Source organism: Eupeodes corollae, chromosome 1, assembly GCF_945859685.1.
Source record: "Eupeodes corollae chromosome 1, idEupCoro1.1, whole genome shotgun sequence".
NCBI classification, from domain to species: domain Eukaryota; kingdom Metazoa; phylum Arthropoda; class Insecta; order Diptera; family Syrphidae; genus Eupeodes; species Eupeodes corollae.
In genome coordinates, this window is record NC_079147.1 from 184,703,857 (window position 1) to 184,775,945 (window position 72,089).

At 33.6% G+C, this 72,089-nt stretch overlaps 5 protein-coding genes across 7 annotated transcripts in view; 3 read left to right on the forward strand and 2 right to left on the reverse strand.

The window, feature by feature from the left end:
• The window catches only part of LOC129953884 (protein rotatin homolog), a 6,267-nt gene extending 809 nt beyond the window's left edge, over positions 1–5,458 (forward strand). Inside the window, exons 2-3 of the mRNA XM_056067411.1 lie at positions 1–2,636; positions 2,705–5,458. The exon at positions 1–2,636 is cut by the window's left edge and continues 627 nt beyond it. Coding sequence (XP_055923386.1) covers positions 1–2,636; positions 2,705–5,213 — 5,145 coding nt within the window. The 3' untranslated portion in view covers positions 5,214–5,458. The remainder of the gene's footprint in view (positions 2,637–2,704) is intronic.
• A 324-nt stretch (positions 5,459–5,782) lies between these two features.
• LOC129953885 (dolichol-phosphate mannosyltransferase subunit 1) lies at positions 5,783–6,803 on the reverse strand. The gene is made up of 3 exons (XM_056067412.1): positions 6,578–6,803; positions 6,304–6,514; positions 5,783–6,240 (listed from the first exon to the last, which is right to left on the reverse strand). Exons 1-3 carry the CDS (start codon positions 6,679–6,681, stop codon positions 5,830–5,832), a joined length of 726 nt encoding a protein of 241 aa, XP_055923387.1. The 5' UTR covers positions 6,682–6,803; the 3' UTR covers positions 5,783–5,829.
• Positions 6,804–11,363: 4,560 nt separating this feature from the next.
• Positions 11,364–46,932, forward strand: LOC129938353 (centrosomal protein of 104 kDa). Of its 2 annotated transcripts, XM_056045848.1 has the most exons (9): positions 11,364–11,576; positions 11,640–11,703; positions 40,544–40,711; positions 40,766–41,849; positions 42,132–42,270; positions 42,338–43,455; positions 43,530–43,672; positions 43,919–44,020; positions 45,655–46,932. In XM_056045848.1, exons 2-9 carry the CDS (start codon positions 11,664–11,666, stop codon positions 45,786–45,788), a joined length of 2,928 nt encoding a protein of 975 aa, XP_055901823.1. In that variant the 5' UTR covers positions 11,364–11,576; positions 11,640–11,663; the 3' UTR covers positions 45,789–46,932. The 2 variants fall into 2 exon arrangements, with proteins under 2 accessions (XP_055901823.1, XP_055901824.1); XM_056045849.1 differs by having other exon boundaries at positions 11,364–11,703; positions 42,156–42,270.
• Positions 32,156–36,572, reverse strand: LOC129938354 (uncharacterized). Its single transcript, XM_056045851.1, has 3 exons — positions 36,251–36,572; positions 32,642–32,834; positions 32,156–32,579 (listed from the first exon to the last, which is right to left on the reverse strand). Exons 1-3 carry the CDS (start codon positions 36,416–36,418, stop codon positions 32,278–32,280), a joined length of 663 nt encoding a protein of 220 aa, XP_055901826.1. The 5' UTR covers positions 36,419–36,572; the 3' UTR covers positions 32,156–32,277.
• Positions 46,933–48,994: 2,062 nt separating the features above from the next.
• LOC129939944 (ethanolaminephosphotransferase 1) lies at positions 48,995–59,917 on the forward strand. Of its 2 annotated transcripts, XM_056048137.1 has the most exons (7): positions 48,995–49,092; positions 49,146–49,232; positions 49,308–49,617; positions 49,748–49,816; positions 49,943–50,550; positions 50,647–50,827; positions 58,392–59,917. In XM_056048137.1, the coding sequence occupies exons 3-7, from the start codon at positions 49,546–49,548 to the stop codon at positions 58,662–58,664; spliced, it is 1,203 nt and encodes a 400-aa protein (XP_055904112.1). In that variant the 5' UTR covers positions 48,995–49,092; positions 49,146–49,232; positions 49,308–49,545; the 3' UTR covers positions 58,665–59,917. The 2 variants fall into 2 exon arrangements, with proteins under 2 accessions (XP_055904112.1, XP_055904113.1); XM_056048138.1 differs by lacking the exon at positions 48,995–49,092 and having other exon boundaries at positions 49,093–49,232.
• The last annotated feature ends 12,172 nt before the right edge of the window (positions 59,918–72,089 follow it).

The following is a 72,089-nucleotide window of genomic DNA, read 5'->3' on the forward strand; positions in this document are numbered from 1 at the left end:
GGCGACAATAACATGGGCGGCTTCAGCAACGATATGGGCTATGAAATTGCGTGGTCAAAGGCTTCTGTTCCAGATTATAATTCTCTGAAAGTCATAAGTGACATTCTAAAGACTACAAATAGTTCGGCATCCGATTTGCACAATGCTCTGCAACACATACAAATAACAATTGATGATTATCCGGCTGAATACTTTCTCCAGCCTCCGCACATCTTCCAAAATCTTCTCGAGTTGTTTGAGAGTGGTAGTTCGGCATTTGAAGATCTATCAGAGACATTCATATGCATATGTAAATCGCTGCTCGGTAGGTTGAGGACACGAAGAAAAGCGGTTGCATTTTTCTCCTCTAAACCACCAGGCATTCCCGTCCGAACCCAACTGAGTGTGTCAACAGTTTGCTTCCGGCTGCTAGAACTCTGCATGAGCTATCTTAAGTTTAATCTATTCACTATAGAAAAGAGCAGTTTCAATGTGTTTCGCCTGATTATGGAGGTCTTTCGCATAATCGAAATGCTTCCCAGCGAGGAATCGCCTGCGATCGAAGTTTTCTTCGAGGAGCTTAGCACGGTGGCCCGGAACTTAAGGGCATCATTCGAGGAAGAAGCCTTCCCCGTAATGAATCGCGTCAAATACCTTCTGGTTCTCTTTACAATGAGGAAAATTCTAGGAAATGCAAAATATAGCAACACTCGGCCTGGGGATGAGCTGAAAATAGCTTTGCTCGACCTCCCCCTATCGAAGATGCTCCCCGAGCAATATGCGCAGATTCTAAAGGTCTTCCAAGAGAATGTTGATGCAGATGTAGAAAATCTTCTGAAATCACACGAAGTACTCAAGTTTTACGCCGAACCTCAAGGCATCTCCGACGAAAAGAGCATAGACCAAGGTCTTGAAATCCTGGAGGCATTTGCAATTCACGAGAACATGGATTTGATTGAGAGAACTTTTAAGGCTGTCATAAAGAGCGTTCCTCTCTACGCCGGCAACAGGCAGCTTAGGAAAAAAGCCGACGCCCTCCTCATGCGAATGTTCTGCCATCATAGCTCAAAGGTTAGAATCTTTACCTATCAGGAGTCTGCAAATGCCATGAAAAAATACTTCGCGTGCCTCCTGAACGGAGAGTGTGCCTATGTGGGGCAGAACAATCTTAAACTTGTCGAAAATCATATCCTGGGGTTTCCTCTTACCGCAGAACTGCTCACTGAAATTGCAACATCTGGCTTTGAAGATGCCACTTTGCGAAAACTCGCCGAAGATATCCTGTTTCTCCCCGTCAAAGGACGTCCAATGCTCGGTGAAGAAGGTTGGACTAAAATGCTGGACATATTATTGCCGAACATTCCACTCTATCAGTGCCTTACACAATCGCCGAAGATAACTGAAGGAATTCTCAAGCTTCTCGATCCGGATGCGAATTGCTTGCCGCGACTGGAGATAATTCGAGGTAATCTGCGATTTCTCTTTCATCCTGATGCCGATATTCGTTCGGAAGCTCTCGCTCGAATCATTTACATCCTTACATCGCACTCAGGAGCTGGGGCAATGCTCCCAAATCTAATGGAAATAAGTGACATTCTACCGAATGACTGTTGTTTGCTGGAAGTTCCCCGCGACATTGATCGTATCTTCTGCGGAGGCTTCTATGAGCCGTCGATTGTTCCCAATCTAATGCAACTTTTGATGGCTTCCGATGTTGAGCCACAAATTCGAAAGACTGTCCTCATGCAATTGAATGTTGTTGGCCAAGAAGTGGCTCTGAATCGTTTGATATTCGATGCAGGTGGATGGATGACATGTCTGCAATCCCTGCAAGGAGCACTTTACAAACAATCCCATACCGACTATCCAGATTCGGTAGTGCCAATTGTGGGTATTCTATCGAAGCTGCTTTTTTGTGATGGCCAATTCCGTCAAGAACTAGCCAAGGAGGAGAATGTCTTCATTCTTCTTACTCGAAGTCTGTTTCTGTATGTAAATGACATTACCCTGAAACAGGATGTATCGCTGTGTTTGTTTCTTCTGTTGTACAGTTCGGTGATTGTCGGGACAAAAACTCTCACAGTGCCAAAAGTCTTGAAGAATCTTCGACTACCAGTAAAGTGTCAATTACAATCAACCGCTGCTTGCAGTGGAAAGAAAACTGTCCTGGAGAAATTATATCTCGGAGACGAAACACCCTCAACAGGTGACCTCAAATCTACTCAATGCTTCATCAGAATGACCATAGCCGATCTGAGATTTAAGGGTGGCCTAGAAAACGCCAAACCATCAACGGAATACACCCCGAGCTTGACTAAATCTGATCTCCGTCTCATAAAATCCACCTCAATGACTGAGAATATTACCAAATTCTTAAAGTACGCCTCCAATGCAACCGAACACGAACAAATCATGGACAGCATTACGTCTATGCGATTGATACAGCTCCTATGTGGCGGGAATGCCATGAGTTCGGATTTAGTAACAAAGACTTTTAAAAGATTTATCCTAAACACAAATCAATTGGTTTTGCTGGAGGACACAGTGGAACTTTTTTCCACACTCGTTCAAGTGAATAATGAAACCATCATAACTTGGTTGTTATCAATCCTGGGAGAGGAACAGACTCCATTGTTAAGACTTCTTTCGAATGAAACGTAAGTAAACAAAAAGAGCTATTTTCATAAATTGTTTTGATAAACAAAATTTAAAAAATTATTTCCAGAGAAACTTCTCTTAGTCTTCATCGGAAAATTTGTGGCCTTCTGTCTGAGGTATTTCAGAGAGCTCCCCCAACTGATCAATCTCAAAGCCGCCTCGAACTCGAAGTCTTCGATACCCTGATGTCCATTACTGAGGAACACTTTAAGAACCGGGATTTGGATCGAACACGCTGTGTCTTGGGAGTGCTGCAAGTTATCTCGGGTCGTCGATCTTTACAGAAGCTTCTTTCTCGAAAACAGGTGCACTCCACGTGCAAGAAACTTTTCTTTTTCACCATCGCCCTCAAGTCCTTCACCCAGACTGGATCGGATTTGCAGAAAAACGCCCTCCTCATTATCTCCAGTCTATCGGCCATTACTCCTGACTTCCAGCTAAATGGTACTTATTTGAAGTACTTGTCAGGTTTGGGGGGACACAATGACTACCAAGTGCGCACCTTAGCCTGGTGCATTTTGGCTCGAATTGCCAAAAGTGAAGAGGGAGCCGAGGCTCTGATCAGAGAATTAGATTTCCTGCCGGGAGGCTTCCGAGCCTGTTGTCTGAGCACTTTGCTGGATCAAACCGAGGTTGCAATGGTGAGGCAATTGGCAGGGCTCTTATTCGCTGACTTACTCAACAATGGAACTCAATTCGATAAAGTCCATGAAATCGTTCAAAAACATGATTTCTATCGAATAGCTCTCGCCTCCCTAAAATACTTCTATCCGGGTGAGCTTATTTCAACAGCCGATCACCGCGAGGAGATAACAACTTGCGATATAGTTCGCGCCTACAGCAAAATTTGTATCCAATTGATTGAACTTAAGTCGTCATTCTGTGCGGAATTATGTAAGAAACCGATCATGGGAAAACTCTATCAATTGGTCAAGTGTCCACCTGCCAAAGAGGAACAACAAAAATCATTCGCATCGATGGTGGGTGAAATTTGCAATTTATATTCACGTTTTAGTCGAAGTCATTTGGCCTTTTTGCAAACCACTCTGTGTCGTGATCATGATTTCCTCAATTATCTTTGTTCGTTCCTGTGCACCTCACATCCCCAACAACATCTTATGAGCATGTTGAATCTGCTCATGGTCTTGTCCAAGGATCAAATTGGTTTTCAGTATATTTGTGAGAGTTTTGCTGGAAATTCCGAGAAAATAATCAAACTGGTAACAGTTTCTTTGGAGACATCGCTATCGATTTCTTTACTGCAGCCCACCTGCCTGGCATTCATCACGTTCCTGCTGATCAAGTGTCAACAGAGAAATGTCGAACATGAATGCTTCAGTGACACTCTGGAAACAACCATCACCGATTCAACACAAATGAAATATGCAGCTCAAGTGTTATTCCTTCAATTAAATAAACTCCTCCTGCATAATTATCCTCTGAAAACGGCCAAATTTGACTCGCCGCCGAGTGCCTTAAAAGTGCTACTTTGCGAAGCCATAGCAGTTCTCTTGAAAACATCTGAAAAAGCCCGAATCACGGCAAAAAACATAAAATTCCTCGATAAGATTCTGTTGATTTTTAACTCGTTCTTAGAGAGTATCCAAGTGCCTTGTACGACATTTGTTCGTCGCTATAGTGAGGCCAAGAAGTTGGCCGTCATAAAACACCTGAGTCTGCTGTACGGCATCATTCTGAACTGGTTTTCAGTTGATGTACTCACGGATGAACTGCAGGTGGTTGAACTTACCAAAGTTCTCATTCAAACATGGCCGTGGCAGAATCATTCGAACGATATTCGAATTCTATACCTCAAGTCCTTGGCTTTTCTGAGTGAGAAATCGGTGCCTGTGTGTCGTCAGTTTTCCGTTCCGACTTCGAGCAATGCAAACACCCTGCTGCAGATGCTTCTCAAACTCCTCACCATGGAGACGAACAAGGTCAAGTCTTTGGACTCGAATTCAACGGCGCTGATCAAAATTGGCCTTCGAACCGTCATGAACTGCTGCTCGTGTCAGGAAGGACGAATGGCTCTGATTAAATTGCACGCTTTGGACATAATCGATTCTGTGCATCCGTTCAATCCGAAAATTCCCAAATCGAAGAATGACATACTTGTGGCGTGGCTCTCGTTTTGGGAACTCTTCTCGCGATACCCCGAGGGAGCCGTTTGTCGTAACATAATCGGCCTATGCACAGTCATCAACAAATGCCATGATCCCACTCTGCGACTCATTGGATTGAAAATTCTTCGCAATATGACATTCCTGCCCAACAATCGCACTAATCTCCTCGCTTCCGCTGACTTCCTATACACTGTCAATAATATCATAACAAATAGTGAATGCTATTCGGAGCGTTTGGTCACATGTACGGCACTATGGCGACTCATATCTGGCGGAGCAAAATATGCGGCCACAATAAAAAATACTAAAATGACAAAGAAACTAAACGCAATACTTGAAGATTTGACTGGAGGAGGAGGAGAACTGCACCATAGTAGTGCCGCTAATCGATGTCAAGCTAAGGATTTGGCAAATGTTATTGAGATTATATTAAGAATTTTAAATAGCTAGCGGTTCTTTTTTTATGTTTTCAATTTTTTTTATAATTTAAATAACTATGTGTCTTCTTTTATGTTGCATTGTGTTAGATTTAAGGTTTTTATTTTTTAATTGTAAAAGAGACAAAAATGTTTTTGTTTCGTTTCTATTTTTCTACTCGAAAATGTTGTGTTCATAAAAGAAACAAAAGAAAACAACATCAAAAGGATGAAGATTGAGCAGAATAATACAATAAAACTTTTTCTATGTTTAATACATATGGGATACTTTTTTAAGTTTCATATTTTTAATGCCTGCAGACAAATGCACTTGAAATACAAACATTCACATCTGTTAGAAGTTGGACTGAGTGAAATGAAATCAAATAAGGAAGTCCTAGTAGCTGAGAAAGCATCGGTTCTTGACGATCACGAAAGTCAAGATTCAATTACCTTTTACCGTGGGATTTTATCATGTCATGATTTCTTTTCTCACTGCCCTTTTGTCTTGTTCTTATACACCTAATAGGCTAAGTCACTAAGATGCAGTTTTCAAATCCATAGATTTTCGCACAGAGTATTATGAAGAATCAAACCAAACTATTATTTACTACAAAAGAAAAATTTAATGTTTACTTAAATCAATATTTTTATGTTGTTGCAAACAAATAAAGTAAATTTTTGGCAAATTGAATAATCTCCGTCCCTCCCAGCTTTGATGTTCCATAAACTCGATCAACAAACGTAATGGGAACCTCACCAATAGTGAAGCCATGTTGTCTAGCTCGAACAAGCATTTCCATTTGAAAGACATATCCCTTAGACACACAACTAGAAATACATTTTTCTAGGACATGTTTTTTATATAAACGAAAAGATCCTGTCAAATCGGATGCCTTAGGACGAAGCAAGAGTTGTGATAAGAAATTAGCTCCACGTGAAATAAGTTTTCGCTTGAAATCCCAACCATAAACACCACCATTGCCTTCGTATCGGGTTCCTGAGACTATATCCAAATCGTGTTCTTGTTGAAGTTTTATAAATTGTGGTATGAACTTTGGCTAATAGAATTGTGACACTGGTTAAGTTATTTGGAATTCAATGGCAGAGCAAGTAACACTTACATGATGACTTAAATCAGCATCGATTATTACAATAAAATCTCCTGTGGCATGCTTGATTCCATGAATGTAGGCCGTTCCCAAACCGAGTTTTGATGCTCTCGGGCGTAGAAGAATTTTATCCTCGCCATAGATTTTTTGCAAATCTTTAGCAACATCCAAGGTTCCATCGGGGCTACCATCATCGATTACTATGATTTCATAATTGAAATTACTATAGAAAAACAAAAGAGGAATAAAAAACAGCAAAGAGATAAGATTGAAAAAATTAACAAACCTATCTTGCATGTATTTCACTATTAGCCATATTATTATTGGTAGATTGTCCTTTTCATTATAAGTTGGTAGCAATATGCTGTACTTATGACTAGTTTCTACCATGTTTCTTTTCTGCTTAAAAAATAGTTTTTGTTTTTGAAATATATTTAATTAGAAACCACTGTGAAGAAAATAAAAACAAAATCGCCCTTGCCGACGTGTTTTGTTATGATATGACACTGACATACAATTAACGACAATTTGACAGATAAGTTGTAAATTATGTCTGTTTGGATGTTTGTGTTGGAGATATTGTAGTGCCGTTTGGTTACTTGAACGGTTTATTTGCAATAATTCTGAATTTCACTAGTGTCTCAATTTAAAAAAAATAAGTCTTTTGTGTTACAGAGCAACCATGTACCTTTGTGATTTCGTTCATTTGGTTGGATTGTTATCCATTTGATATAAATTACAAGTTCAAGGCGTTCTCAAAAAAAAAACAAGAAAGATGGACAGTTCCTGTTAAATTTCTTACATACATTTTTGATACTTTTTATGCAGATTGAACAAAAACACATTAAAGAAGTCTTATATACAACATATCCAATTCATCAATTCACTTCTAACCAAAAATAGTCAGTCTTCTATTTGAGCGATATTTTTTTATGTTAAAAATGAAGAATCTTTTCAATTTCATAGCACTAGGGGTCAGTTAAAGCCATCATTGGTTTTCATTGTTAAAATCAATTATTGTTTTTTTTTCATGATCATTAAAATTTGATGTGGCCTCCAATATGCCTGTGTTGTCCATGGTGAAGTGACTATTACTGCAGAGAAAAATGAGCAAAAATAATAAAAGAAATAAAGAGAATTTACAAGTCTTACCAGGAAAATGGACTCAAGTCAATGGTCCTGGTCAGAATATGAAGACAAAATTACTTACCGTGGGCATTCGATGTATCCAACGCCGATTTTTAATTCCTCAATTGTCTTTTTACTACCTTTTTTATTTCATTCTTATGTCAGGAAAAGTGGGTAGGGGAGTGGGGATAACATCCAGCAAGCTTGACCGAGCATGCCACTGCCTTCGTAGGGGACATTCTTACCCGACTTCCCTGCCCCTCTTCCCATCCTAGTTCCTAGCCTAATATATCCCATAGGTGATGGTCATTGAATCCCCCTCTCTCCCAAACCTACTCTCTATCCTAAATCTTCTCTGCTTCCTCTCCCTGATTTCCTCATTTAAAATTGTCAGCCATTGACAAAAATTTCATGATTGAAATCCAACGAACATTTTTCACTGACAGAAATATGTCACAAGTATCAGCTGTTCAGGAAAATGAATTTCCGCCCGGAAAATAGAAAAATAATCTATTATTTTTCATGAACACGCTCTAAATAATGCTAAGGTTTGTGTAAACGTCAAATAAAAGTCAATTGCAATAAGTGAACAAAAAACAGGATAACTCAGGAATCTGTAAAATTTTTGTTAAGTAACTACCTAAAAATAGTGCAAGTGTGACACTAAAAAATTAATTGTAAAATAGAAACAAACAAAAAACAATAAAAAAGTCGATAATGTTCGGAGCGAAAGTTAGAAAAAATTGATCCAAGGACGTTAAGAAGAGGTCGGTGGAAATAGTGGAGAGCCGTAAGCAAGACTTATAGGACTTGTGTTCTCCAGATGACAAGAACTGCGATTTCAGAGCCATAATCTGGACCAACATTGCAAACAAGACAAATCAAAGTATTCTCGACACTAAATTACATTGGAGTTCTAAGTAGTAAGTGATTTAAATAATGTTTATTAGTAATAATTAAATAATGATTAGTAAAACCTTCACGAAGTTTACTCTTTTTTCGCTACAAATTAAACAAATAAAACAAACTTTAACGAAAAGTGCGAGGATGGTTAACTTATAAGAACACATTTCACTTTTACGATGTTCTGCATTTTATGGACAAACCTCTGTAAATAAAAAATGCTTGCCTATGCTATTTAATGTTGCCAAAATAACACCAACATTAAAACTGCCATTTACATGTCATAAATAAATTATTGCTTTCATTATTTTGACATTTTTTTGCAGAAATATTTGCATCTTTACCATTCTTATAAATCCGACATAATTACTTGATAAGACCACTTCTATGTCTCTCTTTAACCATGAACAACAGTGAGCGAACAAATTGACATTAAGGTGGAATGTAAACTCGGGCACTTTTAGAAGGGTTCATATTCTTAAATATCGTTTGATAAATATCTGATTGATATTTATATAATCTGCATTAGTCAAACATCACATTCCATTTGCTTTGCCCATAAATTGCGTCAAACCTTTATTTACATAAAAATAAATTTTCTTCAGGTTTGACGAATTTTGTTTCTATTTTTAAATTTGCTTGTCAAGCCAGCAAAATCAAAATATTTTGATGTCTAGTATATTTAAAAAAAATTTTTGGATGATGCATTCAAAGTTTCAAATAGAGTCAATCAAACATTATATGTCAAAAAGATTTCAAAATTGAGTTGTTCGTTCATTACACTAAATAAATTATCCCTCACATTTTCCAAAAAGGTTAAATACATTTGTTTTAAAATTACTTTTTTTAATCAAACAAATTCAAACCTTCGAGTGGATTTCGTATTTATATGTATTTTACTTTAAAATTGTGTGAGTGTGTTAGTCAATAATAAGTTTTAATATTTTTGTTACTGTATAACAATAATTAACATGCTTTTGGGGATAATTTTCTGAGCAAACCAAATTAAAAGGCAAAAATATGTTTCATAGGTATAAAAATCAAGTAGTACCTTTTAAATGGCGATTTAAAAAATTACAGTCTCCTCAAAAACATTTAGTCGCGACTTGACCCGTGTTTTGTTGGGAAATCTATCCATAGTAAAGTAGGATTTTACCCGAATAACAAAAACAATATCCATAGTGAGAATAACACCGATAAAAGTTAGAGTAGAATCTCACTATGGATAGGTTTTTGATACGAGCCTCTAATGGATCTTATGTGATTTCGTTCTCAAATGTTGGTACGATAGTGAAAATGGACTAACTGTGCTTATTTTGCAAGAAAACACAATAGAAAAGATATTTATGTTTGCTATGTTTCCAAAAAAGGTTATCTCAGTTTAGAAGAGATAAATCTCGACTCGATTCAGGTATATAAAGAATTGAGGCGAGCTTCAAGCTCGCTTGAACACCACATGTTAATGTAGTAGTCTACGAACAAACCCCTTTTTGAAGTTTTGTATTATAATTTTGACAGATCTTCTTTCAGTTGTACCAATTTTTAAATACAAAAGTCTGGCCACTGCGGATCGTTTTGTTGGGAATTTCTCACTTTACTTTATATGAAATGCGAACAAAACTCACGTTGTTGTGGATATTTCTCGTTTTGTATGTCTTTCTTCATGTTTTGACGTTTCTTTCTTTTTCTATCGGCAGTGGATGTGTTCGTTGATAGAAGTCGGTGAATTAGTAATCAGTCTCTAACACAAGCACTTTGATAAACCTCTGATCGTGGATTAATGCTTCCGATAAGTTATCAACTTTTTATAATTCTCAAGTTTAAGAAAAACTGACATTTTGATAAAAAATAGTTGTATGGAACAAAATATTGATTTAACAAAAATTTCTTCCTTCTTATATATGTACATATAGATATATAAATACACTTCGCAAGTTAATCAAATATTCAACAATGTATGTATATTTTCATTTAAATCAATTAAATATTAGTAAAGATAGCCATCCAAACAACCTTGCGTGTCTACTAAAAAACTGTTAAGTTATCCTTTTGAAATCCACTTTAATAAAAATTCATTTTTAAATCAAGCTATATGCGGAATTAATGGACATGTTACATGCAAAGTTAGCAGCAAGGGTAAGGATCCCCTATAGTTGTATTCTCTCTGTAACTTTTAGTTGCCATTGTTTGAACAACCTGTGCTCCATTGTGGATAGCCTCTGCTGAAGTACATTTGCGGCACGTTTTGAATGTGGCCCTTTACTACAACATTATTGTAATATAAACAACATATGTTGAACAATATTCAATTTACAATCTTATAGATCAAAGTTCAACATAGTTTGTCTATTTTTTAATACGCATCTACAAACTACGCATGTACATATCTACTTTACATTTTGATATAAATCTTTCAATTTCTCAGGTACCTTTCGGTACCACAAGCTTTATTTTGCTACTGCCTTAATAGTTAGAGTAAAACATATTAATATATGTTGTGACATTAAATCTTGCCTATACCTATCAACATATGTACATATATCCAAAATCCTGTAAAGCCGCATGTTTATTGCTTTGACACCAACAGAAAAAAAAGGAATTTAATTCAAAGGATTCAAAGTGAAAACTATTAAAAACAATGCTTGCCTCAAATCATTCAAGTCACGAACCTCTAGCCCCTTTTTTGCACAAATATTTATATGTCTATCTATACATAAGTATACGAGAGTAGCCAATAGCCCAACAACCCCGCTTATCAGGTAAATGACAAATGACAAAATAATTCATCCACCCCGCAATGCTTCCTTCTCTATCTATACCCTTGTTTTTTGTCAACAGTCCTCTTGTTTTCAAGAACCCAAACAATAAACAAAACCCACACGCACGTGGACGTAGTTGTCTCTATAAATGTCAAAAACATATGACTGCTTATTGCGCATGATTAAGGAAAAAAATTCCCACCAGGGGGCGTATTGAGTGCAGAAAAGACAGAAGACTAGTGAAAATGATATCCTACCGAACATTTACCGATGCCCTGTCAGTTTTATTTCAGTTAGAGAAAAAATTGACTACGCGAAGTGTTCCTCCACTGTGTTTGTTCTCATTTTAATAAAAAATAGTTTCTTCTTGTTTTAACTTAGCAAAGTGTACAATTTTTTCTAAACTTGTTTTTTTTTTCTTTGTTTATAAGTTATAAATAATGTTAAAATAAAATAAATAAAATGAAAGTGTAAAAGTTTATAGTGAAAAAATCGGTGGGAATACATTATATTCTTGTGGATGAATAAATTATTAGTTTTCTTTTATGGTATACCTAGTTTTGTGGGGAAATCCTTTGGATTATGGCCAAGAAAATACCGTTTAATGTAGTATTTGCATCAGGTAAGTCTTTTTGGAAAATCAGAATCATTACACTTGGTTAGATAACAATATTAGCTGCAGATAAGACACAAAAAGATGTATGTCTGCGATGACTCGTACTCTTCATATTTTTTAAAAGTACGGAGTTATTCATATAGTCCGTATTCGTTGGAAAGTACATTTTAGATAAATCGATAATTCAACAAAAAGAAAGTGCAACTATCTATCTTGTTGGGGATGTTGATGAAAAACCCAAAGAGCTTGTTAAGATTTAAAAAAAATATATTATTCAATAATAATGACACTCTATGGACTGACGTGTGGACGGACTAGTGACTGCACCTTAGAGATTTAACCGCAGGATAATGACACAGAGGAAATTCCATTTTTCACTCTTGCTCTTCTAGATGTTTTTTAAAGGGTGAGTTTGAGCCCCACCAACAGCTAGTCATAATAAAGGTATTTTTTTTTGTTTATTGATTTCAAAGCCTCATCATAAGCAATAGGGGACGGAGGACGGACAGAAAAAAGAAAACACTGGGAATGTGTGTCGGTGGAATGGTGAAAAGGTGGTTAAATTAATGTTTTATACGCTTCGCAGGATTCGCCATTCCATTCATAAGGTTTGTGATGATGGCAGGTGGAAGTGGAAGCTACTAGCGAGTGTAGTTATATTGTTCATTATTCTGTAACTAACTGTTATAGTCTGCCCTGCCTACGTTGAACCATACTCATGAATGATTCTGAATTTAAGGAGTGTTTTCGACCTGGATATGTACTGTATAAGAAAGCATTATATATAGGATTATGTACATTTTGTAGGTAGATAGGTATTTGTACAATTATAATGAGTTGCAACTTTTGTAACGTTTTATAACAAGGACACCTTCATTCTTCGCGTTCTGCTATTTATGATCTTTTTAATTATTGCTAAGAGTTTCCGGTCGTTGGGTTTTACTTGAAAGGAGATGCGACAAGTATTAATCGCTTTTCTATATAGTAAAGGTGCATGTGTATTCGGCAAATGTGTTTAGGACGTTATATGGAAGCTGAGATTTAAAGCCACCCTTTTAATAGCTTTAAAATTTCTATTATGATACATCTATAAAATATTATATAAAATGTCACTTAAATCCTCTGCAAATCAATTCATCTTTTAGAGATTTCCAGAAAAATATCGGGAGACATTTCAACACGGTAAGATTGGGCAGGTTCAGACAACATAAGGAAATTCATTTGCATTCAACTTTACTCTTTGAACGTTAATTTTGATCAAGGCAACTAGTTAGTTTTTCGAGTGTCATGAATATCAAATGCAGAACTTTACTTCGCAAACCTCTACGTTAAGTTCATTGTACAAAGACTACAAAACAAATTATTGTCTACTCTACAAAACACTCCTTAGGCAAGCTACAAGTCCATCACGATTTCTATTTTGTATTGTAAAGAAATATTACTTATGTATTTCTTTTCCAATTTGACAAGTAATCCTTTAAACAAAGGTTAGGTTGGAGTGGCTGTCCAGATATCATTGACACACGTAGACCTCAAGGGTCCATTGTGATACCACTAATGAGTTTACTCATGGGAGAGTAATGAATTTAAACAAACCATTTTGTACTTTTAATAAAGTTAGAGAGACGTTTTGTGTCAATCGTTGCCAGTTCACTGGTATTATCGAAGAAGGGATTACCGAGAAAGTAATTCCTTCTAATGGAGAGTGCTGGACATGTACATAGAAGGTGTTGGACTGTTTCCTCTTCCTCCTCGTCCATGCAGCTTCTACAGAGGTCATTTGTGTAGACCCCTAGCCTCAGGGCATGTCTACCTATGAGGCAGTGTCCCGTTATTACTCCAATTGTAGAGCTTATACTTTGTCTGCTCAGTGATATCAAGCCTTTTGACCGTTTTAAGTCAATACTTGGCCATATTTGCTTGGTTGCCACGCAGGTGGTACTTTGTGACCATCTAGTATTTGTTGTTTCTAAAGCATATTGCTTGAGAAGATATTTGCATGTAGCAAGTGGTGTTCCTATGTTATGTTTTTGTCTAACATAAGGCAGAAGTGTTCCGTTTTTGGCGAGCTCATCGGCTTTGCAATTTCCCGGAATGTCTCTGTGGCCCGGCACCCAAATGAGGTGAATCATAAACTGTTCCGTCATCTCCTTCAGAGATGATTGACAATCGTGGACTGTTCGAGAGTTTGTGGAGACAGACGCGAGAGATTTAAGAGCGGCTTGGCTGTCCGAGAAGATTCGTACATCCTTACAAGATATAACGTTTGCTTTGAGCCAGGATAGTGCTTCTTTAATCGCCATTACTTCTGCCTGGAATACACTACATTGATTGGGAAGTCTATAGGATAGACTGAGATTCAGTTGTTCTGAAAAGATACCACTTCCAACTCCGTGATCGGTCTTTGAACCGTCAGTGTAGAAGTGTACCGCATCGTCTTCCAGGGGTCCCTCTTCTTCCCAGGAGGATCTTGAAGGGATGGACACATGGAATCTTTTACCAAATACCATTTTTGGGGTGGTATAGTCTAAGCGATCTGGGATAGATCTGAAATTGTCTAGAATAGTTGTATTTCCAGTATTGTTACTGGTCCATTGAGAGGTGGCTCTAAGCCTTACACATGAGTTGGCAGCCACCTTTTTAGAGAAGATGTCAAGTGGTGTTAGGTTTGAAAGCACTTCCAGTGCTGCGGTAGGTGTTGTGCGAAGTGCTCCTGTGATGCACATACCTGCTGACCGCTGGACTTTAATGAGTTTATTTATATTTACCATCTTGTCCAGTGCGGTCCACCATACGACGGCTCCATAAATGAGTATCGGCCTGATTACCGAAGTGTATAGCCAGTGGGTTATTTTTGGGGAGAAGCCCCATTTTGATCCTATGGCCTTTTTACAAGTAAAAAGCGCTACAGTAGCCTTTTTGACTCTTTCATCAATATTTGCCTTCCAATTTAGTTTTTTGTCTAAAATGAGGCCCAAATATTTAGCTTGGTCGGAAAAGCTTAATGGTATTCCTATAATCTTGGGTGGGCTAATCTGAGGAATTTTATATCTTCTCGAGAAGATACAAAACAAAACATTTAATTGAATTGTGCAGAAAATGAATATATCTTAGAGTAATAAAGTTTAGCTTTCAGTTGAATGAACAAACATAATCAACTGTCATTTTGATAGAATTAGTCTTGACTTAATAGTTAGGAAGTTAATCTTGGCTAACGTTCCAGACAACTTTGCATTAAAGTTGCCTAAATTGAAAGTTAATTTTTTGGCAGCTGGCCAATGAGTTACTAGAAACTTGCATAGATTTCAAGTCCTTGAACCTGCCCATTCAGATATGAACATTTTTCGGAATTACAAAAAAATTCACGTTTTTATTTTCAGTTCATTTCATTTTGTTTTAAGGCTTTATATCATTGACAAATTATCCCATACTAGCTATAGTATTACCATAAAAGTTAAGAAAAATTAACTGCAATAGAGCTAATGTCCCTGTAGCCATTTGGTCCCACCTCCGTCAGAATCCACGATGATTGTAATATAGCTGTTATGTACTAAGATATCAGCGTCACCTAAAAAGAAAGCAGATCTATTCGTGCGTTGTGGTCGGGCTTACGATATTTACGATCTGAAGAGGGGGCAAAGCCTGAGGTAACATTTCAGATTGTCTAAGTCCATTGTACCTGTCTATTCGATTTGTCAAAGTAAGCACTAAATTGAAGGGACAGTTTTATTTCTCTACTCGCATTATCAACGACGTAGCACTTTTCGTGAGGTGATGGTTAGTACGTAAAACTGTCATGCCAGAGGTCTTGTTTTCAATGCTTGCCTTTGCCATCTAAAGGTTTTTTTGTCATGGGTATTGCCTCTTGCAAGGAATTTACAAATCCACCAAGAGTAATTTTTGTCATGAAATGTGCTTTCTCAAATTAGCCGTTCGAAGTCGGCTTAAAACTGTTGGTGCCCTTTATCCCTGACAACAATACTCGAACACAGAAATGGTTGTGAGTCACTAGTCTCTTTTAGGTATCTACATATACCTCTACTAACTTTTCGCAATACGTTGTTATTAGTAAATAGATACTAAATGTATGGTTTTGTTGGATATTGAAAATGTTTATATCATGAGTGCATTTTTCACATTTGAAAAGCACCAAATAATCTGCTGTAATAGTATTTTACCTGTCAGTCAAATACAAAGTGACAATTGCTTTCACAAACAAAGGTCAAAAGTCAAAATGAGTCACCTCAAGCAATAAAGTGTGATTACCTCTTAGAAAGCAGATTTGCTATATCCAAGTTGGGGAATTCAAAAAATTAATTACATAATGAGAACCATATATTATAGTCCCCCGCAATGCTGTTTAATAATTAAATAATACAGACAACAAAAACAATCGGTTTCACCACAGTTCCCTTTAGAAACGATTCGTACAACAAATACAAAAACCGTTTGCGTTAGAACGTATGTAAACTATGTTGAAAGCAGTAGCTCAAGTTTCGAGGTTTGCAAACTTTTGTTTGACACGAATTTTCCCCGAAGGGATCTTAAAGGTGATGTATTTAAATTAAATATTGTTTCTACCGAGCGTGGTTGACTGTTAGCGTGCCGTATCGAGTCTGTACATTCGTAGGTCTCTATTCAATTGCACGAATTTAGAGGATACCGGTTTCGAATGCGTAGTAAAGCACCTAACCTCTCATTTTGGAGTGGCCTTAGCTAGACCAAATGAGGCGTATGCAATAATTGTAATACAAAATTAACGACAATTTTTTTATATTAAAGCTTTTTAAGCATTTTATAAATCGACTAGCTGACCCAGTGAACTTCGTATCACCCAATTTTTTTTTTAGATTCTTATTTGATCATATTTCAAAAGTTTAAAAATATTAGTTAGATTTTAAAAATTTAGTTAGATTTTAATATTAAACAGTTTTAAACTAATTAAGGAAAAAAGAAAAAAATATATATACATTCATTAGTGGTTTAATATAAGAAAAAAGATACATTACAAATTTTTAATTTACTTTCATCAGTGCATGGTGTTTAAAATTTAATTTAAATAGAAAAAGTTAATTTTTTTTTACGTTTTTTAAAGTCACGAATATTTTTAAGATTTGTAGGAAGTTGGTTCATAATTGATGGTATCGTATAGTTATGTTGTCGTTTTCCGTAGTTGTTGTATATCATCGGTATTTCAGGTAGACCCTACGCTCGTCTTCTAGTGTTCACACCATGTGAAATAGGTCGAATCTTAAATCATCGTAGTATTCAAGAACTGCTGTCATCCTATATATGTATATTTTCCACAGTCAGGCACTTCAAATGTAGATGGTTTTTATTAATCATGTTTACAATTCTCCTCTGTAGATTGACAAGTTTATTAACTTCCCATAGGAAGTTATTGTAATGGGTCCGATTTGTCAAATTGAAAATTTTGACATTTCTCGACGTTTCAAGGTCCCTACGTTCGAAACAAAAGATTTTTAGAAAGATGTCTGTGCGTGCGTGTGTACGTACGTTCGAACGTCCGTACGTTCGCGACGTTTTTTTCGTCGTCCATAGCTCAAGAACCAGAAGAGATATCGATTTTAAATAAATTTTGTTATACAGATAATAAGGCAGAAAGATGCAGAAAGGGCTCTCAAGAAAATTGCGTGGGTGGTTTTTTTTATCATAGCAGTTTGAAAAAAAGGTGAAAATTTTGGTTAACCCTAAATATCTTACGAAATAAAACCGCTAAAGACTTGAATTAAATTTTATATAATATATTGTAACGTGATACCAAACAGGTATATTTTTTGAAAAAAATCAATATAACGGTTTTTTTTTATAAATCAATAAAACTGAAAAAAAAATTTGTCACCTCCAAAATTTTACGACTGAAATATGATTTCATCTCCAAAACAATTTTGTGCAACTATATCTGATAAAATTTTGAGAAAAATCTAATTGACAGTTTTTTTTATAAAAAATAAAAATCTAAAAAAACATTACTCAAAGTTGGTAAAAATTGAATATCGATTCAAATATCTTTTCAAAAACTTAAAATTTAGGATTCAAACTTATTTTATCTTATAAGGAATATTGTTTTTAACATTTTAAAAATTTTTGAGAAAAATCGAATTGACAGTTTTTTTACAAAAAATAAAAACCTAAAAAAAAATTAATAAAAGTTGGTAAAAATTGATTTTCGACTCGAATATCTTTTTAAAACTTTGAGATATTGGTTTTAATATACTTTTATCTTTCAAAAAATATTGTTGTCAACATTCAAATAAAGTTTGAAAAAAATCGAATTCACAGTTTTTTTACAAAAAATAAAAACCTAAAAAAAAATGTATAAAAGTTGGTAAAAATTGATTTTCGACTCAAATATCTTTTCAAAACTTTGAGACATTGGCTTTAATTTACTTTTATCTTTCAAAAAATCTTGTTGTCAACATTCAATTAAAGTTTGAAAAAAATTGAATTGACGGTTTTTTTACAAAAAATAAAAATCTAAAAAAAAATGTATAAAAGTTGGTAAAAATTGATTTTCGACTCAAATATCTTTTCAAAAAATTTAAATATTGGCTTCAAAGTAATTTTATCTCATAAGAAATATTGTTTTCAACATTTGGTAAAATTTAAAAAAAATCGAATTGACAGTTTTTCTTACAAAAAATAAAACTCTAAAAAAAAACAATACTAAAACTTCGTAAAAATTTACTTTCGACTCAGGTAGCTTTTCAAAACTTAAAAATATTGGCTTGAAATTTATTTTATTTCACAGAAAATATTGTTTTCGATATTCAGTAATTTTTATATAAAAATCCAACGGTCCATTTTTTCATAAAAAATAAAATCTCCAAAAAATAGTACGCAAATTTGGTAAAAATTGATACGAGTACATATAGACAAACTTTTAAGCAAGAAAAATCGACAGACGACGGGATGGGAAGTTATCAGTGTGGGTCGCATCCCAGCCTCTTTTTCATATGAGTTTTTGCGGCATTTCCGCAAGCTAATACTCCATAACTTAATCGAGATTCAACAAGTGAATAGTAAACATATTTTTGAACAACTTTTGTTGAATATCTTTCCACATGAAAAAAAGCAAATATAGCACTCCTTATACTTTGCCTTACGATAGTAATATGCTTGTGCCTCAGAAAATGTTCATCTATTGTAGCTCAAAGGTATTTGATTGATTGAACTAATTCAATGGTATCACTTTTTCTTGAAGTCGGACATTCAGGGTTTTGAAATAAAATGTTAACTATCTGTTTTTGTTTGCTTGGAGCACGAATGTACATAATTTTCGTTTTGGTTGCGTTGATGACCAATCCAAAATCGTGGCACCATCGAATGACTTCATCAAACTCCTGTTGAAATCGCGGTTTTAAGACACATGTGTCTGACAACAATAGCTATATCGTCTGCATATGCAAGAGCTGTGCTTTTCTTAAAAATCCGTAAGAGTGCATCCGTAAAAAGTATAGAAAGGACCGGACCCAGTTTTGACGCTTGTGGTACACCATGTATGCAGCTTCTTTCTTTACTCCATGAACTTCCAACCTTAACTCTAAATGTTCTTCCTATGAGATAGCTCTCCATCCATTTCCATAGTGTTCTGTTAAGGACATCCAAAAATTTACTGTGACCAAGGTGTCAAATGCCTTGCTGAATCTCCACGAACATAACCAATACGTGATGGTTTTTATTGAGACTTATGTTAATAGTATTACAGAATTCGCCAAGAAGTCTTCCGGTATTTTGAAAACCATATTGATTGGATTGCAGCAAGCAGTGTTTTTCAATAAACTTGTTTAGCCGTCTTAAGAAAACTTCTTCATGACATTTTTCAACAGCTGGGAAGATCGAAATTGGCCTATAGTTGAGAATTTCACTTTTTTTCCTCCTTTATACTCGTAGACGGGACGAATAACTGAAGTCTTCAAAATGTTCGGTACACACCCGTGCGTCAAACTTCTGTTCACAATTTGTTGAATCAATGGTGTTAGCAGATTTGCATTGAGTTTAATGTCGCATCCCCTTATTCCGTCAGCACCTGGGCTTTTATTAGGATTCAGATTTCGAAGTAAATTACAAATTTCGATTTCTTCAGCTTCTTCTACCAACATATATTGATTGAGGACGTTGTTTACAGTGAAAATGATGTTTTAACATTGCATATGTGTACAATCTTCGTTGCTTGTGTTGAGAAACACTCAGCAAGTTCTTCAATAATGTCTGTAACTTTAGACTTTTTACAAAGATTGTGTTATATAATTTCATCCACATACCCTTTATTCCTACCCAATATTTCATTTATTATTCTCCAATTTTTTTTCGAATCACGTTTTGCGTTCAGTATTTCATTTTTGTAGAAGTTAGATTTTTACATTTGTTTTTGTTTGTTAACACAGTTTCTCATTTTTTTGTATTCAGATTTGTATTTGTATTAGTATCTCTCCTTTTACAAAGCTCAATTATTTCCGGGGCTATCCAACTCTAAATTTGACATTTTTTTTGTGTTATAATTTCAGACGAATCAGCGTATAAAGTTTCCATTTTTAAAAGAAAATAGTTTATATTTCATTAACGTCATTTTCGATTTCACATAGCGCATTCCTGTTCGTTTGTTGCATAAGTCGGTTGACTTTTTCTTGATTAATTTTCGATTTTTTTTTTGCAATATGTGCTAAACTGTTCTGTATTGTGTTTACGAGTAATACCGTAAAATGTTGCAAAGTGATCAAATATATAAGTTTCTATAACAGCTGATATTATGCAGTTTCTCGAAAATGAAACAAATATGGGATCAATTAAAGTACCTGTACCAGTTAACATGTTAATTCGAGTACTTTTTTTGGTAACATTCATAAGGCCCTTCGAAAACATAACATCGTTTTCTTACTGGTTGTGATGACTTATTGCACTATATATTTTTAAATTTTTAATTATTCACTAAACATTTCAAACATAACTAAATTACAAAAAATGCAGCCGTTTTATCAGTAGAAAACATAAATTTACTCAAAAAATTGATATTTTGTATCGTTAGAAAAAATACATTTCATTTAAAGCTTGTTAATAAGCTCAATTTTGTTGTTTTGTGCTTTGGAGCATTAATAAATAGAGTCTATGATTTTGATAAACACGGACACGCCACATATAGCTAACCACATGAAAAACACCGATATTTTGAATTAATTCTGCAAATTTCCCTCGAATAGCCTTGCGATTTGTTTATGATGATTGGGAAGGCTTAGTGAACGAGGAACCTTAGCCGCTTGAAAGCAAACGGCTATTCCGTTGGAATTATCATATAAAATGTTCTCCTTTAAACTTCCCTTGGATAATTGTTGCTCCAATAACATTATTCATAAGCTTTTTCACAGTCGATCTAGTTCCATACGCTACATGATGATAATGAAACCAATTTTTAGTTATAAATTATGAGGTGGTAATTCCAGCGCATTGAGAAATTCCGTAGGATAATTATACATGTCATCTTGATTGAGAACAGTATCGACTGACCTAAAGGAACACCACCATCCAGGGATTAAAACAAGAATTGACGTCGACGTCGTCTGTTTTTTGCTGCATTAATTGTTGGGCCTTAAAACACTTCTACGGGAAATTAGGCTAAATGAGGTCCCCCTTCTATTCCGTAAGCTGACAAACATCGTTAGGGAATGGTATGAATCCAGTCAAGATTTAAGTTGAAAATTTCACCAAAATCAAACAATTGTTTCGAAACCTTTAAATTATTTGCCATTGTTTTTTCTTTATCGAAGTGGCAAATACGCATCTCGTTGATTTGTATGCTTAACGGTAAATTCAGCGCAGAATGTACGGTTCTTTTCTTTTACCTTCCAACAAAGCTGCTGTTGATCCAGATAAAGCCAACGCTAGGACAATGTCAATCCACGATCGGATTTTTCTAGATTCTCTGGGATTATATAGGAAATAAATTCCACCGGTTCCATTTCTGACAGCCTTTGTCAAAGAGTCGTGAAGAATCTTCTATTGTTGATTAAATTTTTAGGACATTCGGGCAAACTACTTGAGCAAGTACTTGTACATTTTTCAGTTATTTGTAGTATAGCGTATAGGGTGTCCTTATACAGTACTTATTAATCATTTGGATGTGGATATGATGATAAGACTTAATCTTTAAGCGTATTATCCCATCTTAAATATGTAGTTCTCAAGCAATCGTAAGAGTTGAAAAATATGTATATGAATTAGTTTATATTAAAATCAATACCATACTTCCAGCTACAAGCAATAATCATTATTGAATCGACTGGAAGATATATTACATTTCATTACATTACACATTACTCAGCACATACATAAATGTACAGAGTATACACTTGTGAACAAGAATTTAGCACTCTTGTTATAGAAAATAAAAACCATTTAATTTTCAATTTATTTTCTTATTATGAAATTAGTTATATTTTATTTAAATTACATATACAGTTGTGTTCAAAAAATAGGACTGCCTGTTCTTTTTAGATTAAATCGTGACTCAGAAGATAATTTTTTTTAATTTATTTTTTCTTTTGTACAAAATACATAGGTAATCCAGTCTTTTATTACTATGCTTAAAGACTACTTTGTTTAACCTTCCGACCACAACACATTTAAAATATACATACTCCACAACAGGGGTGGTATAACACCCCAGCCAGGAATAAATTTAAAAAAAAAAACTTTAAAGGACAACATCTAATTTTTATCCCAACACAACAATTAATTTACTTTATTAAAAACATAAAAAACTTAATTCATAAAAAAAATAAATATTTTTACAAAAAAACTGTAGAAATGAAAATGAAGCAAAATCAAAATTACAGTTCGAATAAAAATGCCTGGGTGTTATAGCACCCCTGTTGTGGTCGAAAGGTTAAAACAAATAAGGTAGTAAAATAAAGTATAAAAAAACTAAACTTTTTTGTCAGTATTTTGTGGAAAATCCTTTGTTTTTTATAATTGCTGCACATCTGCGTGTCATAGAGTTCACAAGGGCCTGACAACGCTTAACTGGAATTTGGTTCCTCGAATTCAAGGGTCTTTGTCGAGAAACACCCTTTTTCACATCTGCCCATACATTTTCTATATGGGATTGAGGTCAGACGACTGAGTTGGCCAGTCCATGACCTCAACCCCATTGACCCGAAACCATTCCTTGGCAGACTTACTGGTGTGTTTCGGTGTCTTGTTGAAATACCCATTTAACCGGCATGTTCCAACTCGCATAAGGCAGCATCACACTGGACATTATATACACATAAACTCGCTGGTGCCAATGATTTGATGTTTATGGCCAACACGAGCATATGAGAAACTGCCCCATGCCATCACTTTAGCACCTCCATGCTTTACCGTTTTAATGGTGTACCGAGGTTTAAACTCGGAAGCCAATTAGCATGGCTTCTTGCAAATTTCAAACGAGCGGCTACATGTTTTTTTGTAAGCATCGGCACTTTTCGTGGACTGCGAGCGAAAAGATTGTGTTCTAACAATCGCCTTCTTATTGTTACGCTACTTACTGCCAGTCCTAGATCTTCCTGAATCATCTTAGAGGACGCAAAAGGATCCTTTCGGCTGTAGCGAACAATACGTCGATCGTCATGTTCACTCGTTTCTCGTTTCCGTCCCCGGGTTTCGACTTTTTTTTCATATTTTACAGCGATCATTTGGTCAGAGCACCTTAACATCAACCTTATATCCTTATAAGTTTTTCCCTCATTTGGCAACTTTTTTATGATTTCCCGTTTTTTGTTGGTGCAGTGCTTTCCTCGGCCCACTAAATAACCAAACTTGTTTAGATATTCGATATTCCAACTATTTAATATTCCTATTTTAATTTAGTTACTTCTGTTTATTTTGATTTTTTTTTACGTACAATATAACTCACACTCCTATTATTTTGAATAGCCTGATTGAGAGTAAAGATCATTTGATCTCTGGTTACAAATCTAAACGGTTATGAATTCCAAACCAGTTCAATGATTTATCATCTTTAATGTCCAGTTATACTTACCGGTAGAGAAATGGGATGATTACCAGTATACACATGGTAAAGAAAACACTTGAGCAAATTTTGTAAAAGCACTCCTATTATTTTGAACACAGCTGTACATAGCACTATGTTTTAATAGTACTTCATCAAATATGTTTAACATCTGTAAGAAGAAAAAAGTATGGAATATAGAAACATCAATTTTTTGCCTGGACACGGATTTAGCACATTCAACAGTATCTTGATAAAATTTTACTTACCGTCAATTCTAATTTTTCCTTAGTATTTGGTAGGGAACTCTTTCAACCAAAGCCTCACATCGTGACTTTATAATTGTATACCAAGCATTTTGAATCTCCTGCCACAATTGTGTTTAATTTTTTTTTTTTTTTTTTTTGCTCAATGTGATGTTTAACATCATTCCACAAAATCTCAATCGGGTGATTGTGCTGGCTACTTCAAAACGTCGATTTTATTCACCTCTAAGGCACACTTCACTAACTTTGAAGTATGCGTAGTGTCGTTGTAGTGCAAAAAGCGCCATAATTACGGCAAATTGTCTTCTGCGTAGGGTATCATATGATCCAAAAGGATAGCTCCGTACACGTTTTGTTAAATTTTGGTGTCAGTTTTTACGATGGGGCCAACGCTGGCCGCGCCATGAAAAAGCAGCCCAGACCATAACGTTCCCTCCACCGTGTTTCACCGTCTTAATGGTACCTTGGATCATACTTATTCCATGTTTTTTTGACGCCATACATATTTTTTCCCATCCGATCCGAACCGGCAGAATGTGGATTTATCGCTCCAGAATACGTTTTTCCAAAAACTAATTGGTTTGTCTAGGTTAGCTTTGGCAAACTGCAACCTAGATTTCAGTTTTTTTTTATACAAGCGGTTTTCTCTGAGCAACGCACCCACGTAGAATGTTTTCATTTAATCGGCGTCTTATGGTCCTTCAGGAAACATTTACTATATAGTTCGTTGAAAGTTGGCTTCGAATGGCACTGGAGGTCTTAAACGGATCCTTGGTCTATAACCTATAAATAATTCTATCTTCATTTGTAGTTGTCTTTCTGTTTAACGTTTTCAATCACTCCAACTTTTTAAAAATGACGAAGGGCATTTTAACAACTAAGAAATGTCTGTTACCGTCCGCCCTTTTGACTTCATTTTCACCATTTTCCTTTTGCCATGACTAATTATTTTTTTTTAATAAAGATATTTAATTACCTCAAAAATTATTATTTTCTTTTTAAAAAAATACAAAAATTAAAAATACACTCTTTGATTGCAAAACGGGTTAAATTTATGTCCAGCTAAAAAAAACGCAGATCACAAACAATTTTCATTTTGCGCAAAACGTTATTTTACTTTTCAATCAGATACACATTTTCATTACCATATAAGGTAGTCATAGTAACAACATGAAAATGAACCGTAACTTGCAAGTAATAAAGAATTGAAAGTAGAAAAAATACTTGTTTTAGTTTTAGTTTTATTTCATCAATCAGATTACAATCTTTATAGACTAGATACTAAATAATACAATTGTTGGGGGCTGTATGCTTATATAAATAAATAAATTAAATAAATATTACTATAAGTTATACATTATTATTCGTAATTTTACAATTAATAAATATAAGTTTATGAAAAAAAAAGATCAATTCTTTAAATTTATTAGGAAATTACAGTTTAATATTATTTAACAAATATTTTTTAAATAAATCTCTCGAAACATCAATATTAAAATCAATCCTATTGCAAATTAAATTCACTTCTCTAGTGCAACGCGCGATTGGTTCATTACGGCCATAATTTGTGCGATGAAACTGCTCATAAAATTGAAACCGATAGCGTGTAGTTCTAGAGGGTACGTTAACACAATTAACTAATGTTAATAAAGGAGGGCAATTTATATGAAACGTAACTATATCTCTCATAAACATAACTGAAAAATAAACCCGACGATCATAAAGAGAATGCATACCAAACAATAAACACCTACTATAATAAGAAGGCCTTGCAATCCGCCAATTAAGCTTATAAAACGCATATCTTGTAAAATTCTTTTGAACTTTTTCAATTCTGTCAATTGAATTATTGTAATAAGGGTTCCAAACAATGCTACAATATTCAAGAACTGATCTTACTAGAGAATTGTAAAGGGATTTTAAAGCATATGAATCTGAGAATTCTTTTGTGTTTCTTTTAAGAAAACCAAGCATTTGATTTGCTTTGTTTATAATAAAATCATAATGCGGTAAAAAAGAAAGGTTTGTATCTAGAATTACCCCTAGATCTTTCTTCCTAGTAACACGTTCTAAATTTGTGTAGTTGATATTATAGTCAAACACTATAGGATTAGAATTTCGGAAACACGACAAAACTTGACACTTGGAAACATTTAAGAGAAGGTGATTTTGCTTACACCAATTGTCAAGCTTCGACAGATCTTCCAAAAGAAGAAAACAATCAGTTTGACAAGAAATCTTACGGTATAGTTTGAGGTCATCTGCGAAAAGAAGGCAGTTTGAATTTTGAAATAGATCAGGTATATCGTTTACAAATAACAAAAAAAGTAATGGACCCAAATGGCTTCCTTGCGGAACACCAGATGGAACAGAAACAAATTTTGAGAGCGAATTACCAACTTTTACTATTTGAACTCTACCAGCTAAATATGACTCAACCCATTTTAATAGAAAAGAGTTAATACCTAGAGAAGTTAATTTATTTAACAAGATTTGGTGGTTGACTCTGTCAAATGCCTTAGCAAAATCAGTAAAAATCACATCAGTTTGGAAACCATTTTCCATATTTGTTATGATGTTATTGCTTAATAATGCTAAGTTTGTTGCCGTTGATTTCCCTGCTACAAACCCATGTTGAAAAATTGAAATATGATTATGAAAAAGCTCAGTCAACTTATTACAGACAAGTTTTTCAAATACTTTTGGAATACAAGAAATTTTACATATGGGTCTATAATTGGTAATATCCTGTTTTGAGCCCGATTTAAAAATTGGTGATAAATAAGAAACCTTCCAGCAATCCAAGAATAGCCCTTTGGCTAATGAAAGATTAAAAATCCACGAAAGTGGTTGAGCTAATGCAATACAACATTTCCTTAACAAAATAGCAGGAATCCCATCAGGTCCTTCACTCTTATTAATATCCAATTTAGATAAAACCTCTTTAATTTCAAATGGACTAAAAACTAAAGAACCGATATTGACAACTCTACTTATATAAGGTAACCTCTGGATAGGGGGAGTATCTGAAGAGTAAACTGATTGGAAATAGTCAGCAAATAAATTACAAATTGTAGGTATATCACTTGTGATTGTATCCTGATACTTCATACTACTAGGAAATCCACTAGATTTACGCTTTGAGTTTATGAAATTCCAAAAACGCTTGGTATTTAATTTGAGGTCACTTTCGACAGAAAACAAGTAATTACGATATAAGAATTTATTGAGACAATCGAATTCTCGTTGACAATTTAGATAGTTTAAACGCAGTTCAGAATTATTTTTGTCAGATTTATACAATTTGTATGCCTTATTTTTTCTGTTTTTAAGATTGGTCAACCTTTTATTATACCAGATAGGGCAAGTATTATTTTTAGAAAGCTTTTTAGGTACAAATTCGTCAACTGCCCCCATCAAAACACTTAAAAAACAAGAATACACGCTATCTAATTCAGATGAACAAAAAACGTTATCCCACGAAATAGACAAAAGATAATCAACCATACCGTCATAATTAGCTTTTCGAAAATCATAAAAAATATTTTGGTCGTTAGATACCTTTTTTAAATAATGATAGAAATGAATATTTCCATCAATGGCTATATGATGAATTGAATTTGCAATAACTGGAAAGTTACATTTATCAAGACAAATAAGAAAATCATTATCAACAAAAATCAAATCAAGAATTCGATTAAGAACGTTGTAATGGGAATTGATTTGGATTAAATTATATTGACCAAAAAAGTCTATAACTACACATTCTATTTCAGATGAAACGTTAAAAGGGACTAAACATTTGTCCTCGGTGTCAAATATCCATTCAATATGACTAAGATTAAAATCTCCTGTAAATAATACATGTTGTGAATATTTTAAATTTTCTAAAATGGATTTTGAGTTATTTAAATGAATTTTATAATAATCCAAATCGCTCTTTGGAGGAATATAGCTTACAAATACAAATAATTCAGATTCACCCATTTTAACACTTACAATAAGCTGATCAATATCAAGGTCAGAAATAGTGGAGTTTGATTCCAATTCAATTTGCCTACATGCCAAAGTGGCACGGACCGCAATTAGTACTCCACCACCTCTTTCCATGCATGTCTTAAAATAACATCTGTCTTTTCTAAAAACAGTATAATGATTTGAAAAACATTCAGTTGTTAAGTGATTATCAGATAACCAAGTTTCAGTTAAAATTATTATATCATAAGTTAAAGAGGAAAATGAAAGTAAAATATGATCTAGTCTTGTTCTTAGCCCACCAACATTTTGGTAATAATAAGATAAACTATCTATACTTTTACTTAGCGTTCTTTGATAATCAGGTGAAACAGCATCATCAGGAACAATGTTAACAGGAACAACACCAGCAGCAGCAATTACATCATCGGCAGGGACAGCGTAATTTGGAATTTGAACTTTGTTTAAAGATAATTCAGCAACATAAACGGCGTCCAATGTTATGTTAAACTGGGCGATTGGCGAGAAATTTCGTTTTTTGACAAGTTTATAAATTGCTTTACTTTAACAGATCTAGGCCATATATCTGCATCACTCAATAATTGTTTAAAACAGTCTGCAGGGACCCTTAATTTGAAATTAACAAATTTTAAATCAGATACTTGAGAACCTTTTTTAATAAGCTTATAGCACTTGAAAACATTAGCAGGTATTTTAGAATTTTCGGAGACATGTTTGACTAAATCCTCCGGAAGAGTTTCAGGATGAAACTTTGAAACATGCAGCCACTTCGTAGGCATCAAAGCGTTAAGAGAACTTGCACCTGTTCCAATAATCTGTTGTTGTTGTTGTTTTTGTTTTAATTTTTTCCGATGGGTCGAATTTGTACTCTGTTCAATGTGCTAAATTCGTGTCCACCACTGTACATGGAGGAATCTGATATTTTTTTGAAACATTACCTTCTTTCAATTGTGTTTGATGCAAAAATATGTTTCTATTTTAATAAAATATAAAGTTAGTTACAATCTTCAAAAAACACTTAAAGGGTTTTTTATAAAAAAAATAAATCAACTTTTTTGGATCTAGATCTGTCAAAACACAAAAGTTCCTTGTTTTTGCACTCACTTTTCTTAATACAATTTTTAAGAAATATTAAGCCGGAAATTTAACAGCTCTTCCGCTCTCGTTTAAATGTACACAAATACATTAATGCAAATATAAAACTACCAATAGTGTTCCATGCGTCACATAAAAAATTAATTTTTGAAGGAAATTTGAATTTGTCCCTGGAAAACCCCATTCAATATAATCTTAATCTACAAAATGCAGTTATGAAACAATTGCTCAGACTTTCTTCTCAGTTGCAAAAATAATACAAATTATTCACTCAAACAAAAGTCTAATATTGGAATTCCAAAAACTTTTCATTCAGAACTAGAGATGGCAGAATAGATTACGTCAGGTAATCTACTCGGTAAACTACGTGTAGTTAATTGGATAAACTACACGTTTGATTTGTTTCATTTCCTACCCTAAATTTGTTACGTGTGCTACCTTCACAAAAACATTAAATTTCAAAAAGAATAAAAAATAAAATGCACGACTGGGTCGCACGAACTTGCTACTGTATGCAAAAAGTCTGTTTAAAAAAGTACTTATATTAGATTTTAAAATATTTATATCTGTAAAATAAGTTTGTCAAAAAAACCCGAAATTCATCCACACAACTCATCCTAGGACATTTCATCATTAGAAGAACCAGGATAGAAAGTAAATTATCTGAAGATAAGAAAGAGGAAGAATATGTATGTTTAAATTATAAAGCGATCACCTATTGATTGTGTAGTTAGGTAGGTGTCTAAAACGAACATAGAATAGTTCACTTCGTGTGCTCAGCTTTATGCAGATAGATAGATAATGACATGTTAATGATGATAGTGAAAGAATGTCATTGGTAGGTATCCTTCTTTCCTACAAGCTTTCAGCGCAAACATGGAGTTATTCCGTTCAGTTTATTTTTTTTGTTAAAGTTCAAGAAATTGCTATTCATGTGTTGGTTACAGTCAGGCTCTTGTGCGCTTTGGATTTTAGTTATGAAGTGACACGTAAGCAGTAGTTGTAGAGGTTGTACGTTTCTTTAACTAGTACTAAGTATTAATTCTTTTATGTAATCGAAAGCAAGTAAAATATGTGTTAAACAACCTTATTCTTAAAGAATAATATTTTAAAATCTAATATACCAAAGTGCCAAGATAATACTTCTTGATAGACACTTTAAAATAGATTGTTGATTAAATATATCACAGTTGCGCTACATGGGCGGCCATATCGTTGGTATTTACAATAATTTTAGTTATAAAAATACATAAATATGTACCAAAGGCACTAATTTAGATAAAAGCTAGGAATGTAATTACAATTTTGTTAAAATAATGCGCTCTTTCGGGCTCATGCTCAATTAAAATATTAAAAAAAAAAAAAAAAAACTATTTAAAATTTTGCCCGAAAAATAAGTTTGTCTTCAAAAATTTAAATGCCATTTTATAAATAAAAAAACATTTGATTTTTCAAAATTTTTTTTTGAAAATCGTTAGAACGGTTTTTTTTTAAATTAATTTTTTATATATAAAATTTTTAAATTTTGTTCTAAAAATATTTTTGGTAAGCACTTGTTTAGAGGTTGTTAATATACGCTTTACGTTTGAATTTTGTAAAAAAATGTTGGCCCGTTTTTGAGATATCGAGTTTTGAAAAAATAAAATTCAATATTTTTTTAAAAATCCAAACAATAATAAATTGCACTTTTGATAATCAAATATTGTTAAAGCAATATAAGAGCTCATTCAGAAAAAAAAATTATTGAAATCGGTTCATAAGTTGCTGAGTAAATTAAAAAACAAAATAACGGTTGTATGAGCGGTACCTATCCTGAGCAATACAAAAATTTGTTTTTCTTATTAAAAGAAGCCAAGTTAAAAAATAAAATTTTAGAGAAAATTTAAAGAAAATCTATCGGTTTGTTTTTGAGAAAATTCGAATTTTCGTTTTTTGACCAAAAAAATTGTATGGTGGCCACTGTTAGTTTTGATCTTAAAAAAAAAATGAAAAAAACGCCTAACGCGAATCTGCTCAAAACCTTAACTTCCAAGTTTGAACTCAATCGACCCCATGGTTTAGGCTGTAGGAGCGTGGACAGACAGACAAAACCGACCGGACGGAATCGCGGGACCCACTTTTTTCGACTTCTCTACCATCGTAATATCATGTTTGATTAAAATCTCGAGTTCGAAATTTTGCACGAATGCAAAACTTGCCATATAGTTCCTATATGTAGCAAGTAAAAACGAGTGAATAAGTAACGACTAACGATTGAAAAACACTGAACTATACATAAGAACCAAATATGTTGCGTAAATGAACTAAATCAAGGAATTCGAAGTTTTATGAAAGAAAATTGCAAATTTAATAGGTAATCATCTGTTTTATTTTTGTCGTTCATTTTAAGAGTATAGTGTATATGATATCTATCAATTTTTTGGAATGTTCTTGGTTAAGCCATGTGCCGAATTTTCGAGAGTTCGTTTTTCACACTTTCACAGTTATCTTTTTGATGCAATTTGTCAATTTAGTGGTTGAATGGACATTTCAAACTACGTTTTGACGTCTACCGCTACGTCTGCTACATTTAACTACGTTAATTACATTTAACTACATTAACAACCTCATTTATGTAGCAGACGTAACAAATGTAGTTAATCAAAAAAATCTTATTTCTGCCATCTCTGTTCAGAACACTTATGACTTATCACTGCAGAGTACATTGTACTTAGAATACAAATAACTCAAATGCAATAAGAAATATACACTTTTCCAATATTTTCTTTTTATTCCTTACAATTCCAACAATATTATCGTAATATTTTTTAAACATTTTTTCTTAAATCCGATGATGAATAGAACATAAAAATTCATCGTCTGGACACTTCACGAAAGGATAATTGAATACCAGCAGTTGTATACAAAAAGTAGCTCTACGATAAAATTCATTTTGGATGAATGCCAAAATTGGCATGTTGAACGAGAAAAACTGATTCCACAACGACAAGTACATCAAAGAAAAGGGATTTAATGGCTAAGCGCATATCTCTCTAAATTACCATCACTATAATGCCAAACTATAAAAATGAAAAAAAGTCTACAATAATAATTATGTTAAAAAAAGAAAATCTTTATTGCGGCACTTTCTTTTGCGAGGGATGGACAGGACATGAACAACCACATGCGCATCTCTCCATGTACCTATAAGCTACTTTTTTGTTGTTTGCCTCTTTACCTTCGGTACTTCAATTTACCAAGCAACGACCTTGTGGGCCCGATAATTGTCAAGAGCCATACAACCAATGTTACTGAGCTTATAAACGGAATAAAATAGGAATCAACAAACTTGTAAAAGAAAATTGTGTTGTAGCCAAGAAAAATGGTTGACATTGCCAGTGTGAATGTGATCAAGCCGAATAAATTGTGACGTAGTTTAATTTGGACAGGTTTGAATAGTTTTTTAAGCAGGAACGGATAGGTGTTTACTACTCCACCCATCATACTGGCAAAGCACATAAAAGATGTTGCAAGTCCTGAAAGGATTATTTATTAAATTATTTTTTTCACAGATTGTAAATAGAAAATGTGCACTTACCAAACTTTCCATGAATTGTTGTAAAATGAACTTCAGTTTTTGTAAATTTTCCTATTGCGGCTAATAGACCCATAGAACCACCAACAATTTGTAAGGCCGAATGGAGCCTTGTTTTCGTTCTGTGAGAAAAGTTTCTAGTTAACCTATTCTCCGGATAGTGGCACATCATAGCTTCTGCAGCTAAAAGGTGAAACTAAGAAGTATGAAAACAAAAAGCAGAAATATTAAAAAGTCTTCTCAAGAGTAGTTTCACAAATCGTGGAAACACATTTTTAAGATAAAATAAAAGACTGTGAATAAAAATTAAACGATAAATTTTAATCATGTTAGAAGTGCATAAAATGAAACGAGGATTTTTGCTAATTTTAAACGAATATGGAATTTTTTTTTTGCTGTTTGTTGACACTGTCACTTTTTTATGGGAATTATAGGCCATTAGCCTATCATTGGTTTTCATCATTGAAACTAATCATTGGAATTTTCTTGAGAGGTTGGTAACAGCTTTGATTGAAAATTTCTGTCATTGGATGAATAATTTCTGATTGGAATCAATCATTTAAGGTTGGAGATGATCATTAAAAGAAATAATAACACATGGGAATTTGAAGAAAATGTAACTCGTTCAGTTGAATAATTTTCTTCAAAAATGTGAAATCAACAACCAGCTTTTCATTGAAAACGATTTCTTCATTGAAAAATAAAACTGAACGGAAAAAATGGTCTTAGCTATAAAAAGTCATATTTTCAGTAAAAACAATTATACAACTCATTGGATTTGTTTTGACACCAAACTTACAAAATTTGACTCCTTTATAGCTTTTAAATCTCTAAATAAAATTGTTAATGATAAAAACAAATATGCATATGTAGCTATAAAAAAGGCACCTTAGACGCCAGTTATAGCTATCATTGGTTTTCATCATTAAAAACAAACATTGGAATTTTTTGGCAGGTCGTTTACAGCTATCATTAAAAGTTTCTGTCATTGAAAAAGTTTCCTGATTGCAATCCACCGAAAAACTTTTACTGAAAGAAATCTGTCATTGGAATTGTTGTAAATTGGAACACAAATCAGTGGAACGATTCGTTTCACTATTAAACAAGAAAGTATCAGCTGTTCAGGAAAATGAATTTCTGTCCGGAAAATAGAAAAATACATACATACATATTCAAAGAAAACCAAATGCGCAATTACGCTTTTTTCCGATCGATCAGTTCAAAAGGAAACACCAGCAAAAAGCGATTCAAACATTTTTCCAGATTGGTTTCAATGATAGCTACCTATAACTGGCACTTTAGTATTTGACTACCTGGAAAGAAAAGAACTGGTATTTGTATTTAAAAAAAAATTACTTATTCCTTTTCATTTAACAAGAAACCACTTGTTTAAACAAAATTGTGCAGAAAATAAATAAATCACAGAGTGACAAAGTTCAGCTTTTAGTTAATTGAAAAATCATTTTTAGCTGTCATTTTGACATAAGTGGAATTGACCTGATAGTTAGGGAGATTTTTCTTGACTAATTTTTCAGTCAATCTTTTAATAAAGTTGCCTTAATTCGAAGTCAATTTTTGGCTGCTAGCCATTCAGATACTTGCCATTCTTTCAAGTACCCTATGTGGTCTGAACCTGCTGGTTTTGGAATACTAGCGAATTGCTAAACAATTGACAAATGGAGTTTTAACCAATATTCACCGGTAATTAATTTTGAATAAATTTTCATAATCCCAATTTAGTTGTGGGTTCCTTTTTCATTGCTATTGCTTTCTTTAGTATAGTTTTTCTTAATGAACCTTATTTAGAGATTCGTGTAACGGAACAAAATATAGACAACATAGCACAATAATGTTGTATTTATCTTAGGCGCCAGTTATAGCTATCATTGGATTTCATCATTGAAAACAAACATTGGAATTTCCTTGACTGGTAGTTTATAGCTATCATTAAATTATTCTGTCATTGAAAATAATTTCCTGATTGAAATCCACCGAAAAACTTTTACTGCCAGAAATCTGTCATTGGAATTGTGTGAAATTGGAACACAAATCAGTGGAACTATTCGTTTCACCTTTGAACATAAAATTATCAGCTGTTCAGGAAAATGAATTTCCATCCGAAAAAAATAAATGCGTAATTACACTTTTTCCCAAAAAAAATTCTTTGTGTGATTTCCGATCGATCAGTACATAATTTTCATTTCTAATCAAAGGGAAACACCGTCAAATATTGATTCAAACATTTTTCCGGATCGATTCAATGATAGCTATAACTTGTCACTTCTTCAAAAAAAAAAAAAATGATCTGTAAAATCACAGAAATATTTCGACTTTGCGGCTAATTTCGATTTTCAATAAATGTGTTTTGGACAGGGTCTAAAGACATATTGCTGATTTTGTCTCACACTCAAGAGGATATTACTACCCTTATTATTCAGAGGCACAGTGTGAGCACTAGAAAGAGAAGAGAGGGTTTAAAAGGAGATGTCGGTGCACATTGGTTTTGAATTCCTGAATATTGCAATGACTAGGAAAGACAGAGTGTGGTAAGGCATGCCACATTCGCTTAGTACGGCTAATGAACGAATCTCTGTATTTGACAGTACGGCCGAAGTTGGGCTCGAGGGTATATAGTATTACAGTTGAACTGTTTACTGTTCACTAGAGCATAAACCGTTAAAAAAACGGTAAAAAAGGGTCAAAAAAGAGACCTTACGATGTGTTCAATACTATTGAAGAGGCTTAAGTAAGTTGCAGGAGCGCCAGAGTTATACTCAAGCTTTGGAGTCTTGTAGATAACAGTCTGATCAAAAGGGGTGAAATATTTCTTTCATAGCCTAAGGAAGACCAGGTAGGGTAGTGTTTCATAAAACGACAACAAACCGAGCGCTGCTAAAAACTATACATGGGATTAAATTTACAATTACATTATATATGTATGTATGAACACATCTTAATATTTTGTTTGTGTTTGCTTATTTTCGTACGACCATTTAAAAGCACTTTTTAACTTCATGCATTAAGAATAAAATTACTTAAAGTCCCTATATCAATATTTGTAAATATCATATCGGACAAATTGAATTTAAATGGCTCCAAGCATGCAGAGGAGTGTATTTTTAGTTTTATTTGTTTATTTCCATTGCAACTTATGACCATTAGCACACTTGTTGTCGTGTTGCTGCTACCTTTTAGAGTAGAAGTCCGACATTGAACCACTTTTCCACTTCAATGTTTCCATTATCACCAATCGAGTAAGAGATCTCTGATAAACGTCACCGGTCAATGACAGTCAAAAAAAGTAAATACTAACATCCAAACAGAAACCCGAAAACCGCTAAACCTTTGATAAAAACATCAAAATATACAACCTTCGGAATAGAAAATGTGCACTGTCAAGATTTAATTATCAAGATTTTATTATTTATTTTATCTTATCACAGTTTGATGAAGAGAACATAGCATAGTTTCTTAAATTCCCGATATCCCGATATTTTTAGAACATATTCCACATCGTTTCATTAATTATGCTAATTCTTTTCAAAAACAATAACAAAACAAATTTTTATATTTATATTAATATCATCATCTTCTAGATGAAACTATTCTTACCCCAATTGTTGAAACTAGCGCGTGTAATGATGTATCGGAAAAACTTAAACTTTTAGCTAAAAAGGTCATATAAACAACTACAAAACCGATTAAAATATGATTGACAGTATTCAATAATAATTGTAATTGTTTCCATTTTGATGGTTGAGATGAATTACTATTTTCCATAATTATTCTAGTGCCGGGGAATTAAATATTGGGGTATAATATTTATGATGTACACAACACACATGCGACTGTGGTTCAGATTGAATAACTTGACAATTCCACGTTTCGTATGGAACTAAATAAAAATCGATTTAGCTGGATTGAGTGAGAAACTGAGAACCGACAAGTGACAACTGAGAACCAAATGAGAAAATGAGATTTTGTTTTACACGCAATCGAGTTTACTCAAGCAAGAGTCATCATCTCAGATTCTTTTAAAGATACAAAATATACTCGAATGTGGCTTTGGTTTAAATTGGAATAAGTTTTATAAAACAATAAAACCTAAGGGCCCGTTAAAGCAATCATTGGTTTTCATCATTGAAAATTTTGATTCTGGATTTTGAAGCTAGAAAGAGGTTCAAATTTGATATGTTTAGTGTCGTAATGACGGTGGTGAGCAAAGACACACCATATAAAGACCGGAATCTTTCGTACGTTTTACCCTCCAAAACTCATTTATTTACATTGTTGAATTTGTAATTTTGACATTACGTCCATCCACCAACAATTCGATTCGGTGTATTTACTTGTTTTGACAGGTGTTTTTTTTTTATTAAATTGCTGTGTCGTGAATTTTAGATTCGATTTTAGCTGTCAAATGATGCACTTTTTTGTTTATTTGAAATTAGTCACGATTCACAGAACCAAATACATTTTGTATGTTTTATAATGTAATTCATAGTATTAGATTCATAAATTATTATTTTTAGTATAACTTAATACTAAATGATCTTAAAATTTTGTGTACTTAAAAAAACTTAAATGTTTTTCGTTGTTAGTCTTAAGTTGGCATCTGAGATGATCGGATTAATAAATATTTTTTTAAAAATATAATATCTCAACGGACTATTTTAATTTGCATATTTTTGATTTGATTTAAAAACAAGCTAATAGAAAAAAGTGTTGGCTTTAAAAAAATGTATGCAACTTAGTTGTAAGTATTACCATTATTTTTTTCCATTTAACGTACATATTTTTTTAAATTGCCACTAACGCCTAAACGGGGGGAAATAGACCCCCGCTCCCATAGTTTTTAACAGTTCTATACAAATCCATCATTAAACTTTGTCGCCCGAGTTATCGTAATCTTCCCAAAAATATCTAATTTCGCCGTAGCTACTAGGTGCCTCTCCTTAAGAATTACTTATCACTATGTGGTGAATTGACTTTAGCGGTGGTGAATTGTTTTTAGCGGTGGGAAATTGATATTAGAATTAAGGGTTCTTGAAAATTGACGTTTCAGCTTGTACGCAAACCAGAATGACAGATTGTTTTCCGGTCTTTACATGGTGTGTCTATGGTGGTGAGATTAAGATTTTTCCTACTAAAACAAATACATTATTTAACCCATTACATTTTTTTGTTAAGTTTATTTTAAAATTTTCAATGATTAAATAGTTTTCAATGATTTTGATTTTACATAATCATTGCAGTTCAAGCGTATTCCCATCTGACATTTTTACTTCCAATGATCAACTCTTAGGGGCCAGTTATATCTATCATTGGTTTTCATCATTGAAATCAGTCATTAGAATATTTTTTGCGGGTCGTTTATAACAATCATTAAAATTTTCTATCATTGAAAGAAATCTGATCGAAATCCATGGACAAAATCTTACTGACAGAAATTTGTCATTGGAATTGGAACACAATTCAGTGTAACGATTCCTTTTACTTTTGGACATAAAATAATTAGCTGTTCAGGAAATTTAATTTCTGTCCGGCCTCTATTCAACTAATTGACGACGTTTTTAATGATTACCTGCCTTCAGTTGTTGTGTGAGCTGGACTTTATATGTATGCACGCCATGATGTGTCGTAATACAGTACTTTTTCCTGAGAAAGACGAGAAAAGCAGCAGGGCCGGATAGAGGGGAGGGCAACCGGGGCGGAAGCACCTGGACCTGTACAAACGGGGCCCCCACAATTTTTTTTTCGGAAAATTTTTGTTTCAAATTCAAAATAGTAAATACTAGTAAACATCATTTCATTTCATATGTATTTTGTTTGCTCTTTAATCTTTACCTAAAGCCTACAACACTTTGTACATACATGACTATTTAATTATATTAACCTTAAATAACAGAAATCATTGATCTATATTTGTTCACTGTAATCAGGCAATCAGTGAAATATTAAAATCTCAAATGGCCCTGATAAGAAGCATTTCCAATTCCCTAGCCATCTTGAGGGAGTACCCCAATCGCTTATTGCCTGATTGGGGTGTTACTTGCCCGCAACCTCGGAGGTTGGGTATTCGATTCCGTGTCTCGAAAATTTTGTTGCTCAGGTTTATCAAGATTAGGCAATCGATGCTTTTCTCCAACTACATGGAAAATATATTGTTATGCGTGCAAATTGATGTCCCCTCAAAACAACAAAAACTCAGTGGAGAAGGTTTCAGTGTCTGGAAGCATGCATCCGATCGTCTCTATGAACATGCGGTTTCAAAAACTCATTTGGACTCAGTAAAAAACGCATCGATCAAGAGCTAGCGGTGCAATAGGCTCAAGAAATCGAGTATTGGCGAAAAATCTTAAGAATTATCGTTGGTACCATTAAATTCATTGCTGAACGTGGATTAGCCTTTTGAGGTGGCAATCAAATTGTTGGCTCATCAAGAAATGGAAATTTCCTGGGCATTTTGGAATTGCAATTGGAAATTGGTATGAACCAATGCTGTCAACCCATTTGAAAAAAGCATGCAAAAAAAGGGAGTGGTCATGTCAGTTAGCTCAAAAGGTTCCCTTTTTTAAACCTTAAAATTTAATTACAGATAATCCTTTTTTCCATTTATATTTATATGTGTTTATTTAATACCTAAGGAATCTACTTGGTTTCACAATAAAGTATTTATTGGAAAACTTGAGTGAAAAAAATGGTTTACTTTATTTTGCGGAGCCTCCGCTGGACTTTTAAATCCGGCCCTGGATAGCAGCAGCAATATCTTCAGTGTTACGAGCGAAACGATTATGTACAGGCTTTACAATATCTGTAACCAATCCAGCCGTTTCAAATTTCTTCACAATTTTGCCAATTGCTTGCGTAGTTTACGATTATTTAAACGATAATCTTCTTTTAAGCAGGATTTGTGTCTGTTATAGAATTATCATTGTTGTAGCAGGTTTTAACAATTTGTATGCGTTGTGCGATAGTTATGCGATCTGTTTTCGTAAATGTCAGACTTACTTTCAACTGAAAACAAACAACTTATAGTTTGACAGATGTCAAATTCCATATTCCTATAATTCTGAAACCCCAAAATGGATAACCCCTTACAAAGGGCAGGTTCAGCCAACAGTCAATTTCATTCTTTGAACGTACATTTTGACCAAGGCAACTAGTTAGTTTATCAAGGGTTTTGAATTTCAAATTCAGAACTTTACTTCTCAAATCTCTACTTAAAGTTTATAGTACACAAAGTACCAACAAAATTACTATTTTCAAAACTACTACTAGAAACTTACCTAACTTTCAAGTCCCTTTTGTCGTGTGAACCTGTTCATAGCCTTATTTTTTTCGTTTATTGGACAAAAAATTGAACACTTTGACACCTTTAGACTTATCGACCAATAATTTTGCTTTAAAGATAAAAGTAGTCTATTTATTGGTTAGGCACCCTTTACACGGAAGGCTAGACGATTATATTTTTTGAAAATTTCTTGTAATGAAAACTCTTAACCGCAGTTCAATAATTAATTTCAAGATGCATTCGAACGTTGAAGAAAAGGAAGTTCAAATTTAAAGATGACACTTAAAGTTGAATTTAAAAGAGGACTTGCACTTTAAGGGACCAGGTATAGCTATCAATCAATGCGAAAATACTGTAGGCCATTCAAAAAGTTAATTTAGGTATTAAAATAAAAAAATCAGCTCCAACATGTATGATAAAGATGTCATTCATTCCTATTTAGCTTTGATGAGTTACTGATTTTGTTTAATGTTTTTAAGGTTAAAAGTTTTTTTTCGTTGTGATTTTACGTAACTTTACGTCCACACCAGGAAATTTTAAACAAAATAAAAATATTTTTTAACACTTTTTAAACAAAAGACAATATAAAATATATTTTCCTTTGTTTTCAGATGAAGACCCATCATTTCCAGCCAGTGAATTAAATTCACATGGCCCAACCGTGCATGGGTGGCGTAGTAGTCCTGGAAATAATACAAGCCCACACGATATCGTTCTACGTTTTCATAGACCGGCCAAAATATGTCGCATACAAATCTTAGCCCACCAGTATCTCATTCGTAAGTATTTGAATTGAAATTATATAATTTTTACTAATTAATATTTATTTAAAGCTGAAAAAGCTGAACTCTGGCTTCACTATTCACCAAAAGGGATACCAAGCACTCCTTCCAGTCAATGTTTTGATTTTTTAGGTTTTATATCACTTTCTGATAATTCTGGCACTAATTTCAAATCACGAGAACTTCAAAGTGTAACGGTAAATCCGAGAAAAGGAACTCATCTTAAGTTACGCCTAAGCACACCTCATAGAAATGATTTTAACACCGAAGGACAAATTGCCCTCATAGCAGTAAATGTACTCGGAGAAGATTTGGAATGTAATTCGAACGGTGCTGGTGGCGGTGGTGGTGAAGAAAGTTCGGCCACTGCTGCCGCCGGAGAAGTTCAGTTGACCGAGAATGGGGAACCAGCGCTGGCTTCGATGTGTGATGACCTGTTATTCTCTATGTATGTAGAGGAATCAATAGCTGAGATCATTCGAGAGATGGAAGAAAAGAAATCAAAAGCTGTGAACGATGAAAGGTTTGAATATGCCAGGAAGCTAAAATTATGCATGACTTCTTTGAAGGTAGCTGGCGAAAGGTTAGGACGATACTCGTTAGCAAAGAGACAAGCAGTTCAACAGGAAGATTTCACTACAGCAAAACTGAGAAAGGAGCAAATTGAAATGTATCGGAGAGCCGTTCTGAAACAGCTTCTGGTAGACCAGCTACTAGAACGGAACGGTTTAGTTGCCGACAACGATTTAGCTTCTGAGGTTTACGCTTCGAAGCCCACGTTACCAACAGCTCCAAGTCTGCAAGAAGTCGCCACAGCTCTGGCAGAAGCGCATTTTACTGCTACAATGAGTCCCAAAAGTGCACAAGAGGACAAATCATCGACTGACGGTGGAAGCTCTGGTGGAGGTGTAGGAGCTCACAGTACGGCTAGTGACACACACTCAACACACTCGACTGGCAGCCACCGAAAGTCACATGATGACATCCCGAACTCCCCCAAACTGAATATAGGTCGCAGTCCAAGTCGAGGGTCTCCTATGTCAAGCCATCAAGGTTCTCTAAGAAGGCGCAACAAAAGTGCACCTCGCAACAGCTATGAAGACTATGAAGAACGAGCTATTCCCACATTAAGACAGTAAGTTACAAGGGCTGTGTAGTGTGTATCAAAAAGATACAAAGAATTCTTATCGATGTTGTAACGTATGTTTCTCTGTAGATTCATTTTATATATTTTATAGCTCGAGCTTGCATGCGGGTCTAGCGGCCTTAAGAAAGGCTATAAATAAATATTACATAAAACGTGCTTATTTTTTATATCTTTAACATATCAAGACATACATATCAAACATTGCTCTGTATACTCTCTCGATGGTGGTTATATATTTAAGTTGTGGTTGTTGTCATATTGAATTTTCAGTTCACATACTAATGAATTTTTAAGGGAATGCCAAGGCACAGCGTTGCTCGAGGCGGATCCAAACAGAGGGCGGTCTCGTTTGAACGATCGGGAACGGCGACAGGCTGCGCTACCGATTTTGGTATTTGGAAATGAGTTGGTAAGTACTTTTGGATAGTAATTCCCTTTCTTCTTTTGATACGAGTACTATCGTTCTTTTTTTGCAGGTTGAGCAATTCTATTCCCGTCAATTTCAAGATCGAGAAGACGGCCTGATGAGATTGCGCAACTTCCTCAAGGGACAAGAAACCGAAGGGGAATGTGTGGCGGGAGCGAACAAAGTTGCGAGAAGTGCTGCTTTGCTATTGCATAGAGCTGTTCGCGATGCTGTTTACTCAGTTTTTAGTCAGGCTACGGAAACTGTGAGAGTGTTGTTTTTGGAGTTCGTCCCCAGTCGGGTTTCACAAAGTGAAGTCGCCCGTTGTGTGGATCGTCTTCTACCAGAGTTATTGGCAAAGAGCGGGGATCCTTCGCCACGAATTCATACTCTGGCACAGCACACAATTTTGAGTATAGCCGCATGCCCGGAAGTGAGTGAACAGCACTTAGTTGCACCTGCACTATCGAGAACTGTCAGTTCTGGGACTCATCCCCGTTTGGCTTTGAGTCGTATGCAAATGTTAGAGCAGTTGGTGTTAAGTCAGGGAATAAGCACAGATAAGCATAGTGGCTTGACATGTCGTGCTCTATCAGAATGTGGATGCTCCGGAATACACCATCCAGCGGAACCAGTTCGCAAAGTGGCCGAACGGATTCTCTTGTTGGTCTATAAAGTGAATCCGAGATTGGTGAGGAAGCAACTGCCTCCAGATGACGATATAACTAGAAGGAATCTTCTGTATCGGCAACTTTTTACGGAATTTGATAAGCTCGATATGGAACGAAAGAAAGAAATGCTCGAAGCTAATAAACACTTCTCAGGTCCTTCTAGTGATCCTATTTCACCACCATCTAATAGAAGCAACGATAAACAACAAAATGCCCGCGGGGGTGGAGAACATTGCTATGATAGTAGAGTTGGATTTGGATTTGGAACAAAAAGTCCCGATTCACAATCCAGCCCAATGCGACGTTCGGAAACAAGAATACTCAAGAGTAAAAGTGGTCAATCTATAAGTCAAAATGCAACATCAGTTAGTAATGGACACGCGACTGGAATTGCCTGCAATGGAAAACAGGAATATAATGAGAAAGTAAAACAATCGATGATATCGAGCAATTCAAGGAAGAATTCGAACTCGAATTCGAATTCAAATTCGGAATCACTCGAGGAGCCTGATGTGATGTAAGTTTTGTTTTGTTTTGTTTTATTTTATTTCAAAATTATTGTTTTTTTTTTGTTTTAACTTTCAAACTCAGACGATGTCCATTTTGTGATTGGTCTTGTCATGGTGAGCAGGCGCACTTAGACAGGCACTACTGGAAGTCATGTCCTTTTTTGACTAAATGCCCACAATGTAGTCAGGTCTTAGAAGTTGCAGCCTTGAACTATCATTTGACAAGTAAGTTTCCATGATTTTAAGATGAGAGATCTCGCTTAAATTAGCAGATAGTGTGTCCAAATCGAGCTCAAATTAGGTGTTTCATCATCATTTTATCTCACTCTCACTCATTTAATGATTTAAATCAAGCCTCATTTCATTATCTCTTTTTATCATTATTTACAATATGAACAATTAATATAGTGGGGGCTCTTATAATTCTCTTTTTCGGATGTCTTAAAAATTTGTATTGGTTTCTTTTTGCAGAAGAATGTGAAGCAAAAAATAGTTACATTAACTGCGACCGTTGTACTGAATCCGTTCACAAGCAGCTTTATGAGTTACATCAGATGGAAGACTATTGTAGAGGTAGGTTTAATCTTAGTTTTAAATGTTGAGATCTGTTGGCTTTTGACAGAACCGGGACGAAAACGAAGATTGTCATTATTGATGACTTCTTTAGTCGAATTGCCTTTTGTAATTGAACTGAGGCCAGATTTCAATAAAGTTGGGAATTCGCCAAGCGAAATCTGCTCTAAGTCAAAAGTCTTATAAATTTTAAAATCGGGAATATGGAGAAATTTCTATTTTGATGACATATTTAATTGAATTCCCCATGATGTCGAATGTCCAAGCTTTCATATGTTTCCAAATGCTCTAACATGTTTATTGCGTGGCCAACTTCTTAAATATTGGCGGCGTTCCATCTCAGATAGAGTATTTTAAGTGTTTTACGTGTAAGAAAACAGCTGATCCAAAACAGTTGGGGTGGAATCGTATTTTTGGTAAATGGCATTCAACATAGACGAATTAGATCTACATATGTAAGGTGATAGTCAAATTGAGAGCTAGATGTCACAACAAAAATGTAATTTTTCACCAAGCATGAAGTTTCTGTTGCAATGTAAAGTAAGATTTTCTCAGACACATATTTTCGTTGAAAAAAAAACTTTTGACGTACAAAGATTTCTACATTCCATAAAAATTTTAAAAATCATCGCACGACATTCAATTAAATATTTTTATTACACTATTGCAACAATGTTCAATCGGATTGAATCGAGTTGAATTATCTCATACTGTCATTTTGACTATTAAGAATATGACAATGACTTATCACCTCAACCGGTTTTACTTTTGGATTATCAAAAAAGAAATCCAAAAGTACCCAAGAATTGCTGGTATACATTGCTACATGACAGAACAGCTGATTCAACATGTGCTTGAATTTTGAGGAACTTCACAATTTATTTTAGATTTTGTTGCGTTGAGTGAAAATCTGGTGATTAACATTTTTATTTTTTAAAAAAAATTTTACTTCGATATCTATACGTTTGCTTGCCTCGTTTATATGAACAGCTAAATGTTGTTCCAATCTTAACTTAAGTGTTCAATAAAATAGATACAAATCTACTTATCGAGAATATCCAATTCAACTCAAAAGCGAACGCAGCCATTATAACCTTGTAAAACGGTTTTCACACCACCTGGGTGTCAGTCTGGGGACAATTGGAGATACATTTTTTTCAATTCCCTGTTCAATATATCTTCCATGAGAAAAAAGTAAAATCAGTTCAAAAAAACATTAAAAGCAAATACCTTAAAAAAAGAAAGTTTTTGTCTGTTTGATTTTCTTAATTTTTTTAAAAACTATCATCGTATTGATATCCGTTGATATAAAATAATTTGGTTCATTAATGTTTTCTGCGTCAATTTTTAATTTTTTCTTATATAACATATAAACCGTCAAATTGAAAAAAATCTATCTCCAATTGAAGGTTCACGCGGTGACTACCAGGTGTCGTGACTTCATGTGCCAATGTGTCAACTGATTAACTTTTGCAGGTTTTTAAACCAATTGTCAACCAGTTAAGAGGTATTTCTCACTACTTTAGCACAACTAAAGCATAAGCTCATTCTGGCTCATGTAGCCTCTTAATAAATAAAAATAACAAAATTTTATTAATTATAATCTATTTTATTTTTATGACATTTTTTTTAAGAACTTAAAACTGGAGCAGCTCGTTGTCCTCTCTGCCACGACGATGTTCACTTACCACTAGATGGTGGCTGGAAATTGCATTTATTGAGCTCATCCGGTTGCCCAGGAAATGCTCGACGAAGGACAAAAAAATAAACAAATTAAAAATAGATGCATTGTGCAATTGTGTTTTTTAAATCGCTAAATTTAAAATAACTGCAAATTAAAAACTAAAATTTAAATAATTAATAAAGTGCTCTAATTACACGATGACTCTGTGTCCATATCTTATTTAAAAGTGAATTTAAAATTTAACTTTTATTGTAAGAGAATCAGACAAAATGAGTCATTGTGAGTAATACGGAGGCTAAACTACGCTCTATCTTGCCTTTCTTCGAGAAATCAAACTTCTTGGTTTTTCCAAACACACAAATAAAAACAATAACTGATTCATCAAAGTTATAAATAAAAATAATAATATTAACTATCTTTTTAAAAATGCCCTTTAGGGAAATGTGCAATTTCAAATTATAAAAAAAAAATAAACTTACAAAATAAAACAATTCAATTTTATTAATAACAAAATTCCCATCACAATTTTTGAGCTTAAAATAAAACCAAAAAAAAAAATGCAAAATGTTAATTAAACAAAAACACAAATAAAATTTTAAATATATTTTTATTCATTTTCAAAAATAAAGAAAAGTCATACATAAAGTACATATATTAAAAATAAATATAATACAAAATAGAACTACGAATAAAATAACCGTCACAAAACAATTATTTGATACAAATTAAAATTTAGTAAAATTAGTTTTATTTTCAATGTATACAAATGTTTTTTAATAAATTAAATTTATTGCAATTATTTTCAATATTATAACAGATTGTATTGTTTCCTATTATGTTATAGTTAGCTTTATAGATTAGTTAAATAAATTAGTTAGTTAAGTTGTCACACCACATTGAAGGTAAAACCATTTTTTGTGTTTAATTCTATTTTTTAATGTATTGTTAATAATAAATATTATTTTTTAACACTGAACAAGAACAAAACTATTCTTATGCTGTAGAGACTATATATTTTTTAATTTATATTGTATTTCTATATACTTATATTGTGATTGATTGTGTTTTTCTAATTTATTGAATTATAACGTCCGTTTTTACAAAACCCATCCATTTGAGTATAAAATATTATTAAAAAATATTAAATGAATTATACGTACATTACATAAAAATAGCATAAATAAACTGACAGTGAGACATTTGAATAAAAATTACTATATATGCAATATTTGAGTGTTTTCTTTTCATGCATATTGGTTTAAGACCGGAGTCACTGCCGTCATGTATTGTTGTTGTTGCCACGTATTTGTAGACTTGGTGGAATTTTATAATTCATTCTAAAACGCCATCACTTGTTTCTAGGTGTCAACAATCTCTATTTATAAAGTTTGACATATGTAACAAACTTAAACTTCTCTATAATTCCGCTGAACCTACAGCAGCGTTAGGAACTTTAAGGAATAGACAACATCAACGCGAAGTAGGCTACCACTAGTATATATCGAGTTTGATTCAATAACGAAAATATTAAAAAAGCGCCTACCTAATAGTTGCGACTTACAATAATAAACAAAAAACGTCCCTGTTTAACAGAACCGCAGTTTGACAGATAAAGCATTGAAACTATAATTTAAAATCGTTTTTATATACCTTTTTTTCGATCCTATTTGACAATTATCCGCATTAGAAAATTAGGTGCCAAAAATACAAGTCCGCGAAGGCATCTTACCTGGCCAGTTTATATTTCTAGGAGTTCTGAGAAATTTCTAAAATGGTTTGAAAGAGCAGGAGGATAAAATATAAACATAATTAAGTTTTAAATCTCATCTAGTAATCAACTTAGCTTTGTATTTCTTTTCTTCAGATTTCTGACAGCAAAAGTGAACATTTTGTATGGGAAATTTTGTTTACGTTTCTTAAAAAAGGAAATATCGGAGATACATATTAAAATTATAAACTGACCAAATAGCTAAACAAAACCCACGCGGTCGGTTGCGACGACGATGTTGACAAATCGAATAGACACAATGGAACAGATCTATTTTTTATTGACATGATGCTTTCACAGCTGACAACTGTACTGTCGTTGCAATTCAGAATCTGTGTATAGCAGCAGTGTTTTTACTTCTATTGTCAAATTCATAGACAAAATAAATAAATATATAAGTAAACTTAAGTAAAATGTCTTCTCCATGCGCAAGGTTTAAAGCTGTATTTCATATTCTTAGGTCACGCTTTATGACACATAGTATCGAAAAGTTGGAAAGAAGCCTGTCAAAAGCCTGAACCACATATCGCGTGGTGTACACAAAAATGAGTCTTCAGAATTTCAAATCTGATGCAGAAGAAGACACTAATATTTGATTCTGTAACCTACAAAAATCAGTATGACGGGTAGATGGCTATTTTGTGTTTCAAATGGTGAGGAAGTGTGAACTGTGGTTTAAATGAAAAAGAACAAAAATATTTGTAAAGTAAACAAACATAAAAAAAGACAGACGTGTGACCGTTTTATGTCTAGGACCTACATCGTATTATTTCATGTAGGTCATGTGTCATTGGCGATAATAAATCGCAGCTATTGTAGCAAAACTTATGCAGACAAAGATGCTATAAAAAAACTGTTTTACGTCTTTTAATCTTAACATCTGCATATTTCGAACTAAATATAATGCAGAAGTATTTCGGTCTTTTCTCTCTATCTTATAAAACATTAATTTTATTTATTAAAATTAAATTGCAGATATCAACAAATAATATTGATTTGCTTAACATTACCAATTTTTGTATTGAACTCGTAAGTACTATTTAAATACTTCTCGGCAGCTCTGATAAAAAAGAAGCTATCCATATTACACTACCTTACCGACTACGTAGCTTGTATTTATTCCAGAAGGTTAGTTTAGATTACCTGCTGTCGAATCACATCACTGTACACATAAAATATAGTACTATCATGGAAGGTAGAGGTTTTGTATACAATAACAATTAAGTTCAAATAAAAAAAAAACTGAACTAGCAAATGTTCATAAAGAGGAAAAATGAATAAGACATCTTCAAACAATTAATCAAATTGACGTGCCAAAAAAGTGGATGAACTTTCGAACTTGATGTATTTTGTTATCAAAATTAAATTTCAAAAGTTTCTAAATTTCGGTACCGATTGTTATTTGTTCAAGAAATGGAACCAAAGGATAGGTCTCATCAATCTGAACATACCTATTCGATTGTGCCTCTCCCACCAAACAATATTCTTTGCTTGTCTTTCCAATTCCAACACAAAACTGACAAATTGACGTTTGTCTAAATGAAAAGAAAAATAGTACACGACCGCCCCACACTACACTACCCACAACCTGCCACAACCCCAAGAAGACGAGAAAAAAAAGTAGAGCCTCATTTTTTCGCACACAAAAATTTGTTAATTTCTTTTTCATTCAGTTTCAGTCTGAGTCTCTCTCTAGCTCTCTAAAATTCAATCCCTCAGTTGTTTGAAAAAAGAATGTGGAAGGAAAATATAAGTGAAATGTAAACCGGCTTCTTTTTATTTAATTAAACAATTCATTAATAAAAACTTAACAAAAATTTGTAATCCCTCCAAAGGTCCTGCTGTTAGAAGAAATCGAAATTTAAGTTGTGTGGCAGAAGAAGAGACAACAAAGCCAACGCAAAATCGTCGTCCAACGAAAGCTAGCTAAAACGAAAATACAGATTTTTTCCCTTTCGATCCTTCAACACGAAATCCAATTAAGTTCTTCGAATAATTCCAATTCTAATTTTAATTCCATTTTGTGAAGAGGCTAGAAATTTATTCAAAACCACTACTATACAAACTTTAACCATGACGCTTCAGGAAATCATAGATTACACCTACCTGACGAAGGAACATCTCACCGGATTCGACAACTACAAGGTAAGTTTTTGCTATTTGATTGGGGAAGGAAGTATTCGGGTGGCACATTTGCACTACCCGTACCCACCTACCAGTTGCAGTAGAATGAATAAGGATTTTTGTTTCTTTTTATATTCATATATGCACACAGTATAGTGCTAGGGACACATCGCCCCTAAGTATCTATGTTATGCACCCCTTTTGGGACTGGATTGTTAAGGTAAGTCGAAAAGTTGATGAGTGTAAATGTAAAGTCTTACAAAATCAAAATCAATTTTTTCTTTCTTTCATATTGTCTTTGAATTAAATATAAATCAATAAATAAAACAAAAATGCCACATGGCAGTTTTTCCCTAGATGGATTGCGCCGAACTTGATGACGTTTCTCGGATTCCTATTTACGTTTCTCAATTTGGTTTTTCTATCGTTTTACGATTGGAATTTCTTTGCCAGCTCAGGTGATCCAGGCTACACACCCATTCCGCAGTGGGTTTGGTTGTGTACAGCGATAAATATCTTCCTGGCGTACACTCTGGACGGCATTGATGGCAAACAGGCGCGTCGCATTGGTCTAGCAGGACCTTTGGGTGAACTTTTCGATCATGGATTAGATTCCTATACGGCCGTGCTTATTCCCACGTGCTTGTATAGTATATTTGGTCGTTGCGATGCTTCCATTCCACCCATTCGAATGTACTACATTTGTATGATGGTGTTTTTCAATTTCTACGTATCCCATTGGGAGAAGTACAATACTGGAGTGTTGTATTTGCCATGGGGCTACGACTTTAGTATGTGGGGATCGACTACAATGTACCTGATTACCTGGTGGTATGGTGTTGGATTCTGGAAGAGAGATTTACCATTTGGCATACCATTAGGGATTGCTATGGAGTTTTTGCTACATGTTAGTGCGATGGCTAATATGCCAATGGTTGTCATAAATGTTTACAAGTGAGTCATTCGTTTTTATTTTTCAAACAAATTTATCATAATCATCACCTGCTTTCTTCTAACTAACAAATACGTGTGTGTGTTTTTTAATTTTAGTTCGTATGTACAGAAAACTGGAAAAATGCGACCTTTTGAAGAAGCAGTTCGTCCATTATATCCATTTGCCTTTTATATGGTAATATTACTAGTTTGGCCTTGGATATCACCGTCGAATATTGCCGAAACTGATCCACGAGCTTTGTTTATGTTGAGCGGAACGATATTTAGTAATATTAGTGTGAGTATATTATGTTTATTTTTCTTTTGATTTGATTATCTGATTAGTTTATTTATGGAGGGAAAAAATATAATGCTTTCATCCAGGGGTGGACTAAGCTATTGGGCGCCCATAAGATTTGTGGTTTTATGGTCGTAGTTTTTTAAGGAAAAAGTAAAACACTTACAACAGCTAACAGAAAGTGTGGAGGTGTGTGGAAGACAATTCTCACTTCCGTTTTAAGTTCTCGGTTTAGATTTAACTCGTTTTTGTCACTAAAAAATATCTTCATGTTCATGTTGAGTACGTTTTTAGATTTACCATCTTTCTCTCTCATACCAATCGAAACACTCGTGAAGTCAACCACGCCCAGCTTTTTACTCCATTAGGTCGGCCATTTTATGAAGAGCTCATAAAACGCGCACCGAATTAGCTCTGATATACACAAACCAAACGCTCTGATATGTCTTAGCTAAAAATGTAAAACAGATCTTCTTTGACAGGTCAGTCGAAACCTATTAAGACAATTAATACACCGTTAGCTCGAGAGATGACGTTTACGGCGTTTACAAGGAATTGAATCCGAATTGAATCAGGATTTATCGCCGTATAGACCTGGATCTGGTCGAAATAGGATTACTCGATTCAATCCCACTGAAAGAGGTGAATCGAATCGAAAATTTGTTTGTAAACCTGAATCGGGGAATCGGGTTATTGGTGTGTGAGGTTTTGCTTGTGTGCGTGCGATAAGTTTTTTCCTCCTTGTTTGTTCTAAGCAAAAATACTCCATTTAAATGGAGTCTTTTTGGTTCTTAGCTGAATTTAATTTGGCCCTAGTCTTTGTGTTGTGAGCATTGTTATAAAATTCGAAATTTATTTGAAAATTATTCATGTAGCAGTACGCACACAAATAAAACCCAAATTTCATTTCGATTCCATTTAATTTCGATTCCTCGATTCAGTGCCACCATGTACCTGGATGGTAATACCAATTCGATTCGATTCCTCGATCTCCTTTTGTAACCAGGGTAGTTCGTAAAACTCCCAATGTCATACTTAATCAATAAATATAAAACGAGTTCTTAAATGAGTTAAAAATGGGGCCCGGTTGTTAGGCCGCTGATGACGATGAACTCACCCTGGAAAACAAAACTACGGGGAAAACCCGTATTTTGTTTGACGATTCTTAGAGTTGTAAATAAAATAAAATCTAACTCTAGGTAAAGTTGAACGAACTTGTACTATAGTTATTATCGTTTCCTAAAGTTAGAATATTCATTGAATATTTTTGATTATATCAAAGAAACGAATTGTATTTGATAAGAAGTAAGACACGCTACCTGATATCTATGCATACTAAATGTTTGGTATTTACGGTCTCAGTTTTAGTCAAAATTTGTATTCGAAACTAATTACTGTCAGAAGCAAACATGACTTTTGATATTACTATTTTAATAGCTTCATAAATTTACTCCAAATGTCAGAAATTCATTTAATTAAGATGAAATTATAGAGAGTTTGTTTGTTTGATATTGCGTTTGTCTGACATTTAAGACGAAGGTGTTCGTCTAATTAAGTCTATCAAATCTAATGTTGTGGTATATAAATACAAATGTCGAATAGATCGACATCTCAACAAGTAGTTCAGAAATGGTAATTTCAAAATCAGAAAGATCAAACGAGCAGTAATAAATAAATTTTAAAAAACCTATAATACTAAAAATAGTTGGCTTGTTTTGAAATATGGAGCAAATGGATATCTACAAAAAATACATATTTAGAGTTTCTAAAGAGGATTTTGTACTTTTCCGCCCTCAAGAACAAATATCTGTAAATCACATCACATTTCTATTGATACCTTGATACAACTTTTGTTCTTATAAGCTCAAGATTACGTTGATACAACGTTGCTCTTTCTATTTTCGGATACTCATTAATATGGCATGAAGGCTATGTTATATTTTATGACCGCCCTCAATCAAGCAGTTGATGTTTAATCCGCCACTGAACTTTAAGTAGAAAATTCAATTATATTGTAGTGCTCCAAGTTGTGATTTGTGAATTATTCATATCATCGTCAGTTATTTTTGAATAGGATTAAATTGTGTAGTTGGTGTACATTGTACAATAATGTGTATTGAACGTCACATGCAGCCTTAGGTGTGTAAATGTGTAGAATAATTATTCAATTTTGTAATAAAAAAAAATAAAAAAATAAGGGTCATCCCCAGAACTTTTTCTACACTACTTGTTATTTTTTTTAAGTTCATAAAATTCACCTCATACTCCTGTCTTCATGTGCAATTAGGTTTATATTTATTGTGAATTATTTATCAGTTCGTAAATCTAATTAATTATTAGTAGTCTGTCTAGCAATTAAATTAGAACAGGCGATGAGACATCAGGAATTTTCAGACTTATCGAAGTTGATAACAATCCATTTTTTGTAATGTTTATTTTGTTTTGTTTTTTTCTCATGACTATGAATCATTTTTATAGGTGATTCGTTTTGTGTTTTTTTGTTTACAAAGTAATTATATGTATAATTTAGTTTCAAAGTAAGGTTAAGGTTTTTTTAGACCTCATTTGATTTGATAATCAAATTAACATTCTATTAACTATTGATAAGGTTTATAGTGAAACTTGAATTAAAAGGAAAAGAATTTGTTAGTTTTGAAACACACCTTAACTACAGGGTGATAGTTTTGTGATAAGAATAACAAAATTTAACTTTACTCAGCTATTTGTATTTAGATGAAATGTTTTTGTGAAATCTTATTTCATTGTCATACCCGCCATAGTTTGATTTGCCCTTAACAACTTTAAAAAATAAAAGAAATATAAAGTTTGGTTATAATTCAATCTACCGAAGAGTGATGAGACACGAGTTTACCAAGAATTGCAATTCAACTTTGTGACTCATTCTAACTGTTTGTGTTCTCAATTCAATTCAAATGCTTAGAGTAATCTTAAAATAAAACCCCATATGCTTTGGAGATGCGTTAATAGTAAACGAAAATTTGACGGATATCCAACTAGTATAACTTTAAAAATACGTCTCTAGCCAGCTCGGTTCCTATCTAGCTGTCTTCAGTTTCGCAAACAAGGTTGGTTGAGGTCTTCACCCACCTGCGTGCGCCACCTAAGTCAAGATTTTCCTCTACTGCGTCGTCCCTCTGGATTGGATTCGAAGACCTTCCTGGCTCGAGCGTTGATGTCCATTCACTCTACATGACCATCTAAGCCGTTGGACTTTAATTCTGTTAACTAGGTCAGTGTCGCCGTACAGCCCGCACTGTTCGTCGTTATATTTTCTCCTCCATTCTCTATCTATGCATACAAGACCAAAACTCACCCGAAGAATTTTTCTCTCGAAGCATCCGAAAACGCTCTCATCATTTTTTTTTGACAGGGTCCAGGCCTCAGCGCCATAAATATGATTGAATGGACCTTTGGAAGATTGTGCCTCTAGTGTTGACGGTTGAGTTTGCACAATTCTTTCCAGAATGATATTGAAGAAGTCGCATGACAGTGCATCGCCTTGTCTAAATCATTTTTTGACATCAAATGCATCAGTGAGATCTTTTCCGACCCTGATAGAGCAGCGTGCATTCTCCATCGTCATTCTGCAGACGTCAACAGATAAGTTTGACAGGGGTGCCAAAACTAGGCATTGCTCTTCCCTATAGATGCTGTTATACGCGCCCTTAAAATCGGTAAACAGATGGTGGGTATCGATTTGAAGTTTCTGGGTTTTTTCCAATATCTGCCGTAGTGTGCATATTTCGTCGATAGTGGACTTTCATGGTCTGAAGCCACACTGATAAGGACCTATGAGGTTGTTGACGAACGGCTTCAGACGTTCACATAATACGGCAGAGAGGATCTTATATGCAATGTTAAGGAGACTGATGCCTCTGTAGTTGGTGCTCTCCTTTTTTATGTATCGGGTAAACTAAACTATGCTGAGATTCTACTCATCGGGCATTCTTTCTTCCGACCATATTTTTCACCTGAGTTGGTGCAAGCTCCCTACTTTGTTTGATTTCAGTTTAGATGTTGCTATTTTCTCTTCGTCGAGGTCGGGTAGGCGGATTTAATGATCCGCGTCGAATAGGTTTAGTGGTTGTATCTCCCTTACAGCGGAATTCGGTTCGTCATCGCCGTTATATAATTTGGAGAAGTGGTCTTTCCATATTTTCAACATAGACTACGCTTTTACTAGATGTTCCCCAGATGCTTTCTTTTTTTCCATCTAAGAAGCCGGTGTTCCTCTCTCCTCTTCTGCTTGTTGAGCTCTCGAGCAGCTATGGTCCTTCGCAGCGCCGTTTTGTATGCCTGTTCTTGCGTTGCGTGCGCTTGCCGGCATTCGTCGTCAAACCAGGTGGCTGTGGTGGCCGTGTGAAACTTAGCACTTCCGATCGGCACTTGGATCGCGATATCCGTAACCGTACCTTGGCTACAACGAAGTTGTGGTCCGAGCCAATGTTGGCCCCTCGCAATGTTCGGACATCCTGTATACTGGATTGTAATGATGTGCTCGCTCACACTGTTGAAACTCAAGACTTTTTGCCTGAGTCTAGTTCCAACAACAAATCTACATCCAAATAGACGCTGTCTTTGTTCTCGGTAGCAGTCTTTTATTTTGGCCCTGTTCATCGAACTTCTTGGATGGGGGTAATATCTGCCTTTCAGCAGTTTAGGGCTTCCGCTAATTTTTCGGCTGAAGGTGGTCTGTTAAGGGATCTAACATTTCACATACAGATTCGAAGTTCTTTATCCTTATTTCGTTTGCTTGGGTTGTCAACAGTGAATCCGACCGTATCCGAAGCTTGTTGGTGCTTCGCAACTAATGTATTTTTTACGTGGTCATGTCCATATTCTTAAAGAAAAACATTTGGTAATAATTTATATTTTAAAATAAAGAAACTATCTATCTATCTATTTACTTAAATTCACTTTTAAAGTTTGTTATTTTTGTAAAGACATCCCTTAAAGAAGACCGCAACCACCGTCATTCAGAAAATTCAGAAATACGGAATTTAACACAAATTACAAAGTTACTAGACTTTTTCTTAGGTAGAAAAGGCGATCTCAACGCAACCTAGCCTGAGATCCAAGGGACCTACCGTTTTAAGATGCATCCGAACGGCTAATTTGAGAAATCTTTTTTTTGTGAAAAGAATTACTCTTGCAGGTTTTGGAAATTCCTCGCAAGATGCATTACCCATGAAAAAAAACTTTAGATGTTACAGGCAGGTTTTTAACCCAAGATTTTTGGCATGGCAGTCCAACGCACTTTTTTTTTAGTATTTCTTAAAACTATCTTAAAGCTAGACAAAAAATCATTAAACTAGCCTAATTATCCATAACTTAAAACTAATTTACTGATCCCATACGGACACTCTAAGTTAAATTATAACACCTAATATTAATGCCTTTCGGCCCTAAGATCTATTTAACTTCAATTCAATTATATTTATTTTTTATTCTTGAGAAAATTAAAAAATAAAAATTATATCCATATCCTTTTTTATTTTACTTAAAAACTGCTTAAAATTAAGTCCTTAAATAAAACTTATGTATAAACTACTTAACCTAGAACCACAGCAGCAAATCTAACTATCTAACATTTTTTTTTTTTATATTTTATTGTCCTTTTTTTTTCTTATTCCATGTTTTTCTTTATATATATTTTTTTTGTAATTATTTTGTTTGGTGCTATTATGCCTATTCTATTTAAAACTAAACCCTAAAACTTTAAAACAAGTATGTAAGCCGGCCAAGGCTTAAAACCCCATCCCGACTACCCACTATCAAATGCCTATTGAAGCCATTAAAACTGGTTCTCCTGCTTCACCCTATCAGTTCTACTGAACCGAAGGAGCTCTGCTCCGCCTTGTGCCATGACGTCCCGATTGTACAGGAGTCACCAATCCACGGTGTGTCGTATGACGTGGTAGATTCTATCCTGTATCAGACCGCATCTGTCCAAAAAGAGAAATGCCTCTGGTGGAATGAAACGGCTCAAGCGTGCACTCTCAAAATATTCGTCGTTCGTATAGAACGCCTCAAAAATTAAATTGTTGGTAGAAGACATAGCTCTTGCAATGTGACCTTGAACGGGTTTTTATCACCAAATTGCCAATTCGAAAATCCGAAACTTCTCCATCTGGGAAGGGGCAACGTTGAACCACACAGGACAACCATAAACATTCATCGGCCGTATGAGGACCCTGTAGCAAATTACCTTCACTCTGGGGTTAAGCCGACTGCTGTAAAATAGCCGTTTCCTCAGAGCGAAGGCTCCTCTGGCCCTGGTCAGAGCAGCACTTATATGTCTTTCGAAATATAAATACTGATCTAACCAGATACCGAGGTACTTCACTACACTTTTGCTCGCTAGTGGCTGCCCGTGAAGATCAACGATGACCATCTTGCGCCAATTCTTGCACGTATCAATTGTGGCCCTAGCCAACGGAGTCCAGAACAAAATTGTTTCCTACTTCTAGACATTTATTTTCAGTTTCCAGTCGTTGCAATATCGCTGAATCTAGTCGAAGTCACACTGCAAAAAAATTCTAATAACCTCAACATTTCGGGCCGTTCTATACGCAATAAGATCGTCGGCGTACGCAATTGCCTTTGTAAGACTACTTATCAGATCGCTGGTGTAAATGCTGAAGAGAATCGGCGAATTCACCGTTCCCTGTTGAAGACTATTTTTAATTAACAATGTTGTGGTAGAAGATACATCATTTAGGAACACGAGCAGTCGTTTAAAGACAATTTGAAGTCTCTGACCCATCCCAAACTCTAGCTTCTAGACATTCCATGTGAAGCTATTTAATAGATTACAGCTTGTCTATGGACGGTATCAAATGCAGCTTTTAATTGAAAGCCACCGGCATACATATTATTTTTCTGTTGGATTAATTTATTAGCTATACTCGACAAAGGAAAAATATGGCAAACCGTTGAAAAACCCTTACGAAAACTGACTTGTGACATACTCTAGCGATTGTTTGGTTCTACCGAAGTGATAAGTCTATCGCATAGAATTCTAGCAAAAACTTTCCTAATGAAGTTTAATATTGAAATACCTCTAAAGTTATGAGCTAAGCTAAAATCAACTTTTTTAAATAATGAGGGAGTCAATTTCTCTGCCCCATGGGTGACCAGGTTCCTATAAAGCCACACTTAAGTTTTTTTTTAGAGTGGCCTTTACATTATCTTCTGAATTGTATTTTTTTTTGAAAATTTTGGGATTTGTTCTTTTTGATTCGAAAACTCTTTTAAAGGTAAACGTTTTTTTAGTTTATTGATTTTTAACGTTTTTCACTATGATTTTAAAATTATGATCATGACTAGACTTCTAAGATAACATGATAACATGTATACATATATTTATTAAATACAATTTTGTTTCCAAATAAAGGACTAAACCCTTTGAATATTTTTATTTTTGTCTCATATTTTCATATTTATTCTCATTCTTTTCATTTCGTTTCAAATCATATCACTTTTCAATCTAATAATACAAACAAAATTTGTTTTGCTGATTTTGCTTTACTTTTTTTTCTAGTGCCGACTTATCGTTTCCCAAATGTCCAATACTCGTTGTGAAGCCTTCCATTGGATGACTCCGATATTTGTAATTTGTATCGCGTTTGGTCTTTGGATTTCATTTTTCGAACGATTTATATTATATGTATTGTTAATTGCTACAACATTAGCTCATTGGCATTATGGAGCCAGTGTAGTTAATCAAATGTGTGAACATTTCAATCGTGTATGTTTTAAAGTGACACCAAAGCATCCAAAAAAAGATGCTGAACCTTCATTAAGAGCTGATTGAATGACAATCAGCTAATATCAGAACAATAACAATAATAAAAATAATAATTCATGTGACGGAAGACATAAAAATGAAAACGAAAACCGCTTCTTTATGAGTATATAATTATGTAGATCATTGAAAATAGTCATATTTTTTTTTTCTGTAAACAAAAACAAACTAAAAACACACTTTCTAGAAAATAGGAAAATGCCCCCTCCGCTTTATTATTAAATACGTTGTATATTTATGTATATGCATATATTTATAAATATTTTTCAATGCATTTAATTATTGAGATTAATTTAATTATTTTTTGTATTTTATTTTCGTGATTATGCATTTCCTCTTCCTTTTAGTATAGTATATGTTTGAAGAAATTGAATTGAAAACTGCATACTCCAGAGTGTTCCTTTTTAAAATAAACAAAAACACTAAACACTCTACATGTGAATATTGTAAAATAAAATAGTAATACACAAAATAAAGAATTAATAAGAATATAAAAAAATCAAGAAAACTTCCAGGTAGAAAATATTATACAACAAAATTTATTACATAAAATATAATTATATTATTATACCTAACTTATATTATTCATAAACAACTTATAATTCTATAAATACATTTTAGGACGTGTAAGAGTGTTTATTTTCGTATGTGCTATAATTTTTCTTTTTTCTTCTTAAGTTAGTTCGATTTTTTTTCTTCTTCATGATCAAACTTATTAATTATTTTATTGTCTAGTCGAAGTTTATTTTTTTATTTAATTTAATTTAAGGGGCAGATTTATATGCTCACCTAAAACTATAAACTATGCTTACGATTTTGTCATACACAACAAACAATTAAATGAAAAAATTAAACAAATCTTTAGATTTGTTTTCTTTTTTTTACTTTATTTTTTAAATAATTATTTTATTTGTTGTTTTGCAATTCGAATTTAGTTCTTAAAAAGTATTATTTTATAACCTCATAAGCAATTAATAAACACACGCATTTATTTAATTTATTTAAAACACAACAACAAACCTACATGCTTAAATGTGTACAGTACATATGTGTGTGTGTTTTTGTTTGTTGCTTTTAAATTAAGTTTTCATAGTTTTTAAGATACTTAGGCTTATTCTGCTATCCAAATGAATTGATTTAGTTTCGTATGTTTTGAAAAACCGCTAGCAGAATGAGACTGATTGTGTCAATAAACTATTATCATATACATTGCATAACACATACTATGCAAGTTCCAATAAGTCATATTGAAAATAATACATAATTGAAAAATAAAATCACCAGAAGTTGATCTTTTGGTAAAAAATCATTTTATACAATCAAAGCACAAACAAAAATATAATAAAAAACAATAACAAAAATAAAATTAAAATGAACATAACGAATGACTACTCAGAAAACAATAATATTATTATGTAAAAACAAAACCTTATAACAAATAATTATTATAATAATCATAATTTATTTAAATATATTGTGTATATTGTTTGAATTTCGTTTGACTATGTTATTTTAAGAGTATTAAAATAAAAATAAAATACAAAAAAATGTAATAATAAACATTATTTAATTGTAAACAAATTGTTGTTTCAACGATTTAAGCTTTAATTACACGGTCATCGTAAATTTGAATCTCCATGTTATCTTTATGTTTATATCATAATAGTTCTTGGCATAGTTTGTCTTTTTAATACAAAATCTATCAAATAACAAAATCACCTTCCTACTATTTCCCATTTACGAAATAGAAAATCGACTTTGTTTAAGAATATCCCCTCCCTGTTTTACACTACCTAAAATTCTAATTTAAAAAACCTCTGCTGTTTTAATTGTCTACAGTAATTTTTTGTAGAAAATCTAGAGATCACGAAAAAGTTAACAACAAAAACAATAAAAAATTACCTATTTTTAGAAACTAAGCTATAAAACAATCTTTCAACTGATTTTCCATATTGTACGTTCCTATAGAAATAATTGAAAAATATGCATTGACTCGGTATTAAATTTTCAATGTTGGAACAAAATCATTGTAATCAACCCATTGACCCGTTTTTCGTTAACGATCATACGACGTGACATCCTTGTGACGCCCGCCAGGGAGTGAACGTGTTGACTGTTTGCGTTGACCGGCTGATAGTAGCTTTAGAGTTGATATTTTTGAATTAGAAACATTTCTGTAAAGTAAAGTCTGAAATGTAAATGTTCCATTTGATTGGGACTATTTAGAAAATTTGCATACACACCACTGTGAATTAACCCCATGTCTTTAAAAGGGTTACTAAATACACATATTCAGTTGCTCCCATGATTAATCGGACATTAATTAATTTCTCCAAGAAAATGTATAGAAGCAGTAGAACTTAACCATCATTCTCTACATATTTAAACTTAAATTAGGTTTAAAAAAAACTATACTTTTCAATTTATTAATTAGAAAATAAATTAAAACCAAACTCGAAGTTTTGGGAGCGTAGTAATGTTAATTTCCCTATCAAATGAAAATATAGTATTAATAACCTTGTAGATAGTTTCCCGGTCCACACCGAAATGGCATTAAAAAAAGGAAAACAAACGTCCTTGGAAATTGGAACATTGGTTTTGTTGGAAAATTTGTGCAACGGAGCAGAAAAGGAAAGGGAAAGAAACAGGGGACATTCCATACCAGTAGATACTCGTTAGGAAAATGAACTAAAATCAAGATTTTTTTAAAGATATCACAATGGAGTTATGGTTAGTTCGTAGGACCGTCGTGTTAGAGGTCTTGGGTTTAATCCCTGCCTGTGCCACCTAAAGTTTTTTTTCATGGGATTAATTGACAAATCCTTCAAAAGTAATTCTTGTTATGAAAAGTGCTTTCTTAAATTAGCCGTTTGGATTCAGCATACAAATTGTAGGTGCCCTCCATTGGTCTAGGCCTGCGGTCAGCAACAGGTGGACCGTTTGACGGAAAGGTTAAACGGCAAACCGCGGAACCACGAAAGGTCAAACTTAGCCATACTAAGGATTCAATTTAATATCATAATGTACATATGTATGTATTAAAATTTAAACAAAATTAAAAAATACTTTACTAACACAAGCAAGTGCGTTTAGAACTCCTTTACACAATTTTCAATATTGCGGCTAAGCACGTATTAACCGACAAATAAATAAAATTGACATACAAAATGTAAACAATCTCTTTTTTGTAAGTTAACTTCTCTCTGCAGTCGAATCGAGCTTTCGTTCGATATCGAGTGTTATATAATTTTTCGTGTTTAAAAATGTTTCGTACCAATAATATAGATCCTCAAAAGCGAAAAGTGGAAGTTTCTGTGTGTCTCATATGCAATAAAACTGTTGATATTGTTAAAAGTGCCAATTTAAAGCGACATTACGAAACAACTCATCAGCAATTCCACAAAAAAGTTTCCTTGTGAATGTATTCTGACTGCTACAAAACAATATTCGTTGGCTAAGTAAAGGTCATGTTATTGAACGTTTTGGATGATTAAAGAGCAAGTTATCCCCTTCATGCAAAACTTAAAAACGTAACAAAAGAGAGCAATGTGCTAGCTTTTCCTTTTCTTAAAGATGTTCTGAAATATTCAAATTAGCTTAACATCCAGTTACAAGGAATTGGGAAATTAATATGTGATTTAATACAAAGCCCGTTCGCTTTTAGTCGTAAGCTGAATGTTTTTGAAAAAGATATTGCCAACAAGGAATTTATTCATTTCCCAACAATTCTTGAATATAAAAAGAACTCTGAAGAAGAAGACATTGCAGCGTCTTCAAACTTTCTATCCTATCTTAAAACGAATTTGCTGTAACATTAAAAGATTTTGCAGAGATTGAGAAGCTATCTGGACCTCGATTAAAATGTTTTCAACCGTTAATGGATCCCATTTAAAACTACTTGCTGACCGCTCCCTGGTCTAGGCTCTGGTTCTATACCGACTGTTGCGCCACCTATTTTTTTTATATTATGAATATATTAAATTACAACCAATTTAAGAGATTTATATTTCAAATACTCGTATATGTATGTCCACTATTCACTGTTCATTATTGGTTGACGCTTTAAATGTAAATACATATAAAAAAGAGGCTGGGTTGCAACCCAAAGCTATAACTTCCCAACCATCCCCGTCTGTCGATTTTTCTTAAACGTTTACAAAATATTAATACTAATATTTTGTGAAATAAAACCATTTCAAATCAATACATTTATTTCTTCTCATAATACTTGAGTCGAAAAAAAATTTAAACTTAACATTGTGCATGTGGCTTCTTATTTTTAATAAAACAAAATTATATGTGGACTTTTTTTAAATTTACGAAATGTTAAAAACAATATTTTTTTAATAAGATTTAATATACAACATCTATAATTCATGCCAAGATATTTGATACTCTTAGTAGTTTTGTTAGTACTACTATCAGCATTTTTGTATAATATAAAATTTATTTAAAATCGCTACAGTTTTTGGTTCGATCTATTTTTGGGGTCAACCAAAATGTTCCTTTTTTTTTCTTAAATTTCTATGGTAAAAATAAAATTAATTTGAAAGCTATATCTCTGAAGGTTCTTGTGATCTGGCCACCAAAACAGGTTCCCAAACGTACACACTTACAATCAGACATTTTTCTAAAAACCTTATATTTATGTTTTAAAAACCTTTAAACGTCAAGAAATGTCAAAAGGTTCAATTCTACAAATTGGACCATAACTTTCTACTGGAAGTTAATAATTTAACAAAAATCTAGCATAAGTCCATCCTCTTCTGTTTTTACCTAGTCAAGTCAGAAATACGTCTAAACGTATCCATTTATTATTATTGGGTTATCCATTTTGCGGCTTCAAAAGTAAACGCAAATAAATTTGGTTTCATGATATTTCTTTTTATTATAAAGAATCAAAGTTCTCATTACTACATCATTTAAATGACCACTATGGGAACTGTTGCAAGCATCAATTCTTTTGAGGACACTTTTTGACACAAATTGGGTGGTATATCCGCCATAACTTGAAGAATGTTGGATTGTAAATGCTCAAGAGTTAAAGGTTTACCTGCTTAAACACGGTCTTTCGTTAAATCGCATGGTGGTCAGTTGATATCTCCACGACGAAAAGCCATATTTGCTCGAGTTGTGTGTGGCATTCTTATTCTTTAATAGCAGGCGTCTACTCTATAAAAATAACGCTGCGAATTGACGACAGTCGTACTTTCGGCGTTTTCGAAGAAGTAAGTCCAATCATACCCCCGGACCGAAGAGCGTACCATTTTGTGGATTTAATGGTCTCTCTTCAATTACTTGAGGATTCTTAGAACCTCAAATACGAAAAAAAAATTGGTTTAAAAGTTTGACAGATGTCGAATTCCAGCCCTATACTTTTGAAACAGCAAAATGGATAACTCGTTAGTTGGGTAATAACAAGTTATTGAATTTAACTCTAAAAGTTTTTTTGAATATTTATTTGAAATATTATATTACATATATCGTATAATATTCGCAAAATCTTCATAAGATGTTAGATTTCACCTACCTTACAAAAATTAGAAAGAAACGCTAAACAAATTATGTTAACATTTTTTTGAAAGTAAGTTTTGTTCTTTTAACGAATCTGTTGTCTAAACATATTTATTATATCAAGTTTTTGTAATTTGTTAAGAAGTGAAAGAATTATTTTGAAAACGGGAAAACGGTAAACTTGAGCAAATTTTTAAAATGTAAGTTGGAATTTGAAATCATCACTAACAATTAATTTCAAAACATATTTTTAAAAAAATGGAAGTATTAAATTCAAAGTCAAATAAAGACTGATAACTAATGAGAATATCTAAAAACTAAGTAAGGTAATACAATGATTTAAATTGTGTTTCGAAGAGAAAGATTTGTACCTTGCAAAATAATCATTCAATTTATTGTTAAGAAATATTTTGAATTTTCACTTGGCCTTACAAAAAAAGTTTTCGATTGTTTTAAGCACTTTTGGGCATATTTTTAAAACCGGATGAAGTAAAAAAATTCAAGAACTAAGCAAATCCTAATCATTTAAAAAAAGTACTGTTTTGTTTGATTTCTTAATTTAGTTTTTATTAAATGTTATTATGAACAATTTTGTTCAACATTTCCTGAAGAATGTGGAACACAGAAGGTATCTTGAATAATTCGTAGAATATTAAAAAAAAATAATTGAGTTTAATGTTCATTAAAAACAAAATCTTAAACTTTAAACGTTCTTCACATTATAACTTAGCTGTCACAGTACCTTGTCTAGCTAGGCCCGGGGATTAAACCTAATGCGTAATCCGACCACATAAACTAGTACCCATACATTTTTGTCACATCACTAATACTCAAAATATCTTAAAACAGGTAAGTGCGTTAGACTGTCATGCATGTGACATGTAAAGATTTTTTTTTCACGGGTTCCGCTTCTTGCGATGAATTGAAAAATTCTTTAAGAGTCATTCTTGCCATGAAAAGTGCTTTCTCAAATTAGCCGTTTGGACAACAGTACTCGCACACAGGAATGGTTGAGAGTTATAAGTCACTAGGCCCTAGTTCTCAACGGACTGTTGCGCCACCCAATTTATTTTTTAACTTAAAACACCAGTCCCAGGAATTAAGAATAATAAAATAAACCATTTTGATTTTGACATTGAATTGGCATTTCAAACAATTCAGCCTAGAATGGGGAATGCTTTACCGAACTCAGTTTTTTATTCAACGATGTTTTTCAAACCATTGGATTAAGTCGATAAATACAAGTTTTATGGCGGTTTTTCCGAAGAAGGTCATTAAAAGTACGTGTTTTTTGTGTCATGGGACAAGATCGAAAGCCCGAACTCGAGCTTACCGAGATCTGGGCAAAACCATCCGTTTTATAGACAGCAAAATTAGAATAAGTACAAATATTGTATACAACTATACCCTAAGGACCCAGAGAGGTATGGGAAAACCACAAAGGAAGAGTCAAAAAAGCCACATCATTTCAGAAAAGGCGGACTATAGTTAGGCAGAAGCTCGGGTGATACAGAAGGCAGACCATATATGACACCAAAAAATGAAAAAAAACACAATTGAATGGTGCACGCATGAGCCAAAGATTTAATTTTGCAACAAATCACACCAGGTGGAATCGTGCTTAGCATACCGTCGTCTTTTCTGATTAAAACAAATTTAATTTGGACGGCCGTGATGGATATAGGTGCTATATTTATGATTTAAGAAAGGAATAAATGTATCTTAAAAAAGGCACAGCAAAGGAGGTGGTGTAATGGTATGGGGAGCAATCATCTATTACGGAACCGAGGAGCTGGACTTTCAAAGCTCTAAAATGACGGCGATCACTTACAAATAGATTCTGGAACGAGCTCTTCCACAGTTTTTTGAATTATTTGGTGGACAACGATGAACTTGACAACAAAACCCTGGATTCAGGGCTTTCATATTCTCCTGAACTGAACATCATGGAAAACGTGTGGGTCTGGGCCCACACTTGTATTTATCAACTTAGTTCAAAATGTTTGTTTCCAATATACACTTTCATACATCATTCATTCTACAATCGGGGTTTTCAAAAAAAAACTAAGGTTCGAAAAATATTGTCAAATGAAAAACGAAAAAAGCTTGTCCCTATTCATGTGACACGAAGTGTTAGAAGAAAATGTGTTGATACCGATTTGAATACTAATTCTAAGACTATTACTGGTGGGTGAAGAAATTAGATGTGTACAAATTGAACGATAGAGTTAAATAGATATTTCAATTCTGTGGTTCCTGAAGAAGGAGGTAATTGAAATCCAGGGGAGTCATTCCGTTATTTTCGAAACGATTATCATTAACGATATCGTCAATAATTTGCTTCACCTAACTTTATCGCTATAGTTTCGCCAATCGTTTTCGGCATGACTGATCGTTCAGTATGACTGAAATGTCAAAATGAACTCAACGAAAGATAATGCTTGTTCGATAACTTGAAAATGTTATAAAACTTGGTTTTTCTCTATGAGAAATTTTGAAAATTTGTTAAAAATGTCATGTTACCAAACATGCCAACTATTTTGTGATGTTTATTGTGACTGTTAATTTTAGTGTTTTTATTTGTTGCCACCGACAACGATAAAACTCTAGTTTCAAAATGTAAGTTTTTTGCATGATATGTTTGTAAATTGATAAATCTAAATATATAATTTTGTAAATACATACATATGTAGGTCAGTAACTCAAAATCAGCTACAAATATGTATTAAATTTACGGTTCATAGTAACTCTTTCTTTCTTCCAAGAGAATTCTCCATCGACCAGAGGACAGGGCCGGATCTACAGTTCCAAAGGCCTCAGGGCTATAAAGGAGCGGAGGCCCTCTCGCTCTAAATTATTTTCAAAATAAAGTAAACTATTTTCATTCGAGTTTTTCAATAAATAATTTATTTGGAAAGCAAGTAGATTCCTTTAGTATTGAACAAACATATGTGTTTGTTTACAAACGGAAAAAAGAATTATCTGAAATTAAATTGTAGGGTTAACGAAATGAACCTTTCGAGCTTTTTTCGCCTAAAAATCGTTGATGATTTCATTGAAATCCAGTTCTCGGAGTAAAACGCTTTCAATGCTCAGGAGAGAAAGCTTCGATAGACCGTTTTGTCCCATCATGGTTCAAACCTTATTTTTTATAATTTTCATTTTTGAAAATGAGCGGTCTCCAGTGCAATTTGTTACCATTAAAACCAAATACATTCTCAATGCAATTTCGAGGTTTGGGAATGTAGCTCTGAAATTTAGAATTTCTAAAACTTGGTAGTAAAATAGTTCCGGCGATTGATCTTTTCCATAGTCCTTTTCCTTGTTTTATGAGTCAATCAAAGACACAAATTCAACCAACTTTTTACCAAGGCTAGGCTCTTAATCATCCGGATACATTTTCACCAATGTCTCTGCTGCAGCGTGCACATTTTCAGCATCCATCTTCTCGATGTGATTCAGAAATCTAAATCTCGAACGTACAGCTTTATTGGCATGCGATCTTTCAGTAAGAGAAATGGATAGCTGGTCAATCACAGGAATGAAAGCGGATACTGTTTATTTTTCCTTGGTTGACAGATTTGAGTCTTGTGCTTTCCCGTAATCGAGCGGATTCAACCTCACAATTCTCGTTCTGGTGCGGGTGCGTGATTGTACTTATTCATCAGTATGGGATATTTTTTTTTGGTATTTATCAAAATCATTTCGTTTAGATTCCACGAATGATTTCAATGATTTTAGGGTACGCATTGCTGATTCAAGAATTATTTTCAGGTCTTGCAACATCTTGTTTATAGCGTTAAATCGCTCCAAGATATAGTTCCAAAATGTTGCAAACAAAACGATTTCTGTAGAAGGTTCGTTGCTTCATTCCTCACGATGTCTTTTTGCTCTTTATTGGAAGATATGCTGTTTAGAGTTTCTTCGATTTTCAAATAGCCGAGCTTTCGTAGCTTCAGCTCGACACGACTAACGAGTGTTGCTGAGCATTTTCAAGACTAAAAACTGGCTGCTTTTCATCTCCGATAATTTCTCAATCAGAAAATTCTGCACGAAATCAAAGTATTGGACAAGAATTAAGAATTAGCAGCTGCCTTTCCCAAAAAATTTATAGAATGACCACAACAAGGATGTAGGCAAAGGCGTCCGGCCAGGCTGCTTTATAACGTACGAAGTGTTGTTTTTTACCCAAAATCCAATAGTTAAGTTCTCGGAAATTAAAAGTGTTTTTAAAATATTGTCTTTCGTTTGAATGTTTCCATACAAATGAGTCGTGTGTTAATTCATCGTATCTAGTATTAATTGCCATTATTCTCATTTATGATCAAAAATCTTAAAACAAAATCGATTAAAATATTTTCATACCGTTTTTTCAGTATTTCCCTTCCTGGTCTTTATAAATAAGAATGTGCGCCATCTTTGCACCCAACAACTATAAATACATTTTTAATGAATAACTATTTGCTATTTATGATTTTTGTCAAAATTTTATTTTATACTTAACCTCCTGGTTTTGAAAGTTTTTGATAAAACCATTGCTTTTCGTTTTCCCCAGATAGACTCCATTTATCCACAGGGGACATAGCTTGGCTTCCAAAGTGTTTGTTGGTTCCAAAACTATTTTGAATAATGTGTTATCGTGCAAACGCTATTGTTTTGACGATATCACTTTGACGATTATCGTCTTACGTGAAGTGAGACTATCGTTAAACGATATCATCTGACGATAATCGTTTTATGGAATGACCCTCCAGGGGAGTCATTCCGTAATTTCCGAAACGATAATTGTCAAAACGATTATCATTAACGATATCGTCAATAATTTGCTTCACGTATCCTTATCACTATCGTCTCGTTCAATTGTTTTCAGTTATAAGTTCGTTGAGTATATTATACTATGACTGAAATGTCAAAATGAACTCAACGAAAGATAATGCTTGTTCAATAGCTTGAAAATGTTATTAAACTTGGTTTTTTTCTATGAAAAATTTTGAAAATTTGCAAAAAATGTATTTTTTTTTTAAATTTATTTATTTATCTACAAGCGATTTGCTTAACAGATGCAATTACAAAAAATTTTACTTATTTATTTAAAATATAAACTTATACAATAATTCAATTTTAAATTTATCTCGAGATAAATGAAAATCAAAAATAACACATACTTCATTGAACGAGGAAATTGCTCGTGATATTGTTTAATTTTTTCCATAATTTTTTCTATGCAGCTTTTCAAAAAGGAAACAACTTGTTCTTAACTGTCTAGATGGTACATAAATGGAAATCTGAGAAAGCAAAAATATCATTAATTTTTCTTCTAGATTCTAGGGATTTTATCCCGAGCAATTGGCACCTAGCTTTATAGTCTGGACTAAAATTCCAACGCATTTTACGAAACACAAATTTAGTAAACTGCCTTTGGACCTGTTGAATTCTATCAGAATGAACTCTATAGCATGGGTTCCAAATCACATCAGCATATTCGATTGTTGACCTAACTAGTGAGGTATAAAGGGTTAGTAAAACATAAGGATCCGTAAAATCCTTACTATTCCTTTTAATGAAACCAACTAGGGTGTTCGCTTTAGCCACAATGAAATCTATATGCTTTTTTGGAGACGCCTAGATCTTTGATATTGTTAACTTTAGTCAAAAGATTCGATTCGATTTTATATGGAAAATTAAGAGCTAATGCAGATTTAGAAAATGATATAGCTTTGCATTTTCCAATATTAAGTTTCAAACTGTTCAAAAAACACCACGTAGAAATATAGTCCAAATCTTTTTGATCTCTTACCAATCATCAATGGTTTTAATTTTAAAGTACAATTTTAAATCATCAGCATATAGTAGGTAATTACAATTTTGTATTATGTCAACTATATCATTAATATATATTAGGAAAAGTAAAGGGCCAAGATGACTCCCTTGCGGAACGCCGGAGGTACATTTTATACTTCTCGAAACTTTGTGGTCAATAATTACTCGTTGAGTTCTGGTTTCTAAATACGAAGAGATCCATTGAAACATCTCAGAATGAAAACCAAAATATTGAAGCTTTTTCAGTAAAATAATATGATCTACCGAATCAAAAGCTTTACTAAAGTCGGTGTAAATAGCATCTACTTGACATTTATTCTCCATTGCATTAAGGACATATGAAGAGAAAACAGCCAAATTAGTCACAGTAGACCGACCTGATACGAAGCCATGTTGTGACTCAGATAAGCATTCCTTTATCATAAATTCTATTTTATCTTTAACCAGACTTTTGAAAAGTTTGGGGATGGGGGAGAGCTTGCAGATTCCTCTATAATTGTCTAGTAGATTTTAAGAACCTGCCTTGAATATAGGAACAAGAAATGCTTCTTTCCATTCTGGTAAAAAGAACCTCATGGACAATGAGTTGTTGAACAATTTTAACAGAGGCAAACAAAGAGAATCACTACAATTTTTCAAAATGCTTGATGGTATTCTATCGGCACCGCAACTATTATTTATTTTAAGGGCGTGAAGCGCTACTGAAACCTCATCGAAAGTCAATTCCATTGAACCAATGTCAACTTTTTCTTCCAAGTTTGAAACAAAAGTGTTAATTGGGGAGTAGTAAACAGACTCAAAAAAGTTACCAAAAAATTCCAAATGAGTATCAGCATTTGACGAATTGACTCCTTTATAACTAACATTTTGAGGAATCCCAGATGACTTTCTTTTGGAGTTTATGGAAGACCAAAACGATTTACTACTATTTTGTATGTTGTTTTCAATATTCACAATGTAATTTCTGTAGAGCAACTTATTTAATACTGACAAATCTCGTCTAAGGTTGCTAAAAACCGTATAATCAGTGTGGTATCCTGTTATTTTAAATTTCGCTAATGCTTTATTTTTAATATTTTTAAGGTGTAAAAGCCTTTTGTTATACCATAAAGGTTTCGAAGATTTCCGTTTTTGTACACGCGGGCCAAATTGATTAAAGCCCATAAACAAATTTCTGCAAAACGATTATAATCGCGTCCTAAGTCAAAAAAATTTAGTTTAATATTCCAATCAATGCCAGAAAAGAAATTTCCTAGTTCAATGAAGTTAGTTTTTGAAAAATTAAATGAATTTACATAAGAATTGGCTTCGATTTGTTGGTAATCGTACATTGTACATAACAATATTAATAACATTTCTTTACGGTGAAGAGAATTATTATTAAGTAAAGAAAATGGAGCTTCTATAACACTAACGTTAAATCATCAGAGCAAATAAAAACAAGATCTAATATTTTCATTAAACAATAAGTAACAAAATTAATTTGGCAAAGGCCTAATGAGCAAATAAAATCAATAAAACAAATTTCAAAATCTCGGTTTAAATTACAAGCAATAAGGGTTTTTTTCATTTTGGGACCATGTCCAAACAATATTGTTGTTAATAAACATGCCTCCTATTTTGTGATGTTTGTTGTTATTGTCACTTTTTGTGTTTTCATTTGTTGCCGCCGAAGATAAAACTATGAATAATATGAAAATGTTTGTCCAATGTCTGATATTTTTGTAAATCAGCTTCAGTAATAAACCCAATTTGTTCCAAGGGAAGGAAGTGAAGACTTCATTTAATCCACAGGGATGTAACTTGGCTTTAAAAATATTTTTTTGTTTTCAAAACTAGTTTGGATTAGTTTTTTGTGCAAGAGCGATACAAAAATCGTTGCCTGTCGAATATACCAATGTTCCTACGCCCCAAAGTTTCAATAGTTACAACAAATTTTAATATTGAATGTATATACATTATGTATGTAGAACGACAACCGTCTTGCAAATTTATTTTTTATAATATCATTATAAAGTCCTCTTTTGCAATTCCAAAAACTTGTTTTATTTATTTAACAACAATTAAGAGAGATTACTAATGTTTGTATATAAAAAAATG

What these genes read in the sequence shown, in the direction of transcription:
- LOC129938354 (XM_056045851.1), bottom strand. Translation starts at nt 36,418, where the DNA reads ATGGAAAATAGTAATTCATCTCAACCATCAAAATGGAAACAATTACAA. An exon ending in CGCTAGTTTCAACAATTGGG is followed by an intron (nt 32,835 to 36,250) that starts GTAAGAATAGTT and finishes CATACTTCTTAG; the next exon opens with TTTCACCTTTTAGCTGCAGA. An exon ending in AACAATTCATGGAAAGTTTG is followed by an intron (nt 32,580 to 32,641) that starts GTAAGTGCACAT and finishes TAATCCTTTCAG; the next exon opens with GACTTGCAACATCTTTTATG.
- LOC129938353 (XM_056045848.1), top strand. Translation starts at nt 11,664, where the DNA reads ATGGCCAAGAAAATACCGTTTAATGTAGTATTTGCATCAG. An exon ending in TAATGTAGTATTTGCATCAG is followed by an intron (nt 11,704 to 40,543) that starts GTAAGTCTTTTT and finishes CTTTGTTTTCAG; the next exon opens with ATGAAGACCCATCATTTCCA. An exon ending in CTCGAGGAGCCTGATGTGAT is followed by an intron (nt 43,456 to 43,529) that starts GTAAGTTTTGTT and finishes TTTCAAACTCAG; the next exon opens with ACGATGTCCATTTTGTGATT.
- LOC129953885 (XM_056067412.1), bottom strand. Translation starts at nt 6,681, where the DNA reads ATGGTAGAAACTAGTCATAAGTACAGCATATTGCTACCAACTTATAAT. An exon ending in GTGAAATACATGCAAGATAG is followed by an intron (nt 6,515 to 6,577) that starts GTTTGTTAATTT and finishes GTTTTTCTATAG; the next exon opens with TAATTTCAATTATGAAATCA. An exon ending in ATGCTGATTTAAGTCATCAT is followed by an intron (nt 6,241 to 6,303) that starts GTAAGTGTTACT and finishes CAATTCTATTAG; the next exon opens with CCAAAGTTCATACCACAATT.
- LOC129939944 (XM_056048137.1), top strand. Translation starts at nt 49,546, where the DNA reads ATGACGCTTCAGGAAATCATAGATTACACCTACCTGACGAAGGAACAT. An exon ending in CCGGATTCGACAACTACAAG is followed by an intron (nt 49,618 to 49,747) that starts GTAAGTTTTTGC and finishes ATATGCACACAG; the next exon opens with TATAGTGCTAGGGACACATC. An exon ending in TTTGGGACTGGATTGTTAAG is followed by an intron (nt 49,817 to 49,942) that starts GTAAGTCGAAAA and finishes GCCACATGGCAG; the next exon opens with TTTTTCCCTAGATGGATTGC.